Here is a 72,089-nt window from a genome sequence, read left to right on the forward strand (position 1 = left end):
AGGACTCCTCTTGTACTTCTCTGCTCTCCTGGTATTTGACCCCGGCTTCTCCTGACCATTCTTTGCTTAATCCTTTGTACTTTGTAGCTTTCCTGGTATTGACTCAGTCCGTTCACGTCCTGTTGTTTGTCTGTCTGTCATCCCTGCACTTATTCCAAGTTAGGGATTGCCGTCCAGTTGTCTCCTGTCATTAGGACTCGCGAGGCAAGTAGGCAGGGCCAGGGGTAAGGGTGGAGCGCAGTGGTCACTTCCCTTCTCCCCTGTGTGTGTGTGTACGCGACCGTTACAGATTAACAGGCCCAATAACCACTGTATTATGAATCCTCTGGTGACCCTGACTGACTATGTCTCTAATCTGACGCAGATGGTGCAGGAGTTAGGGGAAAAACTCAGCTCTTTTGATTTAGGGCAAGGCTCTTCCACTCCTTAGGCCTCCAGTCCGCATTTTGAGCCCCAGATTAAGCTCCCAGAAACCTTTTCTGGAGACCGGAAGAAGTTTCTCTCTTTTAAGGAGAGTTGCAAACTTTACTTCCGTTTGCGCCCCGTGTCCTCTGGGCCCGAGAGTCAACGCGTGGGCATTATCATTTCCCGATTACAGGGTGATCCCCAGGACTGGGCGTTCTCTTTACCTGCTGGCGCCAGTTGTTTATATTCTGTGGAGGGGTTCTTTCAGGCCCTAGGTACTCTCTATGATGAACCAGACAGGGCTCTAGTAGCCGAGACGGCTCTAAAGGCACTGGTTCAGGGCAATTTACCAGCGGAGGATTATTGCACCCAATTCAGAAGGTGGTGTGTCCCCTCAGAATGGAACGAACCAGCCCTGAAGAGTCAGTTCAGGTCAGGTCTGTCTGATAAATTAAAGGATCTTCTGGTCAGTTATCAACTTCCAGAGACCTTAGAGGAGATGATGACCCTTGTTGTCCGACTTGACCGACGGGTTAGAGAGAGACGACAGGAACAACAGTTCTCTTCCCAGATGGTGGTCCAGCCAGAGGCCTATCCCAGAGACAATGCTGAGGTCTCCACCGAGGAACCCATGCAGGTTGGCATGACCCGAGGGAATCTTCGCCGCAGACGTGGAGAATGCTTTTACTGTGGAGATTCTGACCATTGGATCAACCAGTGTCCTAAGAAGGTCCTCTCTGTCAAGTCTCCTAAGGCAAGGCAACCTAAAGACCAGGTACACCCTGAATTTTCTAAATGTAAGCTTTCGGTACCCATTACGATTTCTCTGGGAGTAGATAAATGGCCGGGTAAGGCCTTTATTGATTCTGGCTCAGCGGCTAGCTTTATTGACTCTGAGTATGCTGTAAGATTGGGTATTCCTATGTTTGCCTTACCAACTCCTATCCATGTCATGGCTATTGATGCTACTCCTCTTATTGGTGGTACGGTGAGCTTATGTGTGCCACTCAGAGAGATGTTCGCTTCTAGTCCTGGAGAACCTACCTGCTGAGATGGTACTAGGGTTGCCTTGGCTCCGACTACATAACCCCACTATAGATTGGTCCAATGGGGAGTTGGTGAGATGGGGGCCTAAGTGTGACTCGTGCCTGTCCGTGGTACAGGCTGGGGTCTCAGTAAAGTCTGATACTTTACCCTCTGTTGTTAGAGAATATTCTGATGTATTCTCATCACCAACCCCGGAGGTTCTACCCCCCATAGACCTTATGATTGTACCATAGAGCTAGTAGAGGGGGCCAAGTTTCCTAATGGACGAATTTATAATCTTTCTATGCCCGAACGCAAGGCCATGGAAGATTATATTAAGGAGAGCCTTGGTAAAGGGCATATTAGACCTTCTGTCTCTCCTATGGGGGCGGGGTTTTTCTTCGTTAAGAAAAAAGATGGTGGTCTTAGGCCATGTATTGATTACCGGAGATTAAATAAAATCACTGTCCAGAATAGATACTCCCTCCCATTGATTCCGGATTTATTTAACCAGGTCCTGGGGGCAACCTGGTTTTCCAAAATTGACCTGAAAGGGGCATACAATCTAATCCGAATCAAGGAGGGAGACGAATGGAAGACGGCGTTCAATACTCCGGTAGGACACTTTGAATATCAGGTGATGCCTTTTGGACTCAGCAATGCCCCAGCTGTGTTCCAAAACTTCATGAATGACATTCTTAGGGAGTTCTTAAGTAAATTTGTTATTGTCTATCTTGACGACATTTTGATATTCTCTCCTGACTTCGAATCCCATGTGTCTCATGTTAGACAAGTATTAGAGGTGTTGAGGGAGAATCAGCTATCCGCTAAACAAGAGAAATGTGTCTTTGGTGTGCAGGAGATTCTGTTTATAGGGCATGTTCTGATTTCTCACGCCTTCAAGATGGATCCTGGTAAGGTACTAGCAATTAAGGAATGGGTAAGACCTTCATCCTTAAAGGCCTTACAACGGTTCTTAGGTTTCGCCAATTACTATCGTAAATTTATTATGAATTTTTCTGTAATTGCTATACCGTTGACCGACCTTACTAAGAAAGGGGCGGATTTGGAGAATTGGTCTACTGAGGCCATTTCTTCATTTGAAAAATTAAAATAGGCATTCAGTAGCGCTCCCATTCTGATCCAGCCTGATCAGGAGAAACCTTTTATTGTGGAGGTGGATGCGTCCGAGGACGGCGCAGGAGCAGTCCTTTCACAAGGTCCTGCTAGCCTCACTAATCTGAGACCATGTGCCTTCTTCTCCAGGAAATTCTCTCCCACGGAGAGAAACTACGACATAGGGAATAGGGAGCTGCTGGCCATTAAATGGGCATTTGAGGAGTGGAGGTATTTCTGGAGGGGGCAAGGCATTGTGTAACTGTTGTCACTGACCATAAAAACCTTATGTTTCTCGAGTCTGCTAAGAGGTGTAATCCCCGTCAAGCCAGATGGGCTCTGTTTTTTACTCGTTTTGATTTTTCCATCACGTTCAGGCCGGGAAGTAAAAATGTGAAGGCGGACGCATTATCTCGGAGCTTCCAGGCTTTTCAACCTACTGAGGTACCACCTGAATCCATCCTACCAGCAAAAATCTTCTTAGCAGCTCTTACCCAGGATATCTCGGCTCGCATTAGGTCGGAACAACATCTGGCACCGGTATCCACCCCAACAGATAAGTTGTTTGTTCCTGTACAATTTCGTCTCCAGCTGTTGGGTGAGTGTCACGATTCTGCCTTTTGTGGACATCCGGGTGTTGAGGGCACTAAGGATCTGGTTTCTAGATCTTATTGGTGACCCACTCTAACTAGGGATGTCAAGTCCTATGTGTCAGCCTGTGAGGTTTGTGCCAGGTCCAAGACACCTAGGACTCGCCCTGCTGGTAACCTACGACCCCTACCTATTCCCAGTAGACCCTGGTCCCATATCTCGATGGACTTTATAACTGACCTACCGCCGGCGGAGGGTAAGACTGTAGTGTGGGTAGTGGTGGATAGGTTTAGCAAGATGGTCCATTTCATTCCCCTGTCTAAACTCCCGAATGCCAAAACCCTGGCATCTATTTTTGTGAAAGAAATTGTTCGATTGCATGGTATCCCGGAAAATATTGTTTCTGACAGGGGTGTGCAGTTTGTGTCCAAATTCTGGAAGGCCTTCTGTCAAAAATGTAAAATTTCATTGTCTTTTTCCTCTGCCTACCACCCTGAGAGTAAAGGGCAGACTGAACGCCTTAATCAGTCTGTCGAACAATTCTTGAGGTCGTATGTTGCTGATGACCAGCAATTATGGGTGAAATTTCTTCCATTGGCTGAATTTGCTTTGAATAACCGTGTCAATTCTTCCGCTGGGGTCTCCCCTTTCTTTTGTAACCATGGTTTTCATCCCCGTTTTCATTCTGGGTCGTCCGTCTCCTCCTCTAACCCTGAAGCGGATAAACTCTCCTCCGAACTGTGCACAGTTTGGGCCCGGGTTCAATCGAACCTAGAAAAGGCTCAATGTTCTCAAAAACTCAAGGCCGATAGGAGACGTTCAAGGGGGGTAAACTTTCAGGTTGGGGATAAAGTATGGTTGTCCTCCAAGAATCTATCTCTCAAGGTAACTTCTAAAAAATTTGCTCCTCGTTTTATTTGACCATATAAGATCACGGAAGTGATTAACCCGGTATCTTTTAGGTTGGAGCTGCCCGAGTCATTCCACATTCATAATGTGTTCCATAAATCTCTGCTTAAAAAATATTTTGAACCGGTAGTACCATCAAAAGCCTCGCCTCCGCCGGTTCTTGTTAATGATGCTGTTGAGTATGTGGTGTCTAAAATAGTGGATGTCCGGAAGGTGCGTAATTCCTTGTAGTACCTGATTCACTGGAAGGGGTATGGACCTGAAGAAATATCTTGGGTACCTGCCAGGGAGGTTCATGCTCCTAGACTTGTTCGTAAATTTCATTTAGAACACCCTGAAAAGCCATCGCCTGAAGTCTTGGGTCCGGTGGCCCCTCGTAAAAGGGGGGGTACTGTCATGGGGTTCCGAAGGTGCACTCGGTCCCCCATCGCCCGCAGACCTGTTGCTTAGCTTTGGGAATGAGGATCTGTGTTTGACCTCATTCCCAGGGCGGCTTTACTAGCTGGGTGGCTCCCTGCTCCTAAGTCTGCCTTGAGCGCCGAGCTGATCACTCGGTGCTCGACTGGTTGGTCTGTCGGTCATGTGACGCTGGCCACGTCACATGACCCTCACTCCCCACTATAAATACAGGCAGCCTGCTGGCTACAGGTTGCCTGTTAATTTCTAGGTTCCTGGCTATTTGTTGGACTGCTGAATACTTACCTGATCCTGTTCCTTGACCATCCTTTTGCCTGATCCTCCTGTACTGCGCATCCGTCCTGGTATTGTGACCTCGGCTCCCACTTGACTACTCTCTTAGGACTCCTCTTGTACTTCTCTGCTCTCCTGGTATTTGACCCCGGCTTCTCCTGACCATTCTTTGCTTAATCCTTTGTACTTTGTAGCTTTCCTGGTATTGACTCAGTCCGTTCACGTCCTGTTGTTTGTCTGTCTGTCATCCCTGCACTTATTCCAAGTTAGGGATTGCCGTCCAGTTGTCTCCTGTCATTAGGACTCGCGAGGCAAGTAGGCAGGGCCAGGGGTAAGGGTGGAGCGCAGTGGTCACTTCCCTTCTCCCCTGTGTGTGTGTGTACGCGACCGTTACAATGTCATTTCCTGAAAATGAAAATAAACTATTTAAAAAAAAAAAAAAAAAGCTGAGAACTTTGCCAATATCTTCCAGTCAGGAACATATCGTACCCCCTCACATAAAGACAAAAAAACTCACTGAAAAAAGTGGCCTAAACGGGTGGAAATGCTCCAAACCCAGACACTGTAGCGTGTCTATAACCGGGGGAGCAATTCCTCCGCATGTGGTCCACAGATAACGGCAATCCTCAGCAAATGTTCTTTTGCACCTGGTAGCTTCTGTGTCACATGGTCTGTTGTGGGTGCGGCTCACAGCTTTATTCTACCTCACAGTGCATTGGTGATACTACTATGGAGGCATGTGAGGGTGGATTTGATTTAAATCAAACTGATTTAATTCACGATTTAAATCACAATTTAAATCACTAGTCAGTAAGGCTTGATTTAAATCATAGTTTTCTACATAAAGACTAATTCTTGCTGGTATAACTTATAATATGCAAGTAGATGAAGATTTTTAGAATAACAACTTTTCATATTAGTTTGATTAGGTTGATTCTGTATTCATAGTTTTGTAGAAGTTAGGGGGGGCGTGGCCGGATGCCGGGAGGAGAGGACGCTTAGAGCTTGAGCTCCGTCCGTGGATCCCCACACAGCGGCCTAAAGCGACAAAAAAAAACAAGCAATTAGTTCAAAACTTACCTGTCTCGCGACGGTACTTGCTCCCATAGCTCGGCTGATGATGACGAGGGGGAAGAAGAAGGGAACGCAGCCACAGAAAATGACTGCGTTCTTCCACCCTGCTCCAGGCTCGATCCAAGATGGCGCCGGCAGCGACACCCGACCAGCGCTCCTCAGGGACTCCATCTTCAGCAAGCTCCAGTCCTTCAGCTTTACAGGAGCCTAAAAAACAAAAAAGGGTGAGTGAACATCATACATCTATTCCTCCCCTTGATACTTACCCTCCTTCACCAGGCATAGATCCTGGTCTCACTGTCAATGCAATGCAGGACATGCTGGCAGATTTAAAAAGATCCATTCATGGAGATTTCAAAGAGACAATCTCGGTCATCCATGCTGATATAGTAGCCATAGGAGAAAGAACTGCGCATCTAGAAGAAAAAATGGAGGAATTTGTCACAGCACACAATTCGCTAGTTGATAATCACAACGTGGTTGAGGATGATATAGCAGCCATTAAGCTCAAAATTGCGGATCTGGAAGACCGCTCCAGAAGAAACAACATAAGATTTAGAAATATTCCTGAAAACGTCTCAGACTCTCAGCTGCAAGAATTTATTTCTGATCTTATTATATCATATCTTCCAGATACCCTTGAGTCAGAGCTAATCATTGACCGGGTACACCGGGTTCCTAAACCAAAAGCTCTCCCTGCCTCTGTTCCCAGGGACGTCCTTGCTAGGATCCATTTTTACCACTTGAAAGATTCCCTGATGAGGGAAGCTCAAAAAAAGAAAAAAGATATTCCTGAGAGATTCAGTACTGTACTCCTATTCACAGATTTATCCCCAGCGACACTAAGCAGGAGACGGGAATTTCAAATTTACACCAGAGCGCTAAGAGATAACAATATCCCCTACAAATGGGGTTTTCCTGTCAAACTTATTGTGAGACACCAAAACTCTTCACATGTCCTAACTTCTCCTCAAGAAGCATCAGAAGCTTTTTCCAAATGGAACATTATTCTACCACAAGAGGGCACCAAAGACAAAGATAAAGACAAAGCTACGACTGCCTCTCCTAATAAACCTCCTGCTGATAAGAGTCATCTCAACTTAACTCCAGAATGGACAAGAGTTGGAAGAATCCCACCATGACTTCAATCCGGGACAGTAAATATAACTACCTTTGCTTCTGATTAAATTGCTATGTTTTTTCAAGCCTTGCGGGGATCCACACCCTGCTGTTCTATTTTACAGAACACTTTTTCCATCTAGGTGTTCACTTTCCCTAATCCATTGTTCACTTTACGCCTCTTATACTAAGTGATAGACATCACTAATTTTACGGTCACTGTTGGACCCTTAATATGTTATTGTTATTTATTATTTATGTTATGTTTTACATTTTAACTTATTATTTTTTAAGGTTACATACAGGGGGTCTATTTTCAGCTCATAACAAATATGAAAACAAGGATTTATTTCCACGGTCCCCTCACTCACCAAATGGTAACATTGGGGTACTTTGTTTTTTTTTTTTTCTTCACCTGTTCACTTTGTCTCTTTTTCACAATTTTCTCAGGATTCTGAAGTCTACAGGGTTACTTCATCTGAAGACTCAAGATGGCTAACAATGGCATAAAGATCCTATCAACAAATGTTAAAGGTTTGAACAGCCCCTTTAAACGCTCCACATATTGGAACGAAGTGAAAAGACAGAGAGCTGACATTATTTGCATTCAGGAATCTCACCTTAATGAGGAGGATTCCCATAGATTCTGTCACCCCTCTTTTCCACACATCTTTATATCTCCAGCCACAAAAAAAAAGAGAGGTGTGATTATAGGTTTTAAAAACACTATAGCATTCCAGTGTCACAATATCTTATTAGATAATGAGGGTAGATATATTATAATCACCTGTGACATAAACAACTCCAGATACACGATAGTAAATCTATATGCTCCAAACTCTGATCAGATAAATTTTATCAAGCGCACTATTAGAATGGCTCAAGAAGCCAAACAAGGGTCTCTGTTAGTTTGTGGGGACTTTAATATGTGCCCTGACTCATCAATTGACAGGCTCCCAGCTCATCCTCCTTCCAATAATTCCTCTTATCTACAAGATTTTTTATTTCAAGAAGGTCTACATGATATCTGGAGAGTTCACCATGCAAATGAAAAAGATTTTTCTTTTTTTTCACATCCACACAAGACATACTCTAGAATTGACCTGTTTGTCTCAGATAAATGGCTTCTCCAAAAAGTATTGGATGTATCCATTTCTAATATAACATGGTCAGATCATGCATTTATAACCCTTATATTAGATGATATGTACAACAATAGAGTCTATTCCCCTTGGAGACTCAATAACTCACTACTCCAGAATTCGAGTATTCGTATAGATGTGGAAAATTCGCTTAAAGAATACTTTAGGACTAATGACAACAACCTGACTTCAGATACTACACTTTGGAGTGCACACAAGGCGTTCATAAGAGGGATTTTGTTAAAACACGCGGCCATCCAAAAAAGAAATAGAAAGAAAACCTTGGATAAACTATTAACTGATATTAAGTCCCTAGAGGATTCACTTAAATCCTCTCTAGACCCGAAAATTCTTAGCAAGTTAAAAACGGCCAGACACCATCTTTACCTTCACTTACATGAAAGGCATGAATTTCACCTACGTAAAATCAAAGCAGAGCATTACTCACAAGGCAACAAAGCTTCAAAAATCCTAGCAAATAGAATAAAAAAAAGAGAAGTCAAAACTAGAATTCCCTTTTTGTATGATTCTCAAGGAAAAAAATTATTCAACCCCAAACAAATAGCAGATGAATTTGCAAAATACTATGCAAAGTTATACAACTTAAGTAGCTCAACAGACACTCTTCAACCCACTTCTGAATACATTAATGAGTTCCTCGAGGGTGTGTCTCTCCCATCATTAACGCCAACTCAAAATCAATCCCTAAATGCTGAAATTACACATTCAGAAATCTCAGAAACAATCCACTCCCTCAAAAATAACAAATCCCCTGGACCAGACGGCCTCACAAATGAGTATTATAAGACTCTTTCGCATATTTTAAACCCTTTCCTAAATAGAACCTTTAACTCAATAGCAACACAAAAGTCAATTCCAAAGGACATGTTAAGTGCACTGATCATAACTTTACCAAAACCTGGTAAACCAGCAGACACTCCAGCTAATTTCAGACCCATATCACTTTTAAATTCTGATATAAAGATTTTTGCGAAAATTCTCGCAAAAAGGTTGTCCAATATATTACCCTCATTAATCTCCAATGACCAGATAGGATTTGTTTCTAACAGGCAATCATCAGATGGCACCAGAAGATTTATAGACTTACTAGATGTGGCACATTATACCCGAACTCCTTCTCTGCTCCTATCCCTGGATGCAGAGAAGGCATTTGACAGAATTCACTGGGATTATATTTACGCAACATTGAAAAAGTTTGGGTTTGGGAACTTCTACTTATCGGCAGTAATGTCTTTATACTCCAATCCAAGCGCCTCTATATATTCGTCTAGTTTTCTGTCCACCCCGTTTAATATTAACAATGGAACCAGGCAGGGATGCCCTATGTCACCCTTGATATTTGCGCTTGCAATGGAACCTTTCGCAGAACACATCAGATCTTCGGCACTTATTAAAGGGATAAAAGTAGGGGAAGTAGACCACCGCATAGGTCTCTTTGCAGACGATGTCTTAATTATTACATCAAACCCAAATATAGCTTTGCCTGCCATTAATGACATCATCTCTAAGTTTGGAAAAGCTTCTTTCTATAAGGTAAATGTAAATAAATCTCAAATTCTGGACTTGGGTTTACCCCCATCTACTAAACGTCTAATTTCCAGATTATATAAATTTTCCTGGGCAAATGAGTCCTTGACATACCTGGGTATTCAACTTGCCTTTCCTACTAACAAACTATTCAAGGTCAATTTTTGGCCCTTATATGATAAAATTAATAATTCCTTGAACAATTTAAGGTTAGAACATATTTCTTGGTTAGGGAGAATAGCTGCTTTGAAAATGGTTATTCTACCCAAAATTATCTATATGTTCCGTAATATTCCTATATCTATTCCCTCTAGTTATATAAACAAGCTCCAATCTCTAATCAATCGCCACATTTGGGGTAAACTCAGACCCAGAGTGAAAGCCCTTATACTTAATAAACCTCTCAAAACAGGAGGTCTTAATGTACCTTCTATTAAGCATTATCATGCCTCTTCTATACTTGACCAACTGAGATATTTACTTAAGGATGATTCTACAAAAAAATGGGTAGCACTAGAAAAAACTATTATGGGTCCCTGCAATATAAACTTGCGTCTTTCTGCTGTAGCGGCTTTTGGTATCAAACATAACTCCCCATTATTAACCCTGACAACAATTCTAAACACCTGGTATTCTGTTGCTAGGATAGATAAATTAATTAATACCTCAATTTTCGCAATGCCCCTGAAGGTTTGTGAACTAGCTATCCCAGACATTAGACTAGACAATTGGGTAAGGCTGGGCATTACTGAAGTCAAACAACTATGGAAGGATGAGGTGTTTGTGGAATTTGCCCATCTTCATAAAAAATTCAATATCCCCAATTCAGATTTCTACAAATACCTAAGGTTAAGACACTTACTGAAATCCTCAAAAATTTTCTCACATGCTACAAACAATCAAACTTTCTCACAATGGATACACATGACCCAAAAATTAGATAAAGGCATTACTAAAGGCTATACCTTACTGAAAGAGTCATGCGCTAATCCCTTACAACATATCCTAGACCTATGGAATCTTGAATTAGGTTCTGACCTATCGGACACAGAGTGGTCTGAAGCCTTCACCTCTGTACCCAAGCTGTCTAAATGCTCTGATCATCTAGAAGGGGCGAGAAAAATTCTCTATAGATGGTATAGAACACCCATATATATTAACAAAATCTTTCCTGATTCATCCCCAGACTGTTGGAGATGCGGTCAAGCGATAGGTAGTTTTTTACATATGTGGTGGGATTGCCCGACTGTTAAAGTCCTATGGTGCTCAATATTTAGTTTTATATCATCATTAGCTTGTTTCCCTATTGAACCTTCATCTAAGATGGCCTTGTTGTCTGTAGGACTGATAGACCTACCCTATCATTTCAGATTCATAGCTAGTCATTTAATATTCATAACCCGACTAAAAATAGCTGCCTGCTGGAAATCTGGGGACCTCCCCAACATTAATAGGATTTGCAGATCTCTAGATAATAGCTGCTTATATGAAGGTTTATGGGCATCTTCTAACAATTCGAAAATTACATTCCTGAAAAGATGGGAAGTCTGGTTGAACCACAAAAGATGTAATTTGCCGCCTAGTGCCTCCATTAGAATGTAAGATTACTATGGATTTATGATGATTTTCATGACAGCCTTTCCAGTTATCTACTTTTATATTGTCTTTTCTCCAAACCTTCCTGTATATATATGTACCCATACAACTTTTCTACCTACTCAAGCTCAACATTTACAACCGTATGCTGTGAAAAATATTGTATTTTTGTATTAGCTACGTATCTGCCTTATTATTACCTATACCAAGATGTATATGTGAATGCTGTCATTTGTTATGTAACCTATTGTTATAAAATTTTTTCAATAAAAACTATTGTTCAAAAAAAAAAAAAAAGAAGTTAGGATTAAGGTCTTTTTCTCAACTCTGTTCATGTTATAACATTTTTGCTGTGAAGAAGAGGCATGTGATCTCTGCTGAGTCAAATTCAGTTTTGAGAACTGCAAAAGTAAACAAAGCATCTGTGATAATATCTTGTAGGCAGAGAAACTGCCCAATAATCTTACAAAAACCTCTGGAAGAGCATGACATTGTGAATGGATTAATGGAATTTATTTTCCAGAAAAATTAAACATATAGAGCCTTATTCTACATAATTAAAAAAAATAATCTTTATTTCATGATGGAATAACCTTTGGATGGTAATACATTTTCCACAAAAAGCATTTTATATAAAAAAAAAATCAGATTTAAATAAAAAAAATCTGATTTTTTTGTTTAGATTTTGTAAAAAAAAAATCATTGATTTTTATCCACCCTGTGTGAGAGCCTGGCTGTGAGTTGGTTTCTAGCACTGTTCAGACCCTGTTCACACACCATGGGCAGTTGAGTGGTAGGACCCCATGCATGCTGAGACACCGTGACGTGGTGCATGAGGGGCTCCGATATGTTCCTGACTGGAAGAGATTGGCAAAGTTCTCAGCTTTTAACATCGGCCAGAGGAATTAGCTAGTATTGTCAGTTGCGTATCATTTTGGTGCATTTTTTTGCAGTGATTTGTGTATGTATATATTTTTTCATCTGCACAATGTATCATTTTGTGTAAGACGTCCTTGTGGTGAATGCGGTCCGCCCCGGCATCCTCCATTGTACGGATTTTTTGCTTGGTATTGCCGCTATCTGCGGACCGCATGCGGAGAAATTGCTCCCCCGGTTATAGACACGCTACAGTGTCTGGGTTTGGAGCATCCGCCCATCAGCACTGATCATTAATAGAGGATACTGGCTGCTTAATAGTGCAGACAGGGCTCAGTACAGTGTGCTACAGGGAGATCCTGTCTCCCCTCCCTCTCCTAACTATTAGTACAGCCCAGCTTCTGTTACAGAGACTGCTGTGTAGTGGGCAATAACAGGAGGGAGAGGGGAGACTGAATAGTGACAGGAAGTGCTGCAGAAAGAAGAGCCTGTGCCTGTCACTCTCAGGAGCCCATTCATTCTAGGCTTATCCCTGCCAGCACTAGCTGCCCTGCATCTCATGTTCTCTGCCCCCCAGCTGCATTCATCTGCTGTCCTTTGCCCCCCTCCCCAAGTCCTGTGGGCTCCTGATGCCCCCAGTTCTCTTGGCCCCCTACTCATCGGATGCCCACAGCCCTCTAGGTCCCCTACTCATCTGATGCCCCAGTCCCCTGGAGCCCCTACTCATCTGATGCCCCATTCCCCTGGAGCCCCTACTCATCTGATGCCCCCAGCCCTCTAGGCCCCCTACCCATCTAATGCCCCAGTCCCCTGGGCGCCTATGTACTGCTTGAGGACACACCATTATGAGGCCACGCCGTTATGACCCCATCCACCCAAACATTTATAGAATGGGGACTGGAAGATCACAGAGCAGACTGGCGGGGAGCAGGTGAGTATGTTTTTTTTCAACAACTGTACAATGTGCTGCAAGTTCACATCACCTTTTTCCATCCTGCATAGTCCATTAAAAACATATATATGTTAAACGGATCTGTATTTTTTAAATCTTTTTACAATAGAAGCCTATAGTGACGAATGTCACTGTATGACGCTGTCAGAGGCAACTGTGTAATGTATAAGTCATGTGTATATGCTTAAAGGGGTTGTCCAGAGCTGAACCCAGACATACCCTTATTTTCACCCAGACAGCCTCCCTGAGGCTAGCATCGGAGCATCTCATGCTCCGATGCGCTCCCTTGACCTGCGCTAAATCGAGCAGGGCACAAGCTCTTTTGTTTTCAATAACACACTGCTGGGCGGTAACTTCCGCCCGGCAGTATGTTCGGTGACGTCACCGGCTCTGAGGAGCGGGCTTTAGCTCTGCCCTAGCCGTTTTACTGTCTAGGGCAGAGCTAAATCCCGCCCATCAGTGCCGATGACGTCACCGGGGTTCCTGTCAGCCCCATGCAGAGCCCTGGTACGTCACCAGAACTCCTAAAAATGCCTTTTTGAACTGCTCCGATGCTCATGTCAGGGGGGCTGCTGGGGTGAAAATGGAGGGATGTCCGGGTTCAGCTCTGAACCCGGACAACCCCTTTAACCTTGGGTAAAAATCTGATGTAAATACAGCCTATGCACCAGTTCACATTGAGCTTTTTGGCGCTAATTTTGGAGCATTTCTGCCGCAAAGTCAGCTCCAGAAAACATCTCAAAATAACCTTCCATGCAATTCAATGGGAAGCAGAACTTTTTTTAAACATGTTTCTGGGCCTAAGACTGGCATCAGTGGGGTATCTATCACGGAAGCAGGGAAAGCAGCTGTATCTGGCCTTGGGAGCAGTACTAAATGATTTTGTTGCCAGGCCCCCTCAACAAGTTAGGGCTTGTTCACATCCGTGTGCATTCCGTATTTTGTGGAACGGAACATCTGGCTCTTCATAGTAGAGCCCTATCATTGTCCGTAATGGGGACAATAATAGGACATGTTCTATCTTTTTGCGGAACTGAAACAGAATGCTCACGGAGGACATTCCGTTTTGTTGCGGACCCATTGAAATTAATGATTCCGTATACGGTCCGCAAAAAAAAATTGGAACGGAAAAAATAACCAGTCGTGTGAATGAGCCCTTAGTTCTAGATAGGAGGAGTGTGAGCACCCTAAGCTCTGCTGGCTATGAAGAAAGATTTCTGGAAGCCATAGAGCCAGATGAAATTTTTCTTCGGATGCCACAAGAGAAATCAGCAAGAGGAAGAGTTCTTTGGCTGAAGATACGTTTTACTGAGTGTTAGGAGGGGAATAACAGTCGACGGCACCCATCCAAGGACTCCAGGACAGTCCTAATGTACAGTAACCAGACTTAAGCAGAATTTAGTGCAGCTTAAAGAAAGAAAGCAAAGTATTTAACCAAGCCTGTCAGTACAGCAGAGAGAGAGAGAAAGCAAGCAGAGTTATTGAAGAAGCCTTCCAGTTTATGCCAAAGCCTGCTTGGACCAAGACAAAGCTTGAAGATTGTTTTGATGAACATTTAAAGCTGCTGTTCAACTACATACAAGGTTTGGACTCAATCTATCTTTTTCAAATCCCTCAATTATTCCCCCTTTTTATTGCTTCACAGCCAAAGGCTGTGGTCCAGCAGTATCCAGGTAGGAGCACCGTGAAACATAAAGAGACATTTAGGCCGTACTTTTACACCACTCAGCATTTCCTATTACCTGGGTCGCAATAGAGGGCCCTGGGGGGCAGCACCCGTTGCATTAGGCTATGGTAACACCGATTGCATGACAGCCAGGATCGCTGAGTAGTTGTGATCCCTCAGAAATGCATGGTATCGCTTCGGCAGTGGCAAAAATTCCAACACGGCTGGATTTCCTGTGACTGCCACAAGCCACAAGAATGGGGGTTGCATTGAAGGAGGGGGTTGTGAAGGGGGGGCCCCGTTTAAATATTTGCTGTGGAGCCCAGTCATTTCTAGCTACGCCACTGCGCGCACGCATCAGTTTTTGGCTGCCTCATCACGGGCTCTGCTGAACCTTTTGGAAGACTGGTAGCAGTTTTGGGGTTCACTGGCTGTAGTGCAAAAGGTGCCTGTAGAATTTCCTAACACTTTTAAAGTGTTTCAAAGTGTCTCCAGACACACATGGAATAGGTGCCTCAGTCACTGCACGTCATATACTAAAATAAGACCAGTTCTTCCAAGATCCACCTCCAACAATTGTAGTCCTGCAGATTGCCAGTGCATACTTGATTACGTCCACTAAGTAACAAATTACAAGATGACAGTATTAGGCTGAGTTCACACGAACGAGTTTTACGCGCGGGTGCAATGCGTGACGTGAACGCATTGCACCCGCACTGAATCCGGACCCATTCATTTCTATGGGGCTGTGCACACGAGCGGTGATTTTCACGCATCACTTGTGCGTTGTGTGAAAATCGCAGCATGTTCTATATTCTGCGTTTTTCACGCAACGCAGGCCCCATAGAAGTGAATGGGGCTGCGGATGCGGTGCGATTTTCATGCACGGTTGCTAGGAGACGATCGGGATGGGGACCCGATCATTATTATTTTCCCTTATAACATGGTTATAAGGGAAAATAATAGCATTTTTACTTAATACATAATGCTAAGTACAATAGGGCTAACCCTATAGGGGTTAAAAAAAAAATATGTATAATTTAACTCACCTTAATCCACTTGTTCGCGCAGCCCGGCTTCTCTTCTGTCTTCTTCTTTGCTGTGCACAGGAAAAGGACCTTTGATGATGTCACTTTGCTCATCACATGGTCCGTCACATGATCCATCACCATGGTAAAATATCATGTGATGGACCATGTGATGAGCGCAGTGACGTCATCAAAGGTCCTATTCCTCAAAGAAGAAGACAGAAGAGAAGCCGGGCTGTGCGATCAAGTGGATTAAGGTGAGTTAAATATATATATTTTTTTTTTAACCCCTCCAGCCCTATTGTACTATGCATTCTGTATTAAGAATGCTATTATTTTCCCATATAACCATTTTATAAGGGAAAATAATAAAATCTACACAACACCTAACCCAGACCCGAACTTCTGTGAAGAAGTCCGGGTTCGGGTCTGGGTACCAAACATGCCGATTTTTCTCACGCGCGTGTAAAACGAATTACAATGTTTTGCACCCGCGTGGAAAAAACGCAAACATGGAACGCAATCACAGTGAAAATCGCACCATTTTCCCTGAACGCATCCGGCCCCAATCCGCAACGCCCGTGTGAAAGGGGCCTTATAGTTGTTTAATACTGCTCACCTTAGTGATTATGTTATATTAAACCAGACATAAATTGAACATTAAAACTGCACCAGACACTTACATATGAGTCACAGAGGCAATGGCATTTCTGACTGCTGTTTATTTTTTTATTTACATTTTTTATAATGTTTAGGAGGGGTAACATGCTTAAAACATCATCCATTTGAGCTCATTACTAGGGTTGAGCGAACCCGAACTGTAAAGTTCGGGTTCATACCGAAATTTGGGATTTTTGGGACCCCGGGCCCGAACCCGAACATTTCAGTAAAAGTTTGGGTTTGGGTTCGGTGTTTGCCTATTTTATGATGCTTTTTGAAAGGCTTCAGCGTTGTGCCCTTAGAAGCCATCACAGCCATGCCTACTAATGGCATGGCTGTGATTGGCCAGTGCAGCATGTGACCCAGCCTCTATATAAGCTGGAGTCACGTAGCACGGCACGTCAGTCTGCTCTGATTAGTGTAGGGATAGGATGCTGCTGCTGCGAGGGAGAGAATAGGACAGAATCTTTAATCAGAAGTGCTTGTTAACTTAGCAATCTACCTAGATTTTGTTTTGTGGGTGCAGTGCACAATCTTTTTACCTTGCCCTGAGCCCAGTGATACAGAAAAATAACTTTTATCCGTCTGTTAGGTGGGTGGTGGCAGTCATTTTATGCAAGTTCTGTGCAACAGCACAGCATATGTGCATTTGTGACAGATAGAAATAGAAGCTTGAACTACTGCAATTATGTTTTGGGTTTAAAAAAATCACCCATTTTTGGCAAGACCCTTTATCTGTGGCCTTTGCAGCATTATTCAGTGTGCAATTTAAGCTAGAAATACAGCAATAATTTTCTGGGTTTTAAAAAACACCCTTTTTGGGCAAAATACTCAATTTTACAGCCCTTCTGTATGTGTGAAATTCAAGCGCTGCTGTCATATTCCTTTATTAAAAAAACACCCATTTTGGGCAAAAAACTAAATTTGCAGCATTGTCTGCATCTGTCAGTGTGAGATACCATCTTGAAATACAGCAATAATATTCTGGATTAAAAAAAAACACTCATTTTAGGCAAAGTACTTAATATTGCAGCCCTTGTCTGCATCTGTCAGAGTGAGATACACCATTTAGATACTGTTGTTATATTCTGCTATTAAAAAAACACCTATGTAGGGCAAACATCAGAATTTTGCAGCCTTTGCTGCATCTGTCATTGTGAGATACACCCTTTAGATACTGTTGTTCTATTAAAAAAACACCAGTTTTGGACAAGATCCTAAATTTGAGAAATATGAGGGGAGCATCAAATAATAGATGTGGCTCCGGTCATGGTGCTGCTGGTGGAGCTCTTGTTGCAGTTAGAGGACGTGGTCGATCTGTGCCAGCTACACGCACAAGTAAAACACCTTCCTCAGGTGCGAGTAGGCGACAGAACCTTCACAGTTATTTGGTCGGGCCTAATGCGGCTCACCGAATTGTGAGGCCAGAACAAGTACAGGCGATAGTAGATTGGGTTGCTGACAGTGCCTCCAGTTCCTTCACATTGTCTCCCACCCAGTCTCCTGCTGAAATATCAGAGTTAGCACCTGCAGCCGATGTCCATCAGTCTTTCACCTCACCCCCTTGCAAATCAGCCAAGCAGTCTGAGCCCCAAGTCATGCAGCAGTCTCTTCTGCTTTTTTATGACTCTGCTAGCAGGGTTTCCCAGGGCCATTCACCTAGCCCTGCCCCAGAAGTGGAAGAGATTGAGTGCACCAATGCCCAAACACTTATCTTTCAAGATGAGTACATGGGAGGACCACCGCAGCATGTCTCGAATGATGACGAAACACAGGTACCAACTGCTGGGGCTTTCGAAAGTGTGCAGACTGACAAGGAGGGCAGGGTTGAAGACTGGGTGGAAGATGATGTGGAGGACGATGAGGTCCTCGACCCCACATGGAATCAGGGTCATGCGAGTCATCTGTGTAGTTCAAAGGAAGAGGCAGTGGTCGCACAGAGTCACCAGAACAGCAGAAGAGGGAGCAGGGTGCAAAAGCCGGAGCGGCCGCCCCCAAGACAGTACGCCTGCTACTGCCCAATGCAGCAAGGGACCGAGCACACCAAAGCCAGCTCCAAGGAGTTCCCTGGCGTGGCAGTTCTTCAGACAATGTGCTAACGACAAAACACGAGTGGTTTGCATGCTGTGCAATCAGAGCCTGAAGCGAGGCATAAACGTTCTCAATAGTGATGGACGAACATCTGATGGGACGGTTCATGAACGCGATCGCTCGAACTCGCTCAAATGTTGGCAAACTGCAGGTTCGCGGCGGGTCCCATTCATTTTAATGGCATGCAAACATGAGAAACCTCCAGGTCATATTTGCAGCACCAAAATACTTAGTAAAGGCGCACACATAGTCCTACAACATGGACACTGACATACCAGAAGTATTAAGCGATTTTACGATCGACAAGCATTCCTTTTTTATCGCCGAAATTTCGCCAAAATATTAATCGCAAGAGCACATGCGTTCTGAAGGCGTGGCCGACAGAAACTGGTTTGCACCGACTAGCAATTAGATGGATGCGATGGTTATAGCGAAGTTCAACGAGGAAGAGGAAGAACTCCTAGTGACTGTAAGTAATCTTACATTAAAGTAGTGTATTTGATTACATTTCACCTGCATGTCTGAACAATCGCTTTATATGCATAAAGAGTGTTATAAAAAAAATCGCCAGTGCGACCTTCTGCAATTCTAATTTTTCTTAAGTGCACCAAACTTCACATTTTATAAAGTCTCACTAGATATTATTGATTTTTGCACTAAGTATTACTGTGACATCACACCCATAATGTTAGGTTACCCTGCAGAGTGGCCGAGCGCACGGCGTCATTGGTTGCTAATGCTAACTCGCTATGACACCGTGTGCTTCTTGCCGCCACCACTGTACAGTAATTCACTTGTATAAATCATACAAGTGTATCACAGTACAGCGGTGGTGGCCTGGAAGCGCACGTCGTCATAGCAACCAATGAAGCCGTGCGCTTGTCCACTCTGCAGGACGGCAGGACTGGTTTGTACAGTCTGTAGTTTTGAAAAAACACGACCGTGTGCATGCGGCCTTACTGTTAAGGTTAGAAGATGGGATTGTATTACGACTGTATGTGGGTGGGATATGAGTTATCAGATATTGTCCAGCTAAGCAGAGATGTACCTGTCTAGTGAAGTGACGGTACGGTATGGGGTGTACAGCTGGTTTGTCTCCCCAGGATGCACCCTGGGTAACTCTAAATGAACCAGCAAATACTGGCGGTGCAGGCAGCCTAAATCTAATATTTCCACCTCAAAGCATTAAATACTTTTAGCAGTTTACTTGAGTAAATTATTTTCAAAACTATTATTGTTAAAAATTGGGATTATATGCTTGCATTTTTCTCTTGTTGCGAATGTTTGGTCGGGGCTACGACCGCACCCGGTCCCACGCCGAGAAACAGAGGATAGTGCGGGAGTTGGCCTATGAAATGTGGCGCCAAATGGGTCAGAAATGGTCAGACGAAGCGAAGACAGCCATGTTTCATAAAAAGAATCCGGGAGGAAAAATGCCCAGGTACATACGTAAATAACTTTTGTATGTTTTGCCAACACTTTGTAATGTATACAGTGCTAAGCAAAAGTATTCACCCCCCTTGACTTCGTTCTTTTTTTGTTGACTCACCCCCTGGAATTAACATGGATGGTTTGAGGATTTCCATCATGTAATTTATAGAACATGCCCACAACTTAGACCTTCTTTTAAATAGGTTAATTGTAAATCATACAACTAATAGGACAAAATAACAGAAAAGGTCAATATGCATAACTATTTACCCCCCTAAGTCAATACTTTGTAGAGCCACCTTTTGCAGCAATCACAGCTCCAAGTCGCTTTGGATAAGTCTTTTTGAGCAGTTGCCACATCTTACCACAGGCGTTTTTGCCCATTCCTCCTTGCAATACTGATTCTGCTCCTTCCAATTTGATGGTTTGCACTTGTGAACAGTAATCTTTAAGTCTGACCACAGATTTTCTATTGGATTGAGATCTGAGCTTTGACTAGGCCATTCCAACACATTTATATGTTTCCCCTTAAACCACTCAAGTGTTGCTGTAGCAGTGTGTTTGGGGTCATTGTCCAGCTGGAAGGTGAACCTCCGTCCTAGCCTCAGATCACGCACAGAGTGGTACAGGTATTGCTCAAGAATATCCCTGTCCATCTTTCCCTCAGCTCTGACCAGTTTCCCAGTCTCGGCTTCTGAAAAACATCCCCACAGCATGATGCTGCCACCACCATGTTTAACTGTGGCTGTAGTGATGGTGTTCTTTGGGTGATGTGATGTGTTGGCTTTGTGCCAGACAAGTGACGGACTGAACCATCACTGTGTCTACAGTAGAAGCCTGAGGCCTAGCCTCCTTCCTACTGGCTATGGACCCAAGACTATGGAGACCCCCACTCTGACCTATTTGGTTTAGAGGGAACTATAAACCATGAATTTTTGGTTGAGTTTGTAGGCCACATCTTTCCTATTCCCCATTAAAGTAGCATGGTGTAAATCCATAAACGCAATAAGGGTTAACTGTGCTCTGAGACTCCCAATAAATGTGTTGGTTTATTTTTCCCTTTGTTCTATTGTGTTAGTGATGGGATTAAGAAGTAGCCGACTCTGGTGTAGAGAAGTAGATCATCCTATGATACACTGAGGAGATAATCCCATGGGTCTCTGCTCGCCAGTGGCGTACATACAGGGGTCGCAGTTGCGACCGGACCCAGCACTCCAGGGGGCCCGGCTGCCTGTGGACCCCCCTGGCCCCTGCAGTCAGTGTTCCCTCTAACTAAGCTGCGCGGGTGGGCAGCCGTGCAGCAATTATTGTGGCCCCGTTTAAGCTGCTGGCAAAATGCCCGCGCCCAGCAGTCAGTGTCAGAAAAATCTCCGTCATGCACCTCCTTCCCCATCTGCCTGCTCCTCCCACTTTATGAATGAATCAGGCAGGTGGGGCAGGAGGCGCATGACAGAGGGAGCTCAGGGAGAGATGCCGGCTCGTGGACCCCCCGCAGTGCATGGCCCATGTGCCCGCTCCGCTGCCCTGACAGCCGCTGCCCAGTGCTCTGGATCTCAGCAGAAGTGTTGGGTGGAGCTGGGCCATGACCGTCCATGGAGCAAAATGTCCTGCAGGCTGCAGCAGAACTCCCAAAAGGTAGGAGCTGCCCCCGGTGTGTGCACAGCGCCGGGCACTGCACCGGCCCCGCCGCCAGTGTCCCCACCTCCTCCCCACTGATACATTACTAGAAGCCAGGCACTTATGGGGGATCTGTGGAGGGCACTTATGGTGGATCTGTGGAGGGCACTTATGGGGGATATGTGGAGGGCACATATGGGGGATCTGTGGAGGGCACTTATGGGGATATCTGTGGATGACACATATATAGCACAGATCCCCCATAGGTTCCCTCCACAGATACCCCCATAAGTGCCCTCCACAGATCCCCCATAAGTGCCCTCCACAGATCCCCCATAAGTGCCCTCCACAGATCCCCCATAAGTGCCCTCCACAGATCCCCCATAAGTGCCCTCCACAGATCCCCCATAAGTGCCCTCCACAGATCCCCCATAAGTGCCCTCCACAGATCCCCCATAAGTGCCCTCCACAGATCCCCCATAAGGGCCCTCCACAGATCCCCCATAAGGGCCCTCCACAGATCCCCCCATAAGGGCCCTCCACAGATCCCCCCATAAGTGCCCTCCACAGATATCCCATAACAGTGCCCTCCACAGATATCCCATAACAGTGTCCTCCACAGATGGCAGTACAGCAGGATTGCCACCCAAAATCAGCCTGTCCCGCACAAAGCGGTACTGTTGGGGGGCATGTTGGGTGAATGGTAGGGGAGGTAGTGGGGGGGTGGAGGCAGGTTGGGGGGGCGGTGGCGGGTTGGGGGCGTGGAGGCAGGTTGGGGGGTTAGCGGCGGCGGGTTGAGGGGGGGGGCCCATGGATCAGTTTTGCACCATGGCCTCATGGATTGTGGGTACGCCACTGCCTCTTGCCCTATTGTTCCATCAAGACACTGTGGAGGGGATGTCTTTTTTCTTACTGTTAATTTTTACATGAGTTATGCGTCATAAAGCTGGCAGCCACTGCAATTATATATAGATCCCTCCATATTGGAATTTCTTTATATCAAATGTTCTTAAGATTTTGGAGTTGTTTATCTAAAATATGAACATTCTGTGATCACAGAAGTTCCTATTCCCTCCATTCAGAGAAGGCGATCGGCGGAGGCCGTGGAGGTAGAGGCGGAAGAGGAGGAGGAGACTATTGAGCAACCCCCACCAGATGTGGGAGAAGTGAAGGAGGTGGAAGGTGCTGTACCCTCCAGCACCACCCCATCTCAGGACTCGGCGGAAGAGGAGGTGATCACCAGCCCCCGCCAGGAGGGTAAATATGCGCACATAGCAATATGATTATGTATCCATAACCTGTACATAAAGATTAAAAGGGCCAACAATGAGGCAACAACATATACTATAGTAATACAAAAAAAGAACACTGGACAATAACTCTTTAATCTACATTAACACCATTAACTTAACAAATAAATAATATTAAACTCAATAGAACTATCACTAATTAACAAATAAAATAAAATTATACTGTACTGAAATATAACTAACTAATAAACTATATAAAGATCATAAATATCACTAACTAACGTATTGAGATTTAAATCGTTAATGTGTATAAAGACTTTAAATAAAAAAAATAAAAAAGGTAAGCAATAGACAAACAGACATATTTTGTACCGTCGTGTACATATCGACCGTCTCTATAAAAATATCCTATGATCTAACCCCTCCGGTGAACACTTTAAACATAAAAAAAAGACAATTTAAAGAAAATATTAATTTATTCAACCTAACATCACTAAAAGTGCAACACCAAGCTATCAAAAAAGGCATATGCCCCCCAAAATAGTAATAATCGGTCAGTTCATTCTGCAAAAAATGAGACCCTACCATTAGACAATAGTCAAATAAAAATAATAATATGGCTTTCAAAATATGGAGACAGTAAAACATGAATTGTTTTTGGTTCAACAATGCTTTTATTGTCTAATATAGAAATAACCAAAAAATAAGGAAAAATATTCAGTCTGGCCGCATCTGTAACAACCAACTGTGTAAAAATATCATACCAAATTACCCCTCAGGTGGACACCTTTTTAAACTAAAATTTTAAACTCTCCAAAAAGTCAATTTTTTGGACAACTTTTATCACAAAAAGGTGTAATAGCAAGCGATCATAAAGTCAGATGCACCACAAAATAAAGGGTTAAAGGTTTAATAAGAGTTGCAAATAATGTTCATATTTTTTTTCCAAACAGGAATGAAGACATTGAAGGCCATATTGACCAAAATGCAAAAGGAGCAGCGCAATGATATACGGGCCATTCAAGAGCACTTGAAGGCCATAGAGGAGAGGCAAAGCCAGGCCATGAAGGGGTGCAAGAGATGATCATCCTTTTGGAAAAGTTGCCATAATTTTTTTATTTTTCTAATAAGTTATATTAATCGTTTATACAGTTATAACGTGTATTTTAGGTAAAAAAAAGTGGAGTAGACGGCTCTACTGCTCAGGTAAATGGTAGAGGTGCAAGACTGCTTAGTCTGACTCACCCAGTCAGAAGCATAAAATAACAAGTAATAAGGAATAAGCAGGCACACTCTTAATTTGGGTACAAAATGTAATTTATTTATGGTCTGTTATTCATGTTGTAGATAAAAAGAGTAGATATAATTAGGTAAAGATAGGGGGTGTTGGAGTGATCACCAGTGGGTGAAAAGGTGATGGATGTCCTGGAGGAAGGTCCTAGGAAAAAATTGAGCGTGTATATAGGATTGTGATGAAAAAACCCCGGTATGGGTCTTATTTAAAATCCTTCAAAAAAGAAAGTATATATATATATATATATATATTGTGTGCACAATGTCTTGTTTAGGACAGATGATAATATAAGTGGGAAAACAATGGAGAAGGGATAAAAACTTGGAAAAAATTGTCCTTCATAAAAATGTGGAAAAAATAATTAAAATTAAAATAATAATAAAAAATAGTCTTTTATATAAATATGGATGATGGAACTGTATGTCTTGCAGTCTTTTATAAAGTAACCACTGTGTGGCGGATAAAATCGATTAGTATCAAAGATCTTGTAGTGAGGATATTATCCTGTATTGCCCCTTTGTATGACTAGTACATGGGGTATCAGGTAAGTAGCAATTTGGCAGAATACTGCGCAACAGAGGATGGTGCGTCTATACAAGTATTACATGTAGGTAATAGTTGTTATTGGTTATAATCCATATATCATTCTGTAAAAGGCAGAGGTGTTCTGTGCCTGAGTGCGGCGTCCCGCACTGTCTCTGGCTACAGAGATCACTTACCCTTCTTGACGCTTGTGACTTGTATCCTTCTGGTCCTCTGATAGTGGTTCCTGGTAGTTGGCTGTTGTGATCCGATCCTGCTCTCCGGAGTCAGCGGCGTAGCCTCGTGTTGCCTAGGACGCGGGGAATAAAAAAGTTAGGAAATTGCGAAACAACATATCCCAAAGAAAGGAACATAGGGATAATCAAAACACCAATCCCATAGATAAGGAGATAGACAATCATAGAGAAGAAAAAAATGACAACACTCAACAGATCGCACCCCAAAAATTGAATAAATATCCAATATCCACAAGCAATAGATTTGAAGTGCTGGAAGAACAGAACCATTTTTTAGACCGGACTCCTCCACACCACAGATCCCACACCAGACAGAGACCACCCCGCTCCCCATCACCTACCCCCCAAAACCACAAATACAACCTAAGATACAGACAATTATCACCAGAACAAGACTACAGACCACATCATCAACACAACCCACAACATCCGAAAAGAACACAACAATCAGGAGAGAAACACCAAGCACCACAAAGGAGAGACAACCATCAAACCTATCAAACAAGGCAACACAATGCAAGAAAAAGATACGTAGAGGAAGGGGATACAAGACCAAAATACAACAGATAGACTACCACGAGGACACGATTATAAACTTAAGTAATGTCACGCTTAATAAGGCCCAAATTAGCCTTTTAAACAAAGGACTAAAATTCGCACCAACCAATACACACAACAAATTTGACACATACATAGGCATAGAAAAATTCATCCGCAAACTCTGTCTGAAAAAATACCATATGAAGAACCCCATAATGAAAGAAAACACAATTAATAAAACATATGAACATACCACACTAAAAAGTATCTCCAAAAAATACCCGCGACAAGAAATAGGACAAGAAATCGCAGCATTTAAACAATGCGTAGAAAGAGACATACGAAAGATGAAAGAACAACCAAGGAAATGGAATAACCTATCTAGAAAGGAAACAGAGGCTATAAAACAACTACAGAAGGATAAAGATATAATAATACACCCGGCAGATAAGGGAGGAGCGATCGTCATCCAAAGTGTCTCTGACTATAACAACGAGTGCATGAGACAACTAGCAGATACCAACACATACAAAAAACTTAAAAATAACCCAACGGAACAATATTATCAAGAACTAATACAATACTGTGAAAAAGGGAAAGAAAATGGTATCATATCCGAAACAGAATACACCTTTATAATAAACACGCCTCAAAGATTGCCAGCACTATACTGCCTCCCGAAAATACACAAGAACAAAAACAACCCACCCGGCCGTCCCATCATTTCCGGTATACAATCATTAACCAGTAACTTATCACAATACATTGATACACTACTACAACTAAGAGTAAAAAACATCCATTCATACGTTAAAGACACGACACAAATCATTAAAATAATTGAGAATTTAAAATTTGAAACACACTGGCATATAGGAACATTAGATGTCCAATCTCTCTACACCTGCATCAATCATCAACAGGGTACAGAAGCAGTTAAAAAACAACTAACTAAAGAAGCCACATTACCACCGGAACAGATAGACTATATAATAGGAGGCATAGAATTCATACTCAACCATAATTACTTTTACTGGAACTCAGATTTCTACATACAGACCCAAGGAATGGCCATGGACACCAGATTCGCCCCAGTTACGCAAATCTATTCATGGCGCAGTGGGAGGACGAAACCATAGCGCCCAGACTGGGGTCGGATCTGGTGCTCTGGCAAAGATATATTGACGACATCATATTCATCTGGAAAGACAGTAAGGACAACCTAGACATATTTCTAACCACTATCAATACAAACCCATACGGCTTAAAATTCACTTCATCCATCAGTACATCGAAAATAGAATTCTTAGATCTACAAATAACAATAGAAAAGGACAAACTCATATGTACCACTTATCATAAACCAACATCCAAAAATAGCTTTATCCAATACGACAGTTGTCACTTACCATCATGGCTCACTAATATCCCACAAGGACAATTTCGCAGAGTTAAGAGAAACTGTACAACAGAATCTGATTTCGACAAAGAAGCTGAAAAGATGAAAACACAATTTATGGATAAAAAATAGCCCATTGAACTACTAAATACATCACTAAATAAAGTCAAAAAAATGGAAAGGACAACATTCTTCAATAAGTTAACTAAAAAATCAGAAGAAGGAGATGCCACACCAAGGATTATAATACCATATAACCCACAGTACAAAAAAATCAAAAAAATTATTAATAGCCATTGGTATCATATAAAACAGGACAAAATAATAGGGACCATCATCAACGACACTCCACTAATCACCTTTACCAAAGCCCCAAATCTAGGCCTAAAAATTGCACCCACCATCAAATACAACAAAGAACATACAACAACAATCCAAAAATGGGCAGACATCACCGGTTTTGTTAGATGCGGAAAATGCAACAATTGCCGAACAACATCATTTCCAAAGAAAACCACCTGCGTCACATCCAAAATTAACTCTCATAAACAAGAAATCAAAGAATTCCTAACATGTAGCTCAACAGAAGTGATATACGCCCTAGAATGCCCATGCCAAAAATTATATATAGGCCACACCAAAAGGACACTTCAAAAACGTGTATCAGAACATATAGCAAATATAAGGAAAGGTTATGACAAACACACAGTATCAAATCATTTCAGAATCATTCACAATAAGGACCCATCCGGACTGAAATACACAGCATTGGAAAAGGTAAAGAAAGACTGGAGAGGGGGCAATTTCATACAAAAAATGTCCAGAGTTGAGTCCAGAAGAATTTTTGAATTCAACTCTGTTCTACCAAATGGATTAAATGCAGAAATGGAGATTTTTGGGTTCCTCTGATCGGGGGGTTGCCGCTCCCCGATGAGTAACCGGAATGGTTATTTCATTCCTTCCGGTTGCCCCTTGGCGAGCGGCTGCCCCTCACCAACCACAATACCATTCCGGTTACCCATACACATAGATATCCACTACTCCAAAATACACGAGACAAGTAAATACCAAATAAAAAGACTTGGACAACAATTAGGCCATCAAGAAAACACAAAAGATAATTAGATAAAGGTAAAACAGATCATCACATCAACTAGGCCCCGCAATTCGAGATGTGATGAGCCCCCTACCACACTTGAAAATATGCTCAGTGTCTGACATACCCCAAACTTAGGGCTGTCAACATATGAATATCACTACCATATCCAAGATACCCCCATGCACCCATCCACACAAACATATCTTTTCCCTGTTCCTATTTCTTTATCCCCCTTCCTTGGATAAATACAGGGACGATTAACCTGCGTATTCACTGGGTCTTCCATATCACGGACCAGTGATACAATGGATATCTCCCATTGTATACCAAAAAGATGCCAGTAACTAAATTATATCAAGACTTCTGAGTCCATAACTAATAAATCTCACTGCCTGGACTATATCGCCTTCTTCTTTGGATACATGCGAGAGTAACAGACACAAATACCTGCTGGCTCCTTTACACTGCGGACCAGTGACAACAGTTGAATCACATTAGCACTACTACAGGCTCTCTATAATGATACAACACTCACAATTAGAAAATAAAGAAACAAAAATTACAAAAATTACAACATGAGTGTACCCTCTAAGACTAACAAGCTCCCTACACCTCAAAGACTATACTAAAGGTCATACCTTGGTGGCCCATCTCCTTTGGTACATGTGGGAATGATGGACCCAGATTTTCGCTGGGTCTTTTATACTACGGACCAGTGACGTCGTGGGCATATCTCCCACATGTATCCAGGGCTGGAGCATATCAGGATTACCACAGGCCTCATATTGAGAGGCAACACCTACAAAAAAAGTAACAAGTATAATATACCTTACTCCCTAAAAGTAACAAGTTCACCATACCAAATATCTGTTCAAAAAGCAATCCACATTGCTAAACTATACTCAGCACTACTATCCTTATATATTATCAATAGATATAGAGGCTATATGAGGGTTCCTCCTTGAAAATAAAAAATTCAAACCATAAAAATTGGTCAGATCCACCAATTTGTATAAATAATAACTTTATTATAGGACTGATCAACATCATCTAGATAATTACACAAACATGTTGAGTTGTATAATCTTTACTATATACTCCTATCCATCTATCGATCTTCTTGATAATCTGCATATTTTAATTAGGCCTCAACTGAATTGGCCAAAGAGAATTGTAATAAAACAACCCATTGAACACACCAACCTCCTCGTTAGGTATAATTGATTGACAAACTAATTGATTGACACCGCCCTATAAAAACCACAGCATCCTCTAGAATCCTCCACTTACTGATGAAGGGATAAACTCCCGAAACGCGTTTAAGAGGATCATTGGATTATTGGATTATCCACCACTCTCTACAGGGCAGGAGAAGCATTGCGAGCAAGCCTAACAAGAGTCCGCGATCACGTGACCACATACGTCACTCCTCAGACGCGCGAACCACGCCCCCCGGCATCCTAGGCAACACGAGGCTACGCCGCTGACTCCGGAGAGCAGGATCGGATCACAACAGCCAACTACCAGGAACCACTATCAGAGGACCAGAAGGATACAAGTCACAAGCGTCAAGAAGGGTAAGTGATCTCTGTAGCCAGAGACAGTGCGGGACGCCGCACTCAGGCACAGAACACCTCTGCCTTTTACAGAATGATATATGGATTATAACCAATAACAACTATTACCTACATGTGATACTTGTATAGACGCACCATCCTCTGTTGCGCAGTATTCTGCCAAATTGCTATTTACCTGATACCCCATGTACTAGTCATACAAAGGGGCAATACAGGATAATATCCTCACTACAAGATCTTTGATACTAATCGATTTTATCCGCCACACAGTGGTTACTTTATAAAAGACTGCAAGACATACAGTTCCATCATCCATATTTTTATAAAAGACTATTTTTTATTATTATTTTTATTTTTATTTTAATTATTTTTTCCACATTTTTATGAAGGACAATTTTTTCCAAGTTTTTATCCCTTCTCCATTGTTTTCCCACTTATATTATTATCTGTCCTAAACAAGACATTGTGCACACAATATATATATATATACTTTCTTTTTTGAAGGATTTTAAATAAGACCCATACCGGGGTTTTTTCATCACAATCCTATATACACGCTCAATTTTTTCCTAGGACCTTCCTCCAGGACATCCATCACCTTTTCACCCACTGGTGATCACTCCAACACCCCCTATCTTTACCTAATTATATCTACTCTTTTTATCTACTACATGAATAACAGACCATAAATAAATTACATTTTGTACCCAAATTAAGAGTGTGCCTGCTTATTCCTTATAACGTGTATTTTGTTTTTTGTAATATTGCTCGGTTTTAGTGTAATAGATCAGCCTAAATCAGCCAGAACTGACAGCAGTCGGTAAATACATGTCAAATACATATAGGGTCCATTCACACGTCTGTAAAATGTGTCCGCATCCGTTGCACAATTGAGAGGAACGTTTACAGACCCATTGATTTTCAATTCCAGTCTGAAAAATTAGGAATTCACAGGATACTGAAGTAAGTGTTGGCCATTACAGGCCCCAAAAATTAGCCAACAGGCGTTCACCTGACAGCAAATACAGTTGTATTCTGTGGCTGGTGGAACATTAGGCATTCACAGGATACTGAAGTGTGTGTGTATATAGCCACATAGTATTAGCTTGCATAATTATAGCTTGCTGCTTTTTCAAAGTGCTGAGTTTTATAAGTGCATTGGAGATATTCAGGAGATACTCAGGAGGTAATCTGGAGGTGGATACAATCTAAACAAGTAAGATTTGTTTGTTTAAAATCTTTCCCCTCTTTAAAATGACAGACCTGGTTCTGTGCAGGAATTGTTGTGCTTTTATTTCAGGTTCCACTCTTCGGGGTTTGGATGCTGTCTGATCTGTAGACAGCTCTCCCTAATGCAGCAGAAAATTGCATTTTTGAAATCTGAGATTTGTAAATTGACCGTTAAACAAACTCATGCTGAGAACGTTGCAATGCCACTGCCACAGAGGCCCCCTAGAAATGGAAGATGGGTTACTGCAGGTTCTGGTAGACTATGAGTTGTTGATAGAATACATGTACCACAGTCTGGGGCTTTCCATAATTCATTTGCAGCACTTTCAGAGTGCAAGAGCAACATGGAGGATGTCTTAAGCTCAGTGGGTGAGAAACAATCATCTCCCATGCCTAAAGTATGCAAGACTGCAGCCAAAGACAAAAAGGAGAAGGTGAGGACTAGAGTTGAGCGGACACCTGGATGTCAGGGTTCGGCAGGTTCAGCCGAACTTGAAAAAAAAGTTCGGGTTCGGGACCCGAACCATGAACCCCATTGAAGTCAATAAGGACCCGAACTTTTGGCCACTAAAATGGCTCTAAAATAGTCCTGGAAAGGGCTAGAGGGCTGCAAAATGCATCAAAATGTGCTTAAGAGCATGGCAATTGTTCTGCAAACAAATGTGGATAGGGAAATGACTTAAAATAACATAAAATACAGAAAAATAAAAAATAAAAATCTATAAGTAGGAGGTTGAGGAGGCGGTGGATGGGTGGATGTGGCGATGTAGGTTAATGTGGCGGTGTAGGTGGAAGCGGCGGTGAAGGAGGAATAGGTAGCCAATAGAGTTGAGCGAACACCTGGATGTTCGGGTTCGAGAAGTTCGGCCGAACTTCCCGGAAATGTTCGGGTTCGGGATCCGAACCCGACCCGAACTTCGTCCCGAACCCGAACCCCATTGAAGTCAATGGGGACCCGAACTTTTGGGCACTAAAAAGGCTGTAAAACAGCCCAGGAAAGAGCTAGAAGGCTGCAAAAGGCAGCAACATGTAGGTAAATCCCCTGCAAACAAATGTGGATAGGGAAATGAATTAAAATAAAAATAAAAAAAATAAAAATGACCCAATCAATTAGACAGAGGTCCCATAGCAGAGAATCGGGCTTCACGTCAGCAGAGAATCAGTCTCTTCATGCCATAGCAAAGAATCTGGCTTCATGTCAGCAGAGAATCAGTCTCTTCATGCCATAGCAGAGAATCTGGCTTCATGTCACCCACCACTGGAAGAGGCCACTGTCACATATTTAGGCCCCGGCAACCAGACAGAGGAGAGCGGTCCCGTAACAGAGAATCTGGCCTTATGTCAGCGCAGAATCTGTCTTCATGTCATAGCAGAGAATCAGGCTTCACGTCACCCACCAATGGAACAGGCCACTGTCACACATTTAGGCCAAGGCACCCAGGCAGAGGAGAGAGGTCCCGTAACAGAGAATCTGGCCTTATGTCAGCGCAGAATCTGTCTTCATGTCATAGCAGAGAATCAGGCTTCACGTCACCCACCACTGGAACAGGCCACTGTCACACATTTAGGCCCAGGCACCCAGGCAGAGGAGAGAGGTCCCGTAACAGAGAATCTGGCCTTATGTCAGCACAGAATCTGTCTTCATGTCATAGCAGAGAATCAGGCTTCACGTCACCCACCACTGGAACAGGACACTGTCACACATTTAGGCCTAGGCACCCAGGCAGAGGAGAGAGGTCCTGTAACAGAGAATCTGGCATTATGTCAGCACAGAATCTGTCTTCATGTCATAGCAGAGAATCAGGCATCACGTCACCCACCACTGGAACAGGCCACTGTCACACATTTAGGCCCAGGCACACAGGCAGAGGAGAGAGGTCCCGTAACAGAGAATCTGGCCTTATGTCAGCACAGAATCTGTCTTCATGTCATAGCAGAGAATCAGGCTTCACGTCACCCACCACTAGAACAGGCCACTGTCACACATTTAGGCCCAGGCACCCAGGCAGAGGAGAGAGGTCCCGTAACAGAGAATCTGGCCTTATGTCAGCGCAGAATCTGTCTTCATGTCATAGCAGACAATCAGGCTTCACATCACCCACCACTGGAACAGGCCACTGTCACACATTTAGGCCCAGGCACCCAGGCCGAGGAGAGAGGTCCCGTAACAGAGAATCTGGCCTTATGTCAGCGCAGAATCAGTCTTCATGTCATAGCAGAGAATCAGGCTTCACGTCACCAACCACTGGAACAGGCCACTGTCACACATTTAGGCCCAGGCACCCAGGCAGAGGAGAGAGGTCCCGTAACAGAGAATCTGGCCTTATGTCAGCACAGAATCTGTCTTCATGTCATAGCAGAGAATCAGGCTTCACGTCACCCACCACTGGAACGGGCCACTGTCACACATTTAGGCCCAGGCACCCAGGCAGAGGAGAGAGGTCCCGTAACAGAGAATCTGGCCTTATGTCAGCTCAGAATCTGTCTTCATGTCATAGCAGAGAATCAGACTTCACGTCACCCACCACTGGAACAGGCCACTGTCACATATTTAGGCCCAGGCACCCAGGCAGAGGAGAGAGGTCCCGTAACAGAGAATCTGGCCTTATGTCAGCGCAGAATCAGTCTTCATGTCATAGCAGAGAATCAGGCTTCACGTCACCCACCACTGGAACAGGCCACTGTCACACATTTAGGCCCCGGCACCCAGACAGAGGAGAGCGGTCCCGTAACAGAGAATCTGGCCTTATGTCAGCGCAGAATCTGTCTTCATGTCTTAGCAGAGAATCAGGCTTCACGTCAACCACCACTGGAACAGGCCACTGTCACACATTTAGGCCCAGGCACCCAGGCAGAGGAGAGAGGTCCCGTAACAGAGAATCTGGCCTTATGTCAGCGCAGAATCTGTCTTCATGTCATAGCAGAGAATCAGGCTTCACGTCACCCACCACTGGAACAGGCCACTGTCACACATTTAGGCCCAGGCACCCAGGCAGAGGAGAGAGGTCCCGTAACAGAGAATCTGGCCTGATGTCAGCACAGAATCTGTCTTCATGTCATAGCAGAGAATCAGGCTTCACGTCACCCACCACTGGAACAGGCCACTGTCACATATTTAGGCCCCGGCACCCAGACAGAGGAGAGAGGTCCCGTAACAGAGAATCTGGCCTTATGTCAGCGCAGAATCAGTCTTCATGTCATAGCAGAGAAACAGGCTTTACATCACCCACCACTGGAACAGGCCACTGTCACATATTTAGGCCCAGGCACCCAGGCAGAGGAGAGAGGTCGCGTAACAGAGAATCTGGCTTCATGTCAGCACAGAATAAGTCTTCATGTCATAGCAGAGAATCAGGCTTCACGTCACCCACCACTGGAACAGGCCACTGTCACACATTTAGGCCCAGGCACCCAGGCAGAGGAGAGAGGTCCCGTAACAGAGAATCTGGCCTTATGTCAGCACAGAATCTGTCTTCATGTCATAGCAGAGAATCAGGCTTCACGTCACCCACCACTGGAACAGGAAACTGTCACACATTTAGGCCTAGGCACCCAGGCAGAGGAGAGAGGTCCTGTAACAGAGAATCTGGCATTATGTCAGCACAGAATCTGTCTTCATGTCATAGCAGAGAATCAGGCATCACGTCACCCACCACTGGAACAGGCCACTGTCACACATTTAGGCCCAGGCACACAGGCAGAGGAGAGAGGTCCCGTAACAGAGAATCTGGCCTTATGTCAGCACAGAATCTGTCTTCATGTCATAGCAGAGAATCAGGCTTCACGTCACCCACCACTGGAACAGGCCACTGTCACACATTTAGGCCCAGGCACCCAGGCAGAGGAGAGAGGTCCCGTAACAGAGAATCTGGCCTTATGTCAGCGCAGAATCTGTCTTCATGTCATAGCAGACAATCAGGCTTCACATCACCCACCACTGGAACAGGCCACTGTCACACATTTAGGCCCAGGCACCCAGGCCGAGGAGAGAGGTCCCGTAACAGAGAATCTGGCCTTATGTCAGCGCAGAATCAGTCTTCATGTCATAGCAGAGAATCAGGCTTCACGTCACCAACCACTGGAACAGGCCACTGTCACACATTTAGGCCCAGGCACCCAGGCAGAGGAGAGAGGTCCCGTAACAGAGAATCTGGCCTTATGTCAGCACAGAATCTGTCTTCATGTCATAGCAGAGAATCAGGCTTCACGTCACCCACCACTGGAACGGGCCACTGTCACACATTTAGGCCCAGGCACCCAGGCAGAGGAGAGAGGTCCCGTAACAGAGAATCTGGCCTTATGTCAGCTCAGAATCTGTCTTCATGTCATAGCAGAGAATCAGACTTCACGTCACCCACCACTGGAACAGGCCACTGTCACATATTTAGGCCCAGGCACCCAGGCAAAGGAGAGAGGTCCCGTAACAGAGAATCTGGCCTTATGTCAGCGCAGAATCAGTCTTCATGTCATAGCAGAGAATCAGGCTTCACGTCACCCACCACTGGAACAGGCCACTGTCACACATTTAGGCCCCGGCACCCAGACAGAGGAGAGCGGTCCCGTAACAGAGAATCTGGCCTTATGTCAGCGCAGAATCTGTCTTCATGTCTTAGCAGAGAATCAGGCTTCACGTCAACCACCACTGGAACAGGCCACTGTCACACATTTAGGCCCAGGCACCCAGGCAGAGGAGAGAGGTCCCGTAACAGAGAATCTGGCCTTATGTCAGCACAGAATCTGTCTTCATGTCATAGCAGAGAATCAGGCTTCACGTCACCCACCACTGGAACAGGCCACTGTCACACATTTAGGCCCAGGCACCCAGGCAGAGGAGAGAGGTCCCGTAACAGAGAATCTGGCCTGATGTCAGCACAGAATCTGTCTTCATGTCATAGCAGAGAATCAGGCTTCACGTCACCCACCACTGGAACAGGCCACTGTCACATATTTAGGCCCCGGCACCCAGACAGAGGAGAGAGGTCCCGTAACAGAGAATCTGGCCTTATGTCAGCGCAGAATCAGTCTTCATGTCATAGCAGAGAAACAGGCTTTACATCACCCACCACTGGAACAGGCCACTGTCACATATTTAGGCCCAGGCACCCAGGCAGAGGAGAGAGGTCGCGTAACAGAGAATCTGGCTTCATGTCAGCACAGAATAAGTCTTCATGTCATAGCAGAGAATCAGGCTTCACGTCACCCACCACTGGAACAGGCCACTGTCACACATTTAGGCCCCGGCACCCAGACAGAGGAGAGGTTCATTCAACTTTGGGTTGCCCCGCAATATAATGGTAAAATGAAATTAAAAATAGTATTGAATGAGGAAGTGCCCTGGAGTAGAATAATATATTGTTAAGGGGAGGTAGTTAATATCTAATCTGCACAAGGGATGGACAGGTCCAGTGGGATCCATGCCTGGTTCATTTTTATGAACGTCAGCTTGTCCACATTGGCTGTAGACAGGCGGCTGCGTTTGTCTGTAATGACGCCCCCTGCCGTGCTGAATACACGTTCAGACAAAACGCTGGCCGCCGGGCAGGCCAGCACCTCCAAGGTATAAAAGGCTAGCTCTGGCCACGTGGACAATTTGGAGACCCAGAAGTTGAATGGGGCCGAACCATCAGTCAGTACGTGGAGGGGTGTGCACAGGTACTGTTCCACCATGTTAGTGAAATGTTGCCTCCTGCTAACACGTTCCGTATCAGGTGGTGGTGCACTTAGCTATGGCGTGTTGACAAAACTTTTCCACATCTCTGCCATGCTAACCCTGCCCTCAGAGGAGCTGGGCGTGACACAGCTGCATTGGCGACCTCTTGCTCCTCCTCTGCCTTCGCCTTGGGCTTCCACTGATACACCTGTGACATTTGGGAATGCTCTCAGTAGCGCGTCTACCAACGTGCGCTTGTACTCGCGCATCTTCCTATCACGCTCCAGTGTAGGAAGTAAGGTGGGCACATTGTCTTTGTACCGGGGATCCAGCAGGGTAGCAACCCAGTAGTCCGCACACGTTAAAATGTGGGCAACTCTGCTGTCGTTGCGCAGGCACTGCAGCATGTAGTCGCTCATGTGTGCCAGGCTGCCCAGAGGTAAGGACAAGCTGTCCTCTGTGGGAGGCGTATCGTCATCGTCCTGTGTTTCCCCCCAGCCACGCACCAGTGATGGGCCCGAGCTGCTTTGGGTGCCACCCCGCTGTGAACATGCTTCATCCTCATCCTCCTCCACCTCCTCCTCATCCTCGTCCTCCTCGTCCTCCAGTAGTGGGCCCTGTCTGGCCACATTTGTACCTGGCCTCTGGTGTTGCAAAAAACCTCCCTCTGAGTAACTTCGAAGAGACTGGCCTGAAAGTGCTGAAAATGACCCCTTTTCCTCCTCTTCCTCCTGGGCCACCTCCTCTTCCATCATCGCCCTAAGTGCTATCTCAAGGAGACATAGAAGTGGTATTGTAACGCTGATAACGGCGTCATCGCCACTGGCCATGTTGGTGGAGTACTCGAAACAACGCAACAGGGCACACAGGTCTCGCATGGAGGCCCAGTCATTGGTGGTGAAGTGTGTCTGATCCACAGTGCGACTGACCCGTGCGTGCTGCAGCTGAAACTCCACTATGGCCTGCTGCTGCTCGCACAGTCTGTCCAGCATATGCAAGGTGGAGTTCCACCTGGTGGGTACGTCGCATATGAGGCGGTGAGCGGGAAGGCCGAAGTTACGCTGTAGCGCAGACAGGCGAGCAGCGGCAGGGTGTGAACGCCGGAAGCGCGAACAGACGGCCCGCACTTTATGCAGCAGCTCTGACATGTCGGGGTAGTTGCGAATGAACTTCTGCACCACCAAATTCAGCACATGCGCCAGGCAAGGGATGTGCGTCAAACCGGCTAGTCCCAGAGCTGCAACGAGATTTCGCCCATTATCGCACACCACCAGGCCGGGCTTGAGGCTCACCGGCAGCAACCACTCGTCGGTCTGTTGTTCTATACTCCGCCACAACTCCTGTGCGGTGTGGGGCCTGTCCCCCAAACATATGAGTTTCAGAATGGCCTGCTGACGTTTAACCCGGGCTGTGCAGAAGTTGGTGGTGAAGGTGTGTGGCTGACTGGATGAGCAGGTGGAAGAAGAGGAGGAGGAAGCTGAGTAGGAGGAGGAGGAGACAGGAGGCAAAGAATGTTGCCCTGCGATCCTTTGCGGCGGAAGGACGTGCGCCAAACAGCTCTCCGCCTGGGGCCCAGCCGCCACTACATTTACCCAGTGTGCAGTTAGGGAGATATAGCGTCCCTGGCCGTGCTTACTGGTCCACGTATCTGTGGTTAGGTGGACCTTGCCACAGATGGCGTTGTGCAGTGCACACTTGATTTTATCGGACACTTGTTTGTGCAGGGAAGGCACGGCTCTCTTGGAGAAGTAGTGGCGGCTGGGAACAACATACTGTGGGACAGCAAGTGACATGAGCTGTTTGAAGCTGTGTGTGTCCACCAGCCTAAATGACAGCATTTCATAAGCCAGTAGTTTAGAAATGCTGGCATTCAGGGCCAGGGATCGAGGGCGGCTAGGTGGGAATTTACGCTTTCTCTCAAATGTTTGTGAGATGGAGAGCTGAACGCTGCCGTGTGACATGGTTGAGATGCTTGGTGACGCAGGTGGTGGTGTTGGTGGTACATCCCATGTTTGCTGGGCGGCAGGTGCCAACGTTCCTCCAGAGGCAGAGGAAGAGGCTGAGGCGGCGGCAGCAGCAGCATAAGGGGCCGAGGCGGCGGCAGCAGCAGAAGAGGCCGAGGCGGCAGCAGCAGAAGAGATAGCAGGGGGAGCCTGAGTGACTTCCTTGTTTTTAAGGTGTTTACTCCACTGCAGTTAATGCTTTGCATGCAGGTGCCTGGTCATGCAGGTTGTGCTAAGGTTCAGAACGTTAATGCTTTGCTTCAGGCTCTGATGGCACAGCGTGCAAACCACTCGGGTCTTGTCGTCAGCACATTGTTTGAAGAAGTGCCATGCCAGGGAACTCCTTGAAGCTGCCTTTGGGGTGCTCGGTCCCAGATGGCGGCGGTCAGTAGCAGGCGGAGTCTCTTGGCGGCGGGTGTTCTGATTTTGCCCACTGCTCCCTCTTTTGCTACGCTGTTGGCTCGGTCTCACCACTGCCTCTTCCTCCGAACTATGAAAGTCAGTGGCACGACCTTCATTCCATGTGGGGTCTAGGACCTCATCGTCCCCTGCATCGTCTTCCACCCAGTCTTGATCCCTGACCTCCTGTTCAGTGTGCACACTGCAGAAAGACGCAGAAGTTGGCACCTGTGTTTCGTCATCATCAGAGACGTGCTGAGGTGGTATTCCCATGTCCTCATCATCAGGAAAAATAAGTGGTTGTGCGTTAGTGCATTCTATCTCTTCCACCCCTGGGGAAGGGCTAGGTGGATGCCCTTGGGAAACCCTGGCAGCAGAGTCTTCAAACAGCATAAGAGACTGCTGCATAACTTGAGGCTCAGACAGTTTCCCTGATATGCATGGGGGTGATGTGACAGACCGATGGGCTTGGTTTTCATGCGCCATCTGTGCGCTTTCTGCAGAAGACTGGGTGGGAGATAATGTGAACGTGCTGGATCCACTGTCGGCCACCGAATTGACTAATGCCTGTACCTGCTCAGGCCTTACCATCCTTAGAACGGCATTGGGCCCCACCAAATATCGCTGTAAATTCTGCTGGCTACTGGGACCTGAGGTAGTTGGTTCACTAGGACGTGTGGCTGTGGCAGAACGGCCACGTCCTCTCCCAGCACCAGAGGGTCCACTAACACCACCACGACCATGTCCACGTCCGCGTCCGCGTCCCTTATTAGATGTTTTCCTCATTGTTCCCGTTCACCACAATTTTGAGAATGGCAAATTTGGGAATAGTTTTTCAACCCAGAACAAAAAGTGTGCTTTTACGGTGACTACAAATAACTTGACCAGCTAAAACAGTACAGATTTGGTTGAATAGAAATGTGAGGCCTGTTTTTTTTTTTGCGCTGTGTGACAGGTATAGGTTTAATCACAGAATTAGACTTCTATTTGCACGGTAGCGTGTGTCTTAGGTTTTTCTGAATGACACTATCAGTACCTTCAATGTAAGATATCCTTTTTGGGATAGATTTCAAGTAGGCCTCAAATACCAGAAACTAGTTATTTTGAGAATGGCAAATTTGGGAATAGTTTTTCAACCCAGAAAAAAAAAAGTGCTTTTACGGTCACTACAAATAACTTGACCAGCTAAAACAGTACAGATTTGGTTGAATAGAAATGTGAGGCCTGTTTTTTTTTTTGCGCTGTGTGACAGGTATAGGTTTAATCACAGAATTAGACTTCTATTTGCACGGTAGCGTGTGTCTTAGGTTTTTCTGAATGACACTATCAGTACCTTCAATGTAAGATATCCTTTTTGGGATAGATTTCAAGTAGGCCTCAAAAACCAGAAACTAGTTATTTTGAGAATGTCAAATTTGGGAATAGTTTTTCAACCCAGAAAAAAAAAAGTGCTTTTACGGTCACTACAAATAACTTGACCAGCTAAAACAGTACAGATTTGGTTGAATAGAAATGTGAGGCCTGTTTTTTTTTTGTGCTGTGTGACAGGTTTAGGTTTAATCACAGAATCAGACTTCTATCTGCACTGTAGCGTGTGTCTTAGGTTTTTCTGAATGACACTATCAGCACCTTCAATGTAAGATATCCTTTTTGGGATAGATTTCAAGTAGGCCTCAAATACCAGAAACTAGTTATTTTGAGAATGGCAAATTTGGGAATAGTTTTTCAACCCAGAAAAAAAAAAGTGCTTTTACGGTCACTACAAAACTCTTGACCAGCTAAAACAGTACAGATTTGGTTGAATAGAAATGTGAGGCCTGTTTTTTTTTGCGCTGTGTGACAGGTATAGGTTTAATCACAGAATCAGACTTCTATCTGCACGGTAGCGTGTGTCTTAGGTTTTTCTGAATGACACTATCAGCACCTTCAATGTAAGATATCCTTTTTGGGATAGATTTCAAGTAGGCCTCATATACCAGAAACTAGTTATTTTGAGAATGGCAAATTTGGGAATAGTTTTTCAACCCAGAACAAAAAGTGTGCTTTTACGGTCACTACAAATAACTTGACCAGCTAAAACAGTACAGATTTGGTTGAATAGAGATGTGAGACCTGTTTTTTTTTGCGCTGTGTGACAGGTATAGGTTTAACCACAGAATCACACTTCTATCAGCACTCTAGCGTTTGTCTTAGGTTTTTCTGAATGACACTATCAATACCTTCAATGTAAGATTTTTTTTTTGGGATAGATTTCAAGTAGGCCTCAAATACCAGAAACTAGTTATTTTGAGAATGGCAAATTTGGGAATGCTTTTTCAACCCAGAACAAAAAGTCTGCTTTTATGGTCACTACAAATAACTTGACCAGCTAAAACAGTGCTGCAGATTTGGTTGAATAGAGATGTGAGACCTGTTTTTTTTTGCGCTGTGTGACAGGTATAGGTTTAACCACAGAATCACACTTCTATCAGCACTCTAGCGTTTGTCTTAGGTTTTTCTGAATGACACTATCAATACCTTCAATGTAAGATTTTTTTTTTGGGATAGATTTCAAGTAGGCCTCAAATACCAGAAACTAGTTATTTTGAGAATGGCAAATTTGGGAATGCTTTTTCAACCCAGAAAAAAAAGTGTGCTTTTACGGTCAATACAAATAACTTGACCAGCTAAAACAGTACAGATTTGGTTGAATAGAAATGTCAGGTCTATTTTTTAGGCGCTGGGTGACAGGCTCAACTTGCCCCTGATGTAATATATGGCCAAAAAATAACCACACTGTTGATGGTTAAATGCACTTGGGTGACACAGGCTCAGCCTGCACCAGATGTAGTATATTGCCAAAAAATAATCAGACTGTTGATGGTTAAATGCACTTGGGTGACACAGGCTCAGCCTGCACCAGATGTAGTATATGGCCAAAAAATAATCAGACTGTTGATGGTTAAATGCACTTGGGTGACACAGGCTCAGCCTGCAGCTGATGTAGGATATAGCACAAAATAACCACACTATCAATGGTTAAATACACTTGGGTGACACAGGCTCAGCCTGCAGCTGATGTAGTATATGGCCAAAAAATAACCAGACTGTTGATGGTTAAATGCACTTGGGTGACACAGGCTCAGCCTGCAGCTGATGTAGTATATGGCCAAAAAATAACCAGACTGTTGATGGTTAAATGCACTTCGGTGACACAGGCTCAGCCTGCAGCTGATGTAGGATATAGCACAAAATAACCACACTATCGATGGTTAAATACACTTGGTGATAGCTCGTGCTGGCGCACCACAAGTCACAAAATGGCCGCCGATCACCCCAGAAAAAAAGTGATCTAAAAACGCTCTGGGCAGCCTCAAAAAAGTGAGCAAGTCAATAATAGCACTTCAATGATCCACAGCTGCAGATCGATCACAGAATGAAGTCTTTTGGAGGAGTTAATCTGCCTAATCTCGCCCTAACGTCGCAGCTGCAACCTCTCCCTATACTCATCATAGCAGAGTGACGTGCGGCGCTACGTGACTCCAGCTTAAATAGAGGCTGGGTCACATGGTGCACTGGCCAATCACAGCCATGCCAATAGTAGGCATGGCTGTGATGGCCTCTTGGGCCAAGTAGTATGACGCTTGTTGATTGGCTGCTTTGCAGCCTTTCAAAAAGCGCCAAGAAAGCGCCGAACACCGAACCCGAACCCGGACTTTTACGAAAATGTTCGTGTTCGGGCCAGTGTCACGGACACCCCAAAATTCTGTACAAACCCGAACTATACAGTTCGGGTTCGCTCATCCCTACTTGTGACAAAAAGTAAAAACTTCCATGAACTCACTATGCCCATCACGAAATACCTTGGGGTGTCTTCTTTCCAAAATGGGGTCACTTGTGGGGTAGTTCCCCTGGCATTTTAGGGGCCCAAATGCGTGCAAAGTAGTTTGAAATCAAAATCTGTAAAAAATGGCCGGTGAAATCCGAAAGGTGCTCTTTGGAATGTGGGCCCCTTTGCCCACCTAGGCTGCAAAAAAGTGTCACACATCTGGTATTGCCGTACTCAGGAGAAGTTGGGCAATGTGTTTTGGGGTGTCGATTTACATATACCCATGCTGGGTGAGAGAAATGTGAGGCCTGTTTTTTTTTGCGCTGTGTGACAGGTATAGGTTTAATCACAGAATCAGACTTCTATCTGCACGGTAGCGTGTGTCTTAGGTTTTTCTGAATGACACTATCAGCACCTTCAATGTAAGATATCCTTTTTGGGATAGATTTCAAGTAGGCCTCATATACCAGAAACTAGTTATTTTGAGAATGGCAAATTTGGGAATAGTTTTTCAACCCAGAACAAAAGGTGTGCTTTTACGGTCACTACAAATAACTTGACCAGCTAAAACAGTACAGATTTGGTTGAATAGAAATGTCAGGTCTATTTTTTAGGCGCTGGGTGACAGGCTCAACTTGCCCCTGATGTAGTATATGGCCAAAAAATAACCACACTGTTGATGGTTAAATGCACTTGGGTGACACAGGCTCAGCCTGCACCAGATGTAGTATATGGCCAAAAAATAACAAGACTGTTGATGGTTAAATGCACTTCGGTGACACAGGCTCAGCCTGCACCAGATGTAGTATATGGCCAAAAAATAACCAGACTGTTGATGGTTAAATGCACTTCGGTGACACAGGCTCAGCCTGCAGCTGATGTAGGATATAGCACAAAATAACCACACTATTGATGGTTAAATACACTTGGTGATAGCTTGTGCTGGCGCACCACAAGTCACAGAATGGCCGCCGATCACCCCAGAAAAAAAGTGATCTAAAAACGCTCTGGGCAGCTTCAAAAAAGTGAGCAAGTCAATATTAGCACTTCAATGATCCACAGCTGCAGATCGATCACACAATGAAGTCTTTTGGAGGAGTTAATCTGCCTAATCTCGCCCTAACGTCGCAGCTGCAACCTCTCCCTATGCTTGAATCAGCAGAGTGACGTGCAGCGCTACGTGACCCAAGCTTATATAGAGGCTGGGTCACATGCTGCATTGGCCAATCACAGCCATGCCAATAGTAGGCAAGGCTGTGATGGCCTCTTGGGGCAAGTAGTATGACGCTTGTTGATTGGCTGCTTTGCAGCCTTTCAAAAAGCGCCAAGGAAGCGCCGAACACTGAACCCGAACCCGGACTTTTACGAAAATGTTCGGGTTCGGGTCCGTGTCACGGACACTCCAAAATTCGGATACAGTTCGGGTTCGCTCATCCCTAGTAGCCAACACTGATTTGTGTTGTTTTTTATTTTTAAATTGGGGTATCCCCCAAAATATTGGGACATATAACAAAATAAAACAAAGAATAAGTGCACTTGAGTACAAGAATGGATGGTTGAGGCTGGTATAAATGTCTATTCTGCATAAGGTACGGACAAGTCCTGTGGGATCCATGCCTGGTTCATTTTAATAAACGTAAGCTTGTCCACATTGGCTGCGGCCTGTGATAATGCTCTCTGCCGTGCTAAACACACGTTCACACTATACACTGGCTGCAGGGCAGGTCAGCACCTCCAAGGCTGACAAAGCTTTTCCACATTTTGGCCATACTAACCCTGCCTTCTCAGGTGCTGGCGTTGCCCCAGCTGCGTTGGCGACTTCTTCCTCCTCCTCTGCCTTCGCCTTGTGATTTCACTGTGCCCCCGCTGTCAGGTGGGAATGCCATCAGCAGCGTGCACTTGTAGTCGCGCATCTTCCGATCAGTAACAGATGTTTTCACAAAATTTAGTTCCCTGTCAGCAATGCAGAGCAGGGGTTCATTCACGGCAAAATGGGGTTCATGTCACCCAGCAATAGAACAGAGGATTTTAAGAGAACGAGGCTCATGTCACCCAGGCACAGCAGTGGTTCATTCACAGCAAAAGGGAGTTCATGTCACAAAGCAATAGAACAGAGGATTTTAAGAGATTTAGGCCCCTGTCACCCAGGTACAGCAGTGGTTCATTCACAGCAAAAGTGGGTTCTTGTCACCCAGCAATAGAACAGAGGATTTTGAGAGATTTAGGCCCCTGTCACCCAGCAGGGGTTTATTCACGGCAAAAGGGGGTTCATGTCACCCAGCAATAGAACAGAGGATTTTGAGAGATTTAGGCCCCTGTCACCCAGGCACAGCAGGGGTTCATTCACAGCAAAAGGGGTTCATGTCACCCAGCAATAGAACAGACAATTTTGAGAGATTTAGGCCCCTGTCACCCAGGCACAGCAGGGGTTTGTATACGCCAAAAATTGTAAAATGTCACCCGACAATTGAAAATAAGATTTTTTTCAATTTAGGGCACTAAAATTGGCACTTTTTTGCATTAAAATGGCTCTAAAATAGTCCTTGAAAAGGCTAGAGGGATGTAAAAGGCAGTAAAATGTGCTTAAGAGCATGGCAACTGCTCTGCAAACAAATGTGGATAGGGAAATAACTTAAAATTAAATAACTAAAAATTCCAAATTATTAACCTGCAATTCAGAGAAGGAGGTGGATATGGAGTCGGAGGTTGAGGAGGCGGTGAATGTGGTGTTGTAGGTGGAGGCAGCAATAGAAGAGGAGGAGGAGGTAGCCAACAATGCTTTTTTTTTTTTTTTTATTGGGGTAGGTAGTCCCCAAAATATTGGGACAAATAAAAAAATAAGAATCATTACACTTGACTTGAGTACAAGAATGGATGTTTGATGGTGGTATAAATGTCTAGTCTGCACAAGGTACAGACAAGTCTTGTGGGATCCAAGCCTGGTTCATTTTAATGAACGTGAGCTTGTCCACGTTGGCTGTGGACAGGCGGCTGCGTCTGTCTGTAATGACGCCTCCTGCCATGCTAAATACACGTTCAGAGAGTACACTGGCTGCAGGGCAGGCCAGCACCTCCAAGGCATACAGGGCAAGCTCTGGCCATGTGGACAATTTGGAGACCCAGAAGTTGAATGGGGCAGAACCATCAGTCAGTACGTGTAGGCGTGTGCACAGGTACTGTTCCACCATGTTGTTCAAATACGGCCTCCTGCTAACACGCTCCATATCAGCAGTTGGGGCCGGTTGTTGCGGCGAGGTGACAAAGCTTTTCCACATGTCGGCCATGCTAACCCTGCCTTCTAAGGTGCTGGCGCTGACACAGCTGCGTTGGCGACCTCTTCCTCCTCCCCTGCCTTCGCCTTGTGCTTCCACTTGTCCCCCGGCGTCAGTCGAGAATGCTCTCAGGAGCGCGTCTACCAGCGTGCGCCTGTAGTCGCGCATCTTCTGATCACGCTCCAGTGAGGGAATTAAGGACAGCATATTGTCTTTGTACCGGGGATCCAGCAGGGTGGCAACACAGTAGTCAGCACACGTTAAAATGTGGGCAACTCTGCTGTCATTGCGCAGGCACTGCAGCATGTAGTCGCTCATGTGTGCCAGGCTGCCCAGAGGTAAGGACAAGCTGTCCTCTGTGGGAGGCGTATCGTCTGCGTTCTCCGTATCCCCCCAGCCACGCACCAGCGATGGGCCCGAGCTGCGTTGGATGCCACCCCGCTGTGAACATGTTTCATCCCCATCCTCCTCCTCCTCATCCTCCTCCTCCTCCTCCTCGTCCTCCACTAGTGTGCCGAAATTTGTACCTGGCCTCTGCTGTTGCAAAAATCCTCTTTCTGAGCCACTTCTAAAAGACTGGCCAGAAAGTGTTACAGATGACCCCTCTTCCTCCTACTCGTCCTGGTCCACATCCTCTTCCATCATCGCCCTAAGTGTTTTCTCAAGGAGACATAGAAGTGGTATTGTAAGGCTGATAACGGCGTCATCGCCACTGGCCATGTTGGTGGAGTACTCGAAACAGCGCAGCAGGGCACATGGGTCTCGCATGGAGGCCCAGTCATTAGTGGTGAAGTGGTGCTGTTCCGCAGTGCGACTCACCCGTGCGTGCTGCAGCTGAAACTCCACTATGGCCTGCTGCTGCTCGCACAGTCTCTCCAGCATGTGCAAGGTGGAGTTCCACCTTGTGGGCATGTCGCATATGAGGCAGTGAGCGGGAAGGCCAAAGGTACGCTGTAGAGCAGACAGCCGAGCGGCGGCAGGATGAGAACGCCAGAAGCACGCACAGACGGCCCGCACTTTACGCAGCAGCTCTGACATGTCAGGGTAGTTGTGAATGAATTTCTGCATCACCAAATTCAGCACATGTGCCAGGCAAGGGATGTGCATCAAACCGGCTAGTCCCAGAGCTGCAACGAGATTTTGCCCATTATCGCACACCACCAGGCCGGGCTTGAGGCTCACTGGCAGCAACCACTCGTCGGTCTGTTGTTCTATACCACAACTCCTGCGCGGTGTGGGGATTGTCCCCCAAACACATCAGTTTCAGAAAGGCCTGCTGACATTTACCCCTGGCTGTGCTGAAGTTGGTGGAGAAGGTCTGTCGCTGACCGGATGAGGAGGTGGTAGAAGAGGAGGAGGAAGCCGAGTAGGAAGAGGAGGCAACAGGAGGCAAAGAATGATGCCCTGCGATCCTTGGCGCCAAAGTTAGAGTAGGTCCCCACTTGAAGAGGCAACCTTGTCGTGGTAAGTGGGCCTATGCTCTTTGATCAAACTGTATACTAATGCCTCCTAATAGTGCATAGCAATTAATTGACAATAGTGCTGTAGAGCCATGTTTTATCTTGCTGCAGTTTTAAACAGTTGTTATATCAAAAGCATAGTTATGAGGATGTGCGATTTAGATTCACTCTCACATATTGTATACATTATATAGTCTTTTCTTTTTCCCCCCTCTGGATCAGCACTCCTTCCCATTCGGCACAGGTGCTTTTAAATTAGCAGAAGTCTGCAAAGGGTTTATACAGTCAGGTCCATAAATATTGGGACATCGACACAATTCTAACATTTTTGGCTCTATACACCACCACAATGGATTTGAAATGAAACAAACAAGATGTGCTTTAACTGCAGACTATCAGCTTTATTTGAGAGTATTTACATCCAAATCAGGTGAACGGTGTAGGAATGACAACAGTTTGCATATGTGCCTCCCACTTGTTAGGGAACCAAAAGTAATGGGACAGAATAATAATCATAAATCAAACTTTCACTTTTTAATACTTGGTTGCAAATCCTTTGCAGTCAATTACAGCCTGAAGTCTGGTACGCATAGATATCACCAGACGCTGGGTTTCATCCCTGGTGATGCTCTGCCAGGCCTCTACTGCAACTGTCTTCAGTTCCTGCTTGTTCTTGGGGCATTTTCCCTTCAGTTTTGTCTTCAGCAAGTGAAATGCATGCTCGATCGGATTTAGGTCATTGATTGACTTGGCCATTGCATAACATTCCACTTCTTTCCCTTAAAAAACTCTTTGGTTGCTTTTGCAGTATGCTTTGGGTCATTGTCCATCTGCACTGTGAAGCGCTGTCCAATGAGTTCTGAAGCATTTGGCTGAATATGAGCAGATAATATTGCCCAAAACACTTCAGAATTCATCCTGCTGCTTTTGTCAGCAGTCACATCATCAATAAATACAAGAGAACCAGTTACATTGGCAGCCATACATGCCCACGCCATGACACTACCACCACCATGCTTCACTGATGAGGTGGTATGCTTAGGATCATAAGCAGTTCCTTTCCTCCATACTCTTCTCTTCCCAGCACTCTGGTACAAGTTGATCTTGGTCTCATCTGTCCATAGGATGTTGTTCCAGAACTGTGAAGGCTTTTTTAGATGTCGTTTGGCAAACTCTAATCTGGCCTTCCTGTTTTTGAGGCTCACCAATGGTTTATATCTTGTGGTGAACCCTCTGTATTCACTCTGGTGAAGTCTTCTCTTGATTGTTGACTTTGACACACATACACCTACCTCCTGGAGAGTGTTCTTGATCTGGCCAAATGTTGTGAAAGGTGTTTTCTTCACCAGGGAAAGAATTCTTCGGTCATCCACCATAGTTGTTTACTGTGGTCTTCTAGGTCTTTTGGTGTTGATGAGCTCACCGGTGCGTTCCTTCTTTTTAAGAATGTTCCAAACAGTTGTTTTGGCCATGCCTAATGTTTTTGCTATCTCTCTGATGGGTTTGTTGTGTTTTTTCATCCTAATGATGGCTTGCTTCACTGATAGTGACAGCTCTTTAGATCTCATCTTGAGAGTTGACAGATTCCAAGTGCAAATAGCACACTGGAAATGAACTCTGGACCTTTTATCTGCTCATTGTAATTGGGATAATGAGGGAATAACACACACCTGGCCATGGAACAGCTGAGAAGCCAATTGTCCCATTACTTTTATTTCCTTAACAAGTGGGAGGCACATATGCAAACTGTTGTAATTCCTGCACCGTTCACCTGATTTGGATGTAAATACCCTCAAATTAAAGCTGACAGTCTGCAGTTAAAGCACATCTTGTTCGTTTCATTTAAAATCCATTGTGGTGGTGTATAGAGCCAAAAATGTTTGAATTGTGTCCATGTCCTAATATTTATGGACCTGACTGTAATTCCTACCACCTCTCAGTTGGAGTTCCTGAGAGACTGTGAACAGGTGAGCTCTTTGCACCTGTTTACATTATGCGGTGCTGGGCGGAGGCTGTCGCTGCTGTTGTGCTGTGCTGGTGGAGTGATCGTGCCCAGGGCCTAGATGGCTTTGCCGCACAGTGAGGACGCTGTGTGGCTGATGAGTCCCATTGCCTGCTGGAGCGGTGTGGGGGCTCGATAGTCGCTGCACAGTGCCGCGCCAAAGTTAGAGTAGGTCCCCACTTGAAGAGGCAAACTTGTCGCGGTAAGTGGGCCTATGCTCTTTGATCAAACTGTATACTTATGCCTCCTAATAGTGCATAGCAATTGATTGACAATAGTGCTGTAGAGCCATGTTTTATCTTGCTGCATTTTTAAACAGTTGTTATATCAAAAGCATAGGTATGAGGATGTGCGATTTAGATTCACTCTCACATATTGAATACGGCGGAAGGACGTGCACCAAATAGCTCTCCGCCTGGGGCCCAGCCGCCACTACATTTACCCAGTGTGCAGTTAGGGAGATATAGCATCCCTGGCCGTGCTTACTGGTCCACGTATCTGTGGTTAGGTGGACTTTGCCACAGATGGCGTTGCGCAGTGCACACTTGATTTTATCCGATACTTGGTTGTGCAGGGAGGGCACGGCTCTCCTGGAGAAGTAGTGGCGGCTGGGAACGACGTACTGTGGGACAGCAAGCGACATGAGCTATTTGAAGCTGTCCGTCTCCATCAGCCTGAATGACAGCATTTCAAAGGCTAGTAGTTTAGAAATGCTGGCATTCAGGGCCAGGGATCGATGGTGGCTAGGTGGGAATTTACGCTTTCTCTCAAAGGTTTGTGAGATGGAGAGCTAAACGCTTCCGTGTGACATGGTGGAGATGCCTGTTGGCACATCGTCTGTTTGCTGGGTGGCAGTTGCCAACGTTCCTCCAGAGGCGGAGGAAGAGGCCGAGGCAGCAGTAGAAGAGGGAGCAGGAGGGGCCTGAGCCCTTTCTTGGTTTTGAAGGTGCTTACTCCACTGCAGCCTGTGTCTCGCATGTAGATGCCTGGTCATGCAGGTTGTGCTAAGGTTCAGAATGTTAATGCCTCGCTTCAGGCTCTGATGGCACAGCGTGCAAACCACTCGGGTCTTGTCGTCAGCACATTGTGTGAAGAACTCCTTGATGCTGCCTTTGGTGTGCTCGGTCCCTGGTGGCGGTGGCCAGTAGCAGGCGAACTGTTTTGGCGACGGCTGCTCTGCTTTTGCACCCTGCTCCCGCTTTTGCTACGCTGTTGGCTCGGTCTTACCACTGCCTCTTCCTCCGAATTCTGAAAGCCAGGGGCACGACCTTCATTCCATGTGGGTTCTAGGACCTCATCGTCCTCTGCATCGTCTTCCACCCAGTCTTCCTCCCTGACCTCCTTTTCGGTGTGCACACTGCAGAAAGACGACGCAGTTGGCACCTGTGTTTGGTCATCATCAGAGACGTGCTGAGGTGGTATTCCCATGTCCTCATCAGGAAACATAAGTGGTTGTGCGTCAGGCATTCAATGTCTCCCACCGTCCTCGTTCTCCTCCCCCCATCTACGGACAACACCAGGGATCCCAGAAAGGTTTAAAGCATGCTCTTCTTGCTCCTCCTCCTCCCCAGCACCATCCTCCTCTGACTCCTCTTCAGACTCCTGTTGTTGACTTGTCTCAGATGGAGTAGCCCCCCCTGCGAAATCATCCAGCATTGCGACTTCATCATCTTTCTGCTCCTCGACGGCTTGATCAATGACACAACGCAATGCAAGCTCCAGAAAGAAGGCAAAAGGTACGATGTCACTGATGGCGCCCTGGCTGCGACTGACCAATTTAGTGATCTCATCAAATGGCCGCAGAAGTCTGCATGCGTCGCGCATGAGCAGCCACTGGCGCGGTGAAAAACAAACAAGCTCCCCAGAACCTGTCCTGCCGCAGAGTTCGTACAGGTAGTCGTTAACTGCACGTTTCTGCTGGAGCAGCCTATAGAGAATATACAAGGTTGAATTCCATTGCGTCGGGCACTCACAAATAAGACATCTGACGGGCAGGTTGTGTCGCCGCTGAATGTCAGCAAGGCGAGCCATGGCCGTGTAAGATCTTCTGAAATGGCGGAGATTTTCCTGGCCTGCCGCCAGACGTCCTGGACCCCGGGGTATTTGACAATGAATTGCTGCACGACCAAGTTCAGGATGTGTGCCATGCACGGTACGTGTGTCATTTTGCCCTGTTTCAGCGGGCTCAGCAGATTGGCACTGTTGTCGCACACCACTTTACCAACTGTCAAATTGAGCGGTGTTAGCCACTGATCTGCCTGTGAACGCAAAGCTGAAAGGAGTGCAGGAGCGGTGTGGCTCTTGGCTTCCAGGCACAACAGACGCAGCACAGCATGGCAACGTCTCACCTGGCATGTCGAATAGGTTCTGGAGATCTTGGCGGCACAGCGGAAGAGACGGTAGCAGCGGAAAACGAGGAGTCAACCGAGGAGGAGAGGGAAGATGGAGTAGGAGGAGGAGAAGAAGAGGCAGGCCTGCATGCAATCCGTGGCGGTAAAACCAAATCTACAAGGGTGCCACGGGTTACATGCTTGACGTTCGTCAGAAGGTTCACCCAGTGGGCAGTAAAAGTTATATACCTTCCCTGCCCGTGTTTGCTAGACCACGTGTCTGTGGTCAGATGTTTCTTGGCACCGACACTGTGTGCCAGAGATGCATTCACTTGCCACTGAGCGTGGCCATATAGCTCTGGGATGCACTTCTGCGAGAAATATTTCCTTCCTGGGACCTTCAATTGTGGTGTTCCAATGGCCACAAATTTTTGAAAGGCCTCCGAGTCCACAAGTTTATATGGCAGTAGTTGGCAGGCTATCAGTTCCGACAAGCCAGCAGTCAACCGTTGGTCAAGAGGGTTATCCGGCGTCACAATTTTTTTACGCTCGAACATTTGGGCCACGGAAGCCTGCCTTTTTCCTGACAAACGTGAGGATGGCATGATGGAAGGTGGGGTGGAAGACAACTGTGAGGAGAGAGGAGAAGGAGAAGGAGAAAAGGCTGGACGGTGAGAGCCTGGAGTGTGGCTTTGTGGGTTCTGACGGCGTTGCTCCCACTGGGCTCGGTGATGTGAGGCCAGGTGCCTTCTTAAGGCGGTCGTCCCTAGGTGGGTGTTGGGCTTACCGCGACTTATGCGTTGACTGCAAAGGCTGCAGATAGCAACACTATTGTCAGCAGCTGACACATAAAAAAAAAAGTCCACACTGCGGAGCCATGTGCCGGCATCCTGGGAGCGCAAGATGTGACCGTACATGGTTGATGGCTCACTCCTGATACATTAGCAGTCTGGTTTGTCCCTCCTGTGCAATGTAAGTTCAGCCTGCTTCTCTCTTGTGGGCACCCACGTTACGTCCATAGACACGTCATCATCGACATCACCTTCCCCACCACTAACATTAGAGATCTCGGAGTAGGCAGCAACAGCGGGGACCAACCTCCTTGGGCTGATCTGGGTACTGTCGTCAGACTGCTGAGTGGCAGCCATTGCTACCTCCTCTACCTGATCCGATGTCTTGTGATGGATCGAAAAATAATTCCTGTGACTCAAGTGGAGGGTATATGGTCGTGGTGGTATTGTTGGTGGTGGTGTCTTTAGGGGTGCACACAGCAGAGAGTGAAGAGGGTGCAGATAGAGAGGATGAGGAGGGTACAGAAGCGGAAGGCTGAGTGAGCCACTCAACCAAGTCTGGTGCGTCCTTTGACGTAATTGCAGGCATCTTCTCCAACTTCTCACTTTGGCTCCGGCCTGGTGCTCCTGCCCTACCCCTACCACCCCTGCGGAAGGGCCTGCCTCTTCCTCTGCCTGTCATTTTTTAAATGACGCGGTGACAAAAGTCTCTAGAGAAGCGCAGTGTAAGTGGAAGAAGGTATATAATACCCTGCTTTAATATGTCATTTTGTTGGCAACTGGTCTATAATCACACCAATTTAAAAAAAAGTTTTTTGTTTAAATCTTATCACTGTGTGTAGCAGAGGTAACGCAGTGAAAGCGGACAAATTTTTTCAGTAGTGTATTCTTAGATAACACCCTGCTTCAATATGTTGTTTTGGTGGCAACTGGTCTATAATCACACCAGTTTAAAAAAAAATATATTATTGTTTACATTTTCTCACTGTGTGTAGCAGAGGTAACACAGTGAAAGCGGATAAATCTCTGCAGCACCCAAATACACTATTTGAGCAGTATATTCTTAGTTAACACCCCGCTTCTATATGTTGTTTTGGGGGCCACTGGTCTATCACACCAGTTATAAATATGTTTTCCTTTAAAGGGATTCTGTCAAGAGATTTGAGGCCTATAACCTAAACATATGGCCAGGTCCCTACTAATACCCTGAATCCGAAACACTGCCAGATCCTGCGTGTGCGCACTAGTCATAACCTGAGGGACCGGACGATTGCGGAGGCGGGGCTGAGGTGAGGAAGGCGGCGATTTCAACTGGGAAGGCGGCGCTGGGCACCAGACGGAGATGGCTGCAGCCAGGCACCCTGCATGATGAGACGTCCCCTTGGACACATTAGGTACGTGAATGACAGGTTACAAAAACCTGTTTTATATGCCAATAGAGCCACAGGCACATTTAATAAGGTCTGTTTCGGATTCAGGGTATTAGTAGGGACCTGGCCATATGTTTAGGTTATAGGCCTCAAATCTCATGACAGAATCCCTTTAAATTTTCTCACTGTGTGTAGCAGAGGTAACGCAGTGAAAGCGGATAAATTTCTGCAGCACCCAAATACACTATTTGAGTAGTATATTCCTAAATAACACCCCACTTCAATATGTCATTTTGGGGGCCACTGGTCTATAATCACACCAGTTAAAAAAAATGTTTTCCTTTAAATTTTCTCACTGTGTGTAGCAGAGGTAACGCAGTGAAAGCGGATACATTTATGCAGCACCCAAATACACTATTTGAGTAGTATATTCTTAGATAAGACCCGCTTCAACATGTTGTTTTGGGGGCCACTGGTCTATCACACCAGTTATAATACTTTTTCCTAATTGCGTTTGTCACTCTTTGTAGTTGTAGTATCGCTGCAGAACCGATCACCAGTCACAATGCTGCTCCATTCAAATCCACTATAATATGCTTTCTATATTAGAAAGTATAATATAAGTGTATTACACCCCTATATACTGCACACCAAATCAATAGCACACCTATACCAGTCCTTAAAAGAACTTTTGTGGACCTATTAGCTAGCGATTTTTGTCACTATTAACCCTCTAACAGTCTGTCCCTGCTCCACACAGCAACCTCTCCTTACACTGACAAAAGACAGAATGAAAAATGACGAATATCGCCATATGTTTGCATGTTCGGTGAACCGCGAATGTGTAAAGTTCGCCGCGAACCGACCGCCGGGTGAACCGCAAGGCCATCTCTAGTTCTCAACCTGAGCACAACCTGCATGACCATGCATCTAAGTGCAAAGCACGAGCTGAAGTGGAGAAGACACCTCAAAAACCAAGAAAGGTCTCTGGCTCCTCCTGCTTCCTCTTCTGCTGCAATCTCGGCCTCTTCATCCACCTCTGGAGTGACAGTGGCACCTGCCACCCCGCAAACAGAGGATCTGCCAGCAACACCAACACCTGGGTGACCAAGCATCTCCACAATGTCCCACAGAAGCGTTCAGCTCTCCATCTCCCAAACACTGGAGCGGAAGAGGAAGTACCCCCCTACCTACCCGCGATCCCTGTCCCTAAATGCCAGCATTTTAAAATTACTGTCCTTTGAAATGCCGTCATTCTGTCTGGTGCAGACAGAGATTTTAAAAGCTTTATGGCAGTGGCTGTCCCACAGTACGTTGTGCCCAGCCGCCACTACTTTTCTAGGCGTGCCATCCCTTCCCTGCACAACCAAGTGGGGGACAAAATCGGGTGTGCACTGCGCAACGCCATCTGTATCAAGGTCCACCTAATGTGGACCAGTAAGCACGGTCAGGGGTGTTATATCTCCATAACAGCAAACTGGGTTAATGCAGTGGCGGCTGGGCCTGAGGCGGATAGCAGTTTGGTGCATGTCCTTCCACCACCGAGGATTGCAGGGCACTTCAGTTTTCCTCCTACTCCGATTCCTCATCCTCTACCAGCTCCTCATCCGGTCAGCTTAACACCTTCACCACCAACTTCAGCACAGCCAGGGGTAAACGACAGCAGGCAGTTTTAAAACTTATCTGTTTGGGGGACAAACCCCACACCGCGCAGGAGCTGTGGAAGGGCCCTTGAACAACAGACCGATGAGTGGTTGGTGCCAGTGAGCCTCAAGCCCGGCCTGGTGGTGTGCGATAATGGGCAAAATCTTGCAGCAGCTCTGGGACTAGCCGGTTTGACACACATCTCTTGCCTGGCGCATGTGCTAAATTTGGTGGTGCAGAGGTTCCTTAAAAATTTCCCCGATATTTCAGAGCTGCTGAAGAAAGTGCGGGCCGTCTGTATGCGCTTTCAGCGTTCTCAACCTGCTGCTGCTCGCGTGTCAGCGCTGCAGCGTAACTTTGGCCTTCCCACTCACCACCTCATATGCGACGTGCCCACAAGTTGGAACTCCACCTTGCACATGCTGGCCAGACTTTGCAAGCAGCATCAGGCAATAGTGGAGTTTCAGCTGCAGCACGCACGGGTGAGTCGCTCTACGGAACAGCACCACTTCACCACCAATAACTGGGCCTCCATTTGAGACCTGTGTTCCTTGTTGCACTGCTTCAAGTACTCCACCAACATGGCCAGTGCCGATAACGCCGTTCTCAGCGTTACTATACCACTTCTATGCCTCCTTGAAAAAACGCTGCTGGCGATGATGGAAAAGGATGTGGCACAGGAGGAGGAGGCTGTAACGGGGTGCCGAAGGCACACTCGGTCTCCCATCAGCTGCAGACATGCTGCTTAGCTTCGGGAGCGAGGATCTGTGTTTGACCTCGTTCCAGGTTGGCTTTGCTAGCTGGGAGGCTCCCTGCTCCTAGATCTGCCTTGAGCGCCGAGCTGATCACTTGGTGCTTGACTGGTCGGTCTGTCGGTCATGTGACGCTGGCCACGTCACATGACCCTCACTCCCCACTATAAATACAGGCAGCCTGCTGGCCACAGGTTGCCTGTTAATTTAGGTTCCTGGCAGTTGTTGGATACCTGTGTACTTACCTGATCCTGTTCCCTGACGATCCTTTGCCTGCTCCTCCTGTACTGCACATCCTTCCAGGTATATTGACCTCGGCTTCCACCTGACTATTCTTTGCGGACTCCTTTGGTACTTCTCAACTCTCCTGGTATTTATGACGCCGGCTTTTCCTGACCTTTCTTTGCTTATTCCTCTGTACTGCGTTGCCCTCTTGGTTTTGACCCGGTCCGTTCACTATCCGTTATTTGTCTTGTCTGTCCTTCCCGCACGTATACTAAGTTAGGGACTGCCGTCCAGTTGTCCCCTGTTATCAGGACTCGTGAGGCAAGTAGGCAAGGCCAGGGGTGAGGGTGGAGCGCAGTGGTCACTATCCTCCCCCCTGTGTGTGTGTGTACGTGACCGTTACAGAGGCGGAAGAAGGATCATTTCATAGGGTTTCTGGCCAGTAATTCACAAGGGGCTCCGAGGGTGGGTTCCTGCACCCACAAACGCCTTGTACACAATTGTCCAGCCAGGGAACAGTTCTGGAGCATGACAAGGTGGAGGATGAGGAGGAGGAGATGGAGGAGGAGGAACCGTGTTCACAGCAGGGTTGCACCCAAACCAGCTCATGGGACATCACTGGTGCGTGGCTGGGGGGATACAGAGGACACAGACCATACACCTCCCACAGAGGACAGCTTTTTGTTGCCTCTGGGAAGCCTGGCACACATGAGCAATTACATGCTGCAGTGTCTCCGCAACGACCGCCGAGTTGCCGACATTCTAACTTATGCTGATTACTGGGTGGCCACGCTGCTGGATTCCCGTTGCAAGGTCAACGTACCATCCTTAATTCTGTCAATGGAGCGTGATCGGAAGATGCGCAAGTACAAGCCCATGCTGGTAGACGCGCTTCTGGTGGCATTCCCACCTGACAGCGGGGGCACAGTGGAAGCACAAGGCGAAGGCAGAGGAGGAGGAAGAGGGCGCCAAAGCAGCTGGGGCACCACCAGCACCTCAGAAGGAAGGGTTAGCATGGCCGAAATGTGGAAAAGCTTTGTCAGCACGCCACAACAACCAGCACCACCTGCTGATATGGAACGTCTTAGCAGGAGTCAGCATTTCAGCAACATGGTGGAGCAGTATGTGTGCACACGCCTACACGTACTGAATGACCGGTCTGCCCCCTTCAACTTCTGGGTCTACGGCATACATATTAGGACATCGTCAGACATCATCCACAACTCCATCCTCCGTCAGGCAAAACTCCCTCCTACCTCAGACTTTAGACAAAACTCCGTCCTCCCTCATCCAAAACTCCATCAGACCTCAGACAAAACTCCGTCCTCCCTCATCCAAAACTCCATCAGACCTCAGACAAAACTCCGTCCTCCCTCAGACATCAGCCAAAACTCCATCAGACCTCAGACATCAGCCAAAACTCTGTCGTCCCTCTGCCAAAACTACGTCGTCCCTCAGCCAAAACTCCATCAGACCTCAACAAAACTCCGTCCTCCCTCAGACATCAGCCAAAACTCCATCAGACCTCAGACATCAGCCAAAACAGCATCAGACCTCAGACATCAGCCAAAACTCAGTCGTCCCTCTGCCAAAACTCCGTCGTCCCTCTGCCAAAACTCCGTCGTCCCTCAGCCAAAACTCCGTCGTCCCTCAGCCAAAACTCTGTCAGACATCAGCCAAAACTCCATCAGACATCAGCCAAAACTCCGTCAGACATCAGCCAAAACTCCATCCTCCCTAACTCAAAATATGCCCTACTACACACACTCTTCACCTGACAGAGCTGCTAGCTGCTGGAGAGGCAAAGCACCTGTGATGATGTCATGACCATGTGATGAGTCACGTGTGTGGGAGGGGTCAGATGTGCACAGCAGCTGGTAGAGTGTACAGAACTGTAGCCATCAAATAGAGCTCTGTACTAGAGATGTGTGTGTAACCTGCATGTAGCAGATCTGTATGTGTAACCTGCATGTAGCAGATCTGTATGTGTAACCTGCATGTAGCAGAGCTGTGTACTGCGTAGCAGAGCTGTATGTGTAACTTGCATGTAGCAGAGCTGTGTACTCTGTAGCAGAGCTGTATGTGTAACCTGCATGTAGCAGAGCTGTGTACTGTGTAGCAAAGCTGTATGTGTAACCTGCATGTAGCAGAGCTGTGTACTGTGTAGCAGAGCTGTATGTGTAACCTGCATGTAGCAGAGCTGTGTACTGTGTAGCAGAGTTGTATGTGTAACCTGCATGAAGCAGAGCTGTGTACTGTGTAGCAGAGCTGTATGTGTAACCTGCAGGTAGCAGTGCTGTGTACTGTGTAGCAGAGATGTGTACTGTGTAGCAGAGCTGTATGTGTAACCTGCATGTAGCAGAGCTGTGTACTGTGTTACAGAGATGTGTGTGTAACCTGGGAACTATAAAAAAAGTGTAAAAATAAATAAATAAATCAGATCACCTCCCTTTTCCCAAAATGAAAATAAAAGAACTGAAAAATGTATAAAACACCCATTGTATAAAAATATATTCCCCATACGGCAAACAGCAAAACAGAAAAAAAAAAGAGTCCAAATGTCCGATTCGCCGTTTTTGGTCGCTTCATTTGCTACAATTTTTTTTATAAAAAGTGATTAAAAAGTCTTAAACACCCCAGAATGGTATCAGTGAAAAGTTCAGATTGCCCTGCAAAAAATGAGCCCCACCCAGCTCTGTACACATAATTACAAAAAAGTTATAGGGGTCAAAATATGACGACAAAAAAAAAATTCTGATTCTGGAAATCTCCTGTCACTCCGAGTTACTCAGAATTGGTAGCCCTAATTAATAAATACATGCAACATGAATGCATATATGCCACTTCACACAAAACTAGATCACAAGTGTTAGGCCTCTTGCACATAAACGTTGTTGGTCCATTCCGTGCATTGGGGACAGCAATTTGCAGTCCCCAATGCATGGGCAACGTGCGTGCAGCGGCCGGGACAGATCCAGACCTATTCAACTTGAATGGGTCCGTGAGCATGTTCTACTTTTTTGCTGTGCGGAGGCACGGCCAGAAACACCACGGAAGCACCCTGTAGTGCTTCTATGGGGATCCGATCCGTGTTTCCGTTCCGTTCAAGTGAATGGGTCGACATCACGGATGCGGGATGCACACGGCTGGTGCCCTGTGTATTGCGGAACTGCCGTATGTGGTCCACAATACAACCACAGGCACACAGCGGCCATGTGCAAGAAGCCTTACAAAGATGGGATTTATGGTGCACATCCTCTTATGCTTCCCATATTCCACAGATTTATATCACACAGCTACTTACAGTTGTGCTGATAAATTCTGCAAGGGTATGTAAACTTATGATTTCTTAAAGGGGTATTCTCATGTTCCCTTTTCATACTTACCTTCCTTGAGCGCGACGTTCACTTCCTGGATTCTTCTCCCGGCCAGGCCGTGCTTGCGCAGAAGACTGAAGATTTTCTCCCGGCCGGGCCGCTCAATGTCCTGAACGCGCACGGCGCTGCGCATGTGCCATGGTGACTTATTCCTGGCCTGTATATTACAGAGTCGGCGTGCGCGTTCGCGGCTCTGTACTATACTGGCCAGGAAGAAGTCATCATGGCGCATGCGCGGCGGCATGCGCGTTCAGGACATTGCAAGGCCCGGCCGGGAGAGAATCTTCAGTCTTCTGCGCAAGCGCGGCCCGGCGGGATTTGACAGGAGAGGTGGCCGTAACCAGGGGAGACCAAAGACAACATCAGGTAAGAGGTGACTTATTTTCTAAAAAAGGGTGGGAATTGGGTAATAATTTATAAAATGTATTTAGAAAAATGATCACTGTCAAATCATTAACAGATTTAACAGTGATCATTGTGCTGGGAATACCCCTTTAACCATTGTGCAGAGAATATGAATGATAACACGGACACTTTTCTCTCGCTCATGGTTAGTGGTCGGCTGAAGCCATTTATGTCAAGCAACTGTGTTTACTATTCTTTATAAATCAAAATCACAACAAAAACTCCCCAAATGACCCTGATCAGAAGTTTACACACCCCAGTTCTTAATACCATGTATTGCCCCCTTTAACATCAATGACAGCTTGAAGTCTTTTGTGGTAGTTGTGGATGAGGCTCTTTATTTTCTCAAATGGTAAAACTGCCCATTCTTCCTGTTGAAAAAAAAAAAGCAATTCCACCACAGTTTTACGGGATTTTTATTTACGACATTCGATGTGCGATAAAACTGACTGGTTACTTTTATTCTACAGGTCAGATCGAATCCGGCGATACCTTATATGTATAGTTTTTCTTGCGTTTTAATAGTGATAAAAAAAAATAAAAAATCAGATTTATTTTTTTATCGCCATATTTTGAGCCCTATAACTTTTTTGTAATTATGTGTACAGAGCTAAGTGGGGGCAAATTTTTGGCGGGGCAATCTGAACTTTTCACTGATACCATTATGGGGTGTTTAAGACTTTTTGATCACTTTTTATTTAAATTTTTGTAGCAAGTGAAGCGACCAAAAACAGCGAATCGGACATTTGGACTCTTTTTTTTTCTGTTTTGCTGTTTGCCTTAAGGGGAATATATTTTTATACAATGAGTGTTTTTACACATTGCGAAACCCATGATGTGTATTTTTTTAGTTCTTTTATTTTCATTTTGGGAAAAGGTCTGAATTTTTATGTTTTTTTTTTTTCTTTTTTATAGTTCCCAGGTTACACACACATCTCTGTAACACAGTACACAGCCCTGCTACATGCGGTTAGACACACTGCTCTATATACACAGTACACAGCTCTGCTACATGCAGGTTATACACATACAGCTCTGCTACATGCAGGGTACACATACAGATCTGCTACACAGTACACAGCTCTGCTACATGCAGGGTACACATACAGATCTGCTAAACAGTACACAGCTCTGCTACATGCAGTTACACATACAGCTCTGCTACACAGTAAAAAGCTCTGCTACATCCAGGTTACACATACAGCTCTGCTACATGCAGGTTACACATACAGCTCTGCTACATGCAGGTTACACATACAGCTCTGCTACAACCAGTTTACACATACAGCTCTGCTACACAGTAAACAGCTCTGCTACATGCAGGTTACACATACAGCTCTGCTACATGCAGGTTACACATACAGCTCTGCTACATGCAGGTTACACATACAGCTCTGCTACATGCAGTTTACACATACAGCTCTGCTACACAGTACACAGCTCTGCTACATGCAACTTACACATACAGCTCTGCTACGCAGTACACAGCTCTGCTACATGCAGGTTACACATACAGCTCTGCTACACAGTACACAGCCCTGCTACATGCAGTTACACATACAGCTCTGCTACATGCAGGTTACACATACAGCTCTGCTACACAGTACACAGCTCTGCTACATGCAGTTACACATACAGCTCTGCTACATGCATTTTACACATACAGCTCTGCTACACAGTACATAGCTCTGCTACATGCAGGTTACACATACAGCCCTGCTACATGCAGGTTACACATACAGCTCTGCTACACAGTACACAGCTCTGCTACATGCAGGGTACACATACAGATCTGCTACACAGTACACAGCACTGCTACATCCAGGTTACACATACAGCTTTGCTACACAGTAAACAGCTCTGCTACATGCAGGTTACACATACAGCTCTGCTACATGCAGGTTACACATACAGCTCTGCTACATGCAGGTTACACATACAGCTCTGCTACATGCAGGTTACACATACAGCTCTGCTACACAGTACACAGCTCTGCTACATGCAGGGTACACATACAGATCTGCTACATGCAGGTTACACATACAGATCTGCTACATGCAGGTTAAACATACAGATCTGCTACATGCAGGTTACACACACATCTCTAGTACAGAGCTCTATTTGATGGCTACAGTTCTGTACACTCTACCAGCTGCTGTGCACATCTGACCCCTCCCACACACGTGACTCATCACATGGTCATGACATCATCACAGGTCCTTTGCCTCTCCAGCAGCTAGCAGCTCTGTCAGGTGAAGAGTGTGTGTAGTAGGTCATATTTTGAGTTAGGGAGGACGGAGTTTTGGCTGATGTCTGACGGAGTTTTGGCTGATGTCTGACGGAGTTTTGGCTGATGTCTGACGGAGTTTTGGCTGAGGGACGACGGAGTTTTGGCTGAGGGACGACGGAGTTCTGGCTGAGGGACGACGGAGTTTTGGCTGATGTCTGAGGTCTGATGGAGTTTTGGCTGATGTCTGAGGTCTGATGGAGTTTTGGCTGATGTCTGAGGGAGGACGGAGTTTTGTCTGAGGTCTGATGGAGTTTTGGCTGAGGGACGACGGAGTTTTGGCTGAGGGACGACGGAGTTTTGGCTGAGGGACGACGGAGTTTTGGCTGAGGGACGACAGAGTTTTGGCTGAGGGACGACAGAGTTTTGGCTGAGGGACGACAGAGTTTTGGCTGATATCTAAGGTCTGATGGAGTTTTGGCTGATGTCTGAGGTCTGATGGAGTTTTGGCTGATGTCTGAGGGAGGACGGAGTTTTGTCTGAGGTCTGATGGAGTTTTGGATGAGGGAGGACGGAGTTTTGTCTGAGGTCTGATGGAGTTTTGGATGAGGGAGGACAGAGTTTTGTCTAAAGTCTGAGGTAGGAGGGAGTTTTGCCTGACGGAGGATGGAGTTGTGAATGATGTCTGACGATGTCCTAATATGTATGCCGTATGGGTCTCCAAATTGGGCACATAGCCTGAGCTTGCCCTTTACGTCTTGGAGGTGCTGGCCTGCCTTGCAGCCAGTGTGTTATCTGAATGTGTGTTTAGCACGGCAGGGGGTGTCATCACAGACAAGCGCAGCTGCCTGTCCACAGCCAATGTGGACAAGCTCACGTTTATTAAAATGAACCAGGAATGGATCCCATAGGACTTGTCCGTACCTTGTGCAGAATTGACATGTATGCTGGCCTTAACCAGCCATTTTTATACTACAGCACAATTGCTCATTCTTGTATTTTGAATATTTCACACTCTTTTGGAGTGTACCCTAATTAAAAAATAATAATAATTAAACCAAAACCAGTGTTGGCTACCTCGTCCTCCTCCACCGCCGCTCAAACTCCTACTCCATATGGACCTCCACCTCATAAATCAAGTTTATTCTTTTTAATTTGTACGTATTTTATTTTATTAATTTATTTATTAATGTGTCTTTTCACTAATTTGTCTGTTACTTTTTCGGGTAAAATTCACCAGTTTTTGGCTGTGATATACCACTGCTATACGTAGTAGACAGGTATCATTTCACTAATTTGTTAGTTACATATTCGGGTGAAATTCACCACATTTTGGGTGTGATATACCCCTGCTGTACCTAGTAGACAGGTAAACAAATTTCACTAATTTGTCTGTTACATTCTCGGGTGACATTTGACCATTTTTGCCGTGATTAAACCCCTCCTCTGCATAGGTGATGGGGACATAAATTTCTAAAAATCGTCTGTTACAAGGTGACATTTTACCAATTTTGCCGTATACAAACCCCTGCTCTGCATAGGTGACAGGGAATTAAATTTCAAAAATTCTTCTTTAATTGATGAGCTCCTTTCATTCAATGCTTAAACCTTAACAACTTGTCCCACATTTGCGCTTCAATAATTTGTCCCACTTTTCCACTCGATCATATTTAATTTAAAAAAATTAACCTCCCTTGGATGTCGTCTCTCTTTCTCACACTCCCTCTCCGGCGTGGAACCCTGATTCTCCGATAACCGTGATCAACATGGTAGGCTCATAAAAGAACATCGAGAGTTGATAGAGAAGATATCCAAATGGATCGTGGACGTGCACGGGGACGTGCGATCAGGCAGAAGTTATCTAGAGTTAACAAAGCGGCAGCAGGGCCTCTCCTGTCTAACGTTTCCAAATCCTAAATACCCCAGTGAAATTCCCTATAATTTTTTATTAATCATTCCAATAACAGGGCATCTTAAGAGTCCTGTATTGTTACAGCTCTATCACTATTAAATTTCATCCATTAATCTTCCTTGGATATCTTCCTCTTTCTCACGCTCCCTCTCCGGTATGGAACCCTGATTTGCCGCTAACTGTGATCAACATGGTAGGCTCAGAAAAGAACATCAAAAGTTGATAGAGCAGATATCCAATTGGATCGTGAACATCACGCGGACATGCAACATGGTGGGGCAGTATGTGTGCACATGGCTACACAAACTGACTGATGGGTCTGCCCCCTGCAACTTCTGGGTCTCCAAATTGGGCACATGGCCTGAGCTTGCCCTTTACGCCTTGGAGGTGCTGGCCTGCCCTGCAGCCAGTGTATTGTCTGAACGTGTGTATAGCACGACTGGAGGGGGTTATCACAGGTTATATTTCCCAATGTTTTGGGGTGTACCCTAATTTTAAAAAAATATAAATAAATTTAAAACCAAAAAGCAGTGTATGCTACCTCCTCGTCCTCTTCCACCTACACCGCCACATCCACTGCCTCCTCAACCTACTACTCCATATGCACCTCGTCCTCCTAGATCAAGATTATTATTTTTTAATTTTACATATTTTATGTTATTTAAAGTCATTTCCCTATCCACATTTGTTGGCCATGCTCTTAACCACATTTTGCTGCCATTTGCAGCCCTCTAGCCTTTTCCATGACATTTTTAGAGCCCTTTTAGTGCTCAAAAGTTCGGATCTCCATTGACTTCAATGGGGTTCGGGGTCAAGTTCGGATAAAGTTCGGGTCCCGAAACTCGAAATTTTTTGTGAAGTTCGTCCGAATCCGTCGAACCCAAACATCCAGGTGTCCGCTCAACTCTACTTGTTACATTTTAAGAAAAAAAACAATGCATTGCACGCTCCTTAACCCTTTCACTACCAGAGGTTTTTAATTTTTTCATTTTAATTTTTCTTCCCCATCTTCCTTGAGCCATAACTTTTTTATATTTCCATTCACATAGCTGTATGAGGGCTTATTTTTTGCATGACAAGTTGTACGTTCTAATATCACCATTATTTATGGCATAAAATGTAGTGGGAAGTGGTAAAAAAATTACGAATGGGTTGAAATTGGAAAAAAACGCAATTCCCCCACAGTTTTATGGATTTTGTTCCCATTGCGTTTTGTTTGCAGCAAAACTGACCCATGCCCTTCATTCTCTGGGTCAGTATGATTACAACGATACCCCATATGTATAAGTTATTTATGTATAAATTATTTTGGGTAAGAGAAGCAATAAAAAGAAAGAAAAGGAAAATCAGCCATTTTGACCCTTTTTTCTGTTGCGCCATTTGCCGTATTTTATTTTTTTATTTTTTATTTTAATAGTACAGGCGTTTTTGGTCAAGGTTGATACCCATGATGTTTATATTTATTGTTATTTATTTTTTTATTATACGGAAAGGGGGGTGATTAAAATTTTTATGTTTTTTATATATTTTGCAACTTTTTGTGTTATAAATTCTGTTTTAAAAATTTTTATTTTGTGGTATCAGGTATTTTTTAAAAATAGTTTCTGTTCATTTCTTATCCTGGCCTGCCATCTGGTAGGCAAAATAAGAATTGCTTTATGAACACTATAAGCCTCGTCAGCGCGAGCTTCCTGATTTTTGCACATTTAGATGCCGTAATCTCACTTGATCACGGCATCTAAAGCCTTTAATTACCGATATCGGCATTATTGCCGGTCACAGTAATTAGCCACATGTCTCTGCTATATGAAACAGCAGAGACCTGTTGGCCATGGTGCCCGCTGCACGTATGAGCGGGTGCCATGTTTACACATCGCTCCAGCACCGTACATGTACGGCGCTGGTAGAGAAAGGGTTAAGAGCAAACCATTGTGATACATTTGTAATAACACCAGCTATAGCAGTACCATAGCCATGATGAGCTATATCCAGTCTAAGATTTGGGCACTGATGGTTTCATCACCTGTGCTCTTTTTGTGCTGTCATATATTAACTCCCCTTTGTATAGCATTATATTATCATAAATCTTGCTGCTGTAGATATTCCTGAGAGAATTAAAGTCTCACAGATCTGCTCTGGCTGATGGCAAGCTCTGAAAATAAAAGCAAAGGGAATTGACTGTTGTAAGTGACTTCGCTCTCTGTATGAATAGGGACAAACAGTTCTCCTGTGCATTTTGGAAGGGATGTCTTCCTTCATTATTACTCCCTCAACCGCCAAGCTTTGTATACATAAAGGCCAAGAATCTGGCCACTTCGGTAGTACTTACAGAGCAGCACAAAAAAACTTGATCAGCACAAATTAAAAGTAATTACTGCAGCAAGTTGTTTGAGAATATCATCATGTAGAGTGGAGAGCTAGATTATGACAGCACAAAGAGGAGACAGCTGATGGAAACATCAGTGAATAAATCCTAGATCGGACAAAAGTCAGCATGACACTGACACTGATATACAGCCAGGTCCATAAATATCGGGACATCGACACAATTCTAACATTTTTGCCTCTATACACCACCACAATGGATTTGAAATGAAACAAACAAGATGTGCTTTAACTGCAGACTGTCAGCTTTAATTTGAGGGCATTTACATCCAAATCAGGTGAACGGTGTAGGAATTACAACAGTTTGCATATATGTCTCCCACTTGTTAAGGGACCAAAAGTAATGGTGTAACATCCTGGAGTATGTCACTAAACTCTTTCTCCCCGCTACAACATGTCAGGTGCATATGTATTTCCTTCTGGTGTAATCTAACATTGCATTTTCCATTATATGTATTTTCTAAGCCTGTTATATACATATTTGCTGTATTTTCCATGTACACCAGCAGGTGTCAGCAATGTGTTTAGTTCAGTTTAGTATAGCTAGACTGGAATAGTTCATTCCAGTGTTTAGCTCCCCCTCTTCTAGGAGCAGAATATACCCACTGAGGAAGAGATAAGGTATCTCGAAACGCGTCTGGGCGTATTACCTGTGAAAGAAAAATATAACAGCGGTACATGGCCATGTACTAAAGGACGGAGACGATATCCACTTACCCACGAAAGATAAACGGAGTGTTGGGAGACTCACGCAAGCGCAGCAGGCAATCCAGGTCTCTCACGAGAGTTGAGACGGGATCCCAGCAAAGACCGGACCCGGGACAAGCATAGCGGAGAAAGGCTGAAGCGTGGGACGCCACGGCAGAAGTCCTTCCGCAGACCTGAGTGAGCCCATAGAGGACGCAGTGAGTAACATTAAAGATAAGTGGAAATATACCGAACCGCTACAAGAAAAGCGGTATCAGCACTGAGATTCCAAACGTGCTGGATAACTAACTCTGTATATTTAACGTACTGAGACTCCGATACCGCCATAGATGATGGACAATCTGTTCTTGGTCTCAAATAACATTTCATCTTAGACCATTCAATATTTTGTATTCTAGAAGACGTCACAAGATCTCAATTGATACATTTAGGACTGTGTGCCTTTCATATGAGAATATAAAGTGTTGATACATTTGTATCAGATAAGTATTATTGGATTTATTTGCAACACAGTATTTGTCAGTTTCTGTTTGCCCTGCAGATGACTGTGATCCAATAGCCCTACCTGATAGGAGGGACACGGATGCAGCCTGCTGCGGTCAGCAGTCAGAATTTGATACATCAGAGACATCCATCTCTTGCCTATATAACACCTCAAAGTGTTGAATACATTTGTACCAGATAACTATTATTGGATTTATTTTCAGCACAGTAAATATCGGTTTCTGTTTGCTTCGCAGACGACTGCGATCCAATAGGGGACACGGATGCAGCCTGCTGCGGCTAGCAGTCAGAACTTGATATATTAGAGATACCTATCTCTGGCTTATATATATGCTATATATACGTTTTATGTGATTTTTAGAATTTTATCCTGGTGCACACAGGACACGACTTTGATTGTCTAATAAATAATTTTATCTGAATCCTACGTGTATTCCAAACTGTTTGAGTGCCGGTTCTATTCTATTTTAGGAGCAGAAGTGGGCTGGTCCCACGCCCTGCAGCAAGGGAGGGAAGAAACCAGTTAGATCCAGTGTGTACCAGCCCCCTCCTTGGGGAAGGCTGTATTAGCTGGAGCTCCCAGACACAGGGATCCCAACCTAGGATCCAGACCTCGGCTGAGGCCCCAGGATCCCTCTTCCCAGCCTGAGTCATCTACCTCAGTGCTGGTTGACAAGCAAGCAGCCACCTCCAGATCTACAGATCTCCAGGAAGCCATTCCCTGCGAGCAGAACTGTGAGTGTTTAATCCAAAGACCAGGAGAAGCCAAATACCTCCTTCAGCTAGTCAGGCCCACACCAAGCAGACTACAGACAGAGCAGAAGACAGATACCTGCCAGATTCTTTAGGCATATGACAAGAAGCAGAATATATATATTAATTCCTGCCACATATTGCCAATACCTGCTGGGACCAAAGACTATTGCTATATTCTTGTATGGATTCAAGCTGCATTAAGTAAAGACGAGTTGGATTATATTTCCTGTCTGGATTGCATTCATTCCTCAATTACTCCTACTAACCACACTCAATTTATTGCATGTGAGCCAGGATACAGGAGTCCAGCCGTACCAAGGTAGGAGACACCGTTGACACAATACCTACTACACAGAGACATTACCCCCCTCTGGCATTCCTCACTTGGTACGTGAGCTATAACATCTTAAAGGGCCCTGCTACAGTACCTGCGCAAGCTGCAATTGGCGTCACAAACTAAGAACTATTAATATTGCGCCAGTGTGCATCTGCCCCAATCCGGCTTACTGCAATGGTACAATTTGCTTCTCAGCTGTTCCATGGCCAGGTGTGTGTTATTCCCTCATTATCCTAATTACAATGAGCAGAAAAAAAGGCCCAGAGTTCATTTCTAGTCTGCTATTTGCATTTGGAATCTGTTGCTGTCAACTCTCAAGATGAGATCCAAAGAGCTGTCACTATCAGTGAAGCAAGCCATTATTAAGCTGAAAAAAAAAAAAAAACATCAGAGACATAGCAAAAACATTAGGCGTGGCCAAAACAACTGTTTGGAACATTCTTAAAAAGAAGGAACGCACCGGTGAGCTCAGCAACACCAAAAGACCCGGAAGACCACGGAAAACAACTGTGGTGGATGACCGAAGATTTATTTCCCTGGTGAAGAAAACACCTTTCACAACAGTTGGCCAGATCAAGAACACTCTCCAGGAGGTAGGTGTATGTGTGTCAAAGTCAACAATCAAGAGAAGACTTCGCCAGAGTGAATACAGAGTGTTCACCACAAGATGTAAACCATTGGTGAGCCTCAAAAACAGGAAGGCCAGATCAGAGTTTGCCAAACAACATCTAAAAAAGCCTTCACAGTTCATCATGCAGAGTGTTCACATCATCCTTAAAGCGAACCTGTCACCATGATTTTGCGCATAGAGCTGGGGACATGGGCTGCTAGATGGCCACTAGCACATCTGCAGTACCCAGGTCCCATAGCTCTCCGTGCTTTTATTGTGTTAAAAAAACGTTTTGAGTGATATGCAAATTACCTGATATGAGTCCTGTAGCCGGAGATGAGTCAAGCGTCAAGGAGCCCAGCACCGCGTCGCGTCCTCCGAATCTCCTCCTTGCCGGCTGACGTCACAGAACTGGAGCGCCGAAATCTCGCGATGCGCGAGCTAGCGCATGCGCAGTGTCGGCATCATGTTCATTCCCTGTACTGGCATCAGCACAGGGAACGAACTACGCATGCGCTAGCTCGTGCATCGCGAGATTTCGGCGCTCCAGCTCTGTGACGTCAGCCGGCAAGGAGGAGATTCGGAGGACGCGGGGCGGTGCTGGGCTCCTTGACGCTTGACTCATCTCCGGCTACAGGACTCATATCAGGTAATTTGCATATCACTCAAAACGTTTTTTTAACACAATAAAAGCACGGAGAGCTATGGGACCTGGGTACTGCAGATGAGCTAGTGGCCATCTAGCAGCCCATGTCCCCAGCTCTATGCGCAAAATCCTGGTGACAGGTTCGCTTTAAGTCGCCCATACATTCTGCATGGAAATGGTGTAAACACACAGCTTGTGGGAGTAGTGCCCACACCCCAATTGCTGCTAGTGTTTTGTTCATACACAAAAACTCACATTAGAAATTGTATTTTTTGTGAATGGACATTGAATGTTTAAACACATGTCTCATATCAAACATTAGAGGAATCATGTATTGTATGTTCCCTTTGTTTTGCTGCTTACTGATATGGTTTTTATTTCTTTTTTTCTACAGATTCCTTGCAAATGGGAACTCTTTTGCATCCCTGCATTTTGAGTTTCTTTTGGGAACCTCAACAATTTCTCGGATTGTCCGTCACACTTGCCATGTCATCTGGCATCAACTCCGAGAGACGGTGATGCCACAGCCCAAGGTGGATGATTGGGTTCGGATTGCTGAGGGCTTCAATCTTTCTGTGCAGTTTCTCAACTGCATTGTGGCACTGGATGGCAATCACATCCGTGCGAGGAAGCCTCCTCACTCAGGGTCCTGGTTCTTCAATTATAAGCAATATTTTTTGGTAGTGCTTATGGCTGTTGCTGACAGTAACTACCGGTTTAGAATGGTTGATATCGGGGCCTAAGGAAGCACAGCATCTTTAGTGCTTCTAGAATGGGTGAGCGGCTTCGTGCCAACCAGCTTGCCCTCCCCGAGTCCAGAAGACTGCCCGGATATGCAGGTCCGCCACTCCATTTGTCATTGTGGCGGATGAAGGGTTTGCATTGGCTCGCCATGTTATGCGGCCCTTTCCAAAGCGTGGTTTGGATGTCAGGAGGCGTATTTTCAACTACCGGTTGACTCGTGCCCGTCGTATGTTCAGTGCGCTTTCGGAATACTCTCTAGCAAGTGGAGGGTGTTTTTGTCATCCATACAGATGGATCCAGAGAATGCTACCCTGGTGATTCAAGCTTGTGGTGTTCTACAAAACTTCACCAGGATTCAAGAGGCTTCCTTTTCTGTTGACCCTGCATAGACGACCTGGGACTTCAGGCATAGCAGTTCGGGAACTCTATGCAGACTACTTTTTCAGTCCAGAGGGGTCCTTGCCATGGCAGAGGGATGCTATTCATGGCAGTGTTTAATTTCTTCTGTGCTCGATAGTTTTTTTTGTTTTCAAGATAGCTTGTGTAATTTATGTCGTAGTTGACTGTAGGAACTCGCAAGAGAATGAGGACCCTTGATGTGGGCTTGCGGGCTAAGGTTTTTTGGACCCAAAACATAATCAAGCTCAATATAATGAATAAAGATGTTTATGAAAGTATTAGTTTATAAACATCATTATTCAATTTGCTATATGGTTTAAAAAACCTTCTAATACCTCAAGCATAGCTTATGAATGTAAAATTTTTGTCAGAAAATAAAGTTTGTTTACTTGAAGTATTGTGTGTTTATATTATGTTTCAAGTTTGTGAAATGTGATAATTAGGATCTCAAGCTATAAGATAACAAACTCAAAATATCACATTCTACATATAATCCTGTAACATCATATTGTTATTTTAAAATAACACTCAATTCCAAGTGGGTGGAGAATAATGTAAATACCCAAGTGGTTGGTTGAGCAACCACTTGGGTATTAATAATTTACTCAACCCACTTAGTTTGTTCTTATATTTGTGCCTTTTGTGTGGAACAATGTTATGTTACATTG

This window comes from Bufo bufo, chromosome 7, assembly GCF_905171765.1.
Source record: "Bufo bufo chromosome 7, aBufBuf1.1, whole genome shotgun sequence".
NCBI lineage: Eukaryota > Metazoa > Chordata > Amphibia > Anura > Bufonidae > Bufo > Bufo bufo.